The 60,948-nt window shown below is 41.3% G+C and overlaps 2 protein-coding genes and 1 non-coding gene across 3 annotated transcripts; 1 reads left to right on the plus strand and 2 right to left on the minus strand.

Moving 5' to 3' along the window:
• Positions 1–8,203: 8,203 nt before the first annotated feature.
• Positions 8,204–18,333, plus strand: Dnaja1 (DnaJ heat shock protein family (Hsp40) member A1). The gene is made up of 9 exons (XM_042695846.1): positions 8,204–8,325; positions 9,441–9,580; positions 9,695–9,872; positions 11,721–11,825; positions 12,743–12,970; positions 16,528–16,642; positions 17,095–17,210; positions 17,471–17,571; positions 17,953–18,333. The coding sequence occupies exons 2-9, from the start codon at positions 9,449–9,451 to the stop codon at positions 18,169–18,171; spliced, it is 1,194 nt and encodes a 397-aa protein (XP_042551780.1). The 5' UTR covers positions 8,204–8,325; positions 9,441–9,448; the 3' UTR covers positions 18,172–18,333.
• Positions 18,334–22,513: 4,180 nt separating this feature from the next.
• Positions 22,514–60,643, minus strand: Smu1 (SMU1 DNA replication regulator and spliceosomal factor). Its single transcript, XM_042696833.1, has 12 exons — positions 60,540–60,643; positions 55,941–56,151; positions 53,790–53,942; positions 52,959–53,069; positions 51,107–51,235; positions 49,176–49,295; positions 43,561–43,677; positions 41,122–41,249; positions 40,162–40,288; positions 37,145–37,312; positions 24,526–24,678; positions 22,514–23,410 (listed from the first exon to the last, which is right to left on the minus strand). The coding sequence occupies exons 1-12, from the start codon at positions 60,563–60,565 to the stop codon at positions 23,312–23,314; spliced, it is 1,542 nt and encodes a 513-aa protein (XP_042552767.1). The 5' UTR covers positions 60,566–60,643; the 3' UTR covers positions 22,514–23,311.
• On the minus strand, positions 24,356–24,486 carry LOC122124371. Its single transcript, XR_006150529.1, has one exon. It is a non-coding gene; the product is annotated as a small nucleolar RNA SNORA42/SNORA80 family (small nucleolar RNA).
• Positions 60,644–60,948: the final 305 nt, after the last annotated feature.

A 60,948-nucleotide genomic window follows, 5' to 3' on the forward strand; every position in this document is an offset into this window, starting at 1 on the left:
GCCCAAGGATAAATGTTGTAAGGAAAAAAATTAAGATAAAGAGTGGAAAGGATATTTTTGTGAATTGTGGAGAGCTTCTCTTGAAGAAGGAAGAGATGTAGATGTCTGAGTAAAATGAAAAAACAAAGAATTTTAGAAGACTTTTTTTTTTTTGAGACAGGATCTCATTTTAATTCAGACTGGCCTCAAACTCTTGGGGTCTATCCCAGGAATGAAAAGATCAAGGATTTTTTCAGTGCTAGGGATCTAATCCAGGGCCATGCTAGGCAAGTACTTTACCCCACTCCTTCCTGGGTATTTTAGCATATGTGATTGAGAAGAAAAAGTAATCATTTTTTTGAGAAAATATTTGTGTAACCTTTCTCCCTATGGCAGTCTATTAGTGTAGTAGATCCATTGATTCTCACATCTCAGAATTCTCACCCTTGTGTAGTTCTCTCCTTTATTGACTCTGGATTTGGCTTTGGCTAATGGGACATTACTAATGACAGGAATACATTCTAAGAAAAGCATCCTTAGGACATTTTATCATTGTGTAAGTAGATAAACTAAGTTAGCTACAACATTACTAGAGGATATAATCTTATGAGACCACCATCATTAACAAAACCATCATTATTTAGAATATGATGATGTTAACCAATTTAGTACTCACAATAACGCAATGAGCTACATTCTTAGTCCCTCTTTGAGATGAGGAAATCTAGGCACAGAAAGGAGAAGTAATTTGTTTATGGCAGGACCAGAATTTTAAACACGGGGAATATTTTCCAGGATCTATTTTTTTTTTCCTTCCTTTTCTTGGTGTTAGCAATTGACCTTTTTTTTTTGGATCCAGTTGTGGGAGCTGAACTCTGGGCCTGGGCACTGTCCCTCAGCCCTTCAGCTCCAGGCTAGCACTCTACCACTTGAGCCACAACGCCACTTCTGGCTTTTTGCCTATGTGGTGCTGAGGAATCGAACCCAGGGCCTCAGGCATGCAAGGCAAGCGCTCTACCACTGAGCCACCTTCCCAGCCCAGCAATTGACCTTTTATATGCTGAGCATATATTCTACCACTGAACTATACCTCCAGCCCCCAGAATCTCTTTTTTATTTCTTTTTGGTTAGTCATGGGGCTTGTACTCAAGGCCTGGATGCTGTCCCTAAGCTTTTTCACTCAAAGCTACCATTCTACCACTTTGAGCCAGTTTTCTGGTGGTTAGTTAGAGATGATCTCTCAGACTTTCCTACCCTGGCTGGCTTTGAACCATGATCCTCAGCCTCCTGAGTAATTAGGATTACAGGTGTGAGCCACCAGCACCCAGCCAGACTTTTTTTTTTTTTTTGCGGGGGAGTGGTCGTGGGGCTTGAACTCTGGGCTTGGGCACTATCCCTCAGCTCTTCAGCATAAGGTGAGTACTCTACCACTTGAGCCACAGTGCCACTTCCGGTCTTCTAGTGGCTTACTGGAGATAAGAGTCTCACAGAGCCGGGCACTGGTAGTTTACCCCTGTAATCCTAGCTACTCAGGAAGCTGAGATCTGAGGATCGAGGTTCAAAGCCAGCCCAGGCAGGAAAGACTGTAAGACTCCTATCTCCAGTGAACCACTAAAAAAACAGAAGTGGCGCTGTAGCTCAAATGGTAGAGCGCTCGCAAAAGAGTCTCACAGACTTTCCTGCCCGGGCTGGCTTTGAACCGTGATCCACAGATATCAGCCTGCTGAGTAGCTAGGATTACAGATGTGAGCCATAGGTACCCTGCTCTTTTTATTTTTTTTGAAACTGTGCCTCTCTATGTAGCACACTGACTTCAAAATGTATGATTCTCCTATTTCAGTATCTTGTGTGTTAGTATTGCAGGCTTATAAAACCATGTTCAGCCTCCAAAATCCATATTGTGGGGGGAGGGAAAGGGAGAGAGATCGAAAGCACATGGAGATACAGTTGAACTCAGGGCTTCATGCCTGCTAGACAGGTGCTCAAGAAGTAGAGCCTTTCTTGAGTGAGATCGTCTCACTTTTAGGCCTGGGTCAGCCTGGACAGCAATCCTTGTACTTACACTTCCCAACATAGGTGGAAGGATGGGAAATAATCACCATGCCATTCTTTCTCTGTTGAGACATCAAAAACTTTATTGCCTGAGGGGACTACAATCTTCCAAAATACTACCTTGCACAAAGCTGGGATGACTGACACTGTGCCACTGTACCCAGCTACTGGATGAGATGGAGGTCTCATGAACTTTTTACCTGGGCTAACCTCGAATGTTAATTCTCCCAATCTCCACTTCCTGACCAGGTAGAGTTGCAGAAAGAGCCACCAAAATCCATAGTAGTGACTGCCTCAATAGCCTTTGTTGGTGAAGCATCTAAAAACAAAGATTTCAAAGCAGAAGATGAAGGGCATCTTCCCCATCACATCGATGACATCATCAGATAGAAAGCTCCCCATTTGGGTGCACATTTCTGCACCAAAAATGTGTTCATGATGCCAGTGATATCAGGAAAATGACAATCAGGAATGATAAGTGATGACAAACACTAGGAAGAAAGACTCTTGCATTTGGCTCATTTATAGACCTTTAACTCTGTCAGCTAAATTGACCAAACTAACTTGTAGACTTAGCCCAATTCCAGTCTCCCAAATCTATCAAGAAACTGAATCAAAGTTGGATGTTGGTGGGTCATGCCTACAACCCTAGCTATTCAAGAGACTGAGATCTGAGAATCACAGTTTGAAGCCAGCACAGACAAATCCAAGAGATCTCCAATTAACCAGCAAAAATTGAGAAGTAGAGATGGTGGCTCAAATGGAAGAACACCAGCAATGAGTGGAAAAGCCTAAGGAGGGCATGAGGCCCTTAGTTCAAGCCCCAATACTGGTCCACATGCAACGGCACGCGCACGCGTGCGCGCGCGCACACACACACACACGCGCACACACACCTACACAGAGCCCTGTGTTGATAGTTGCTAACTCAGTTCTGTGGTTCTGAGTCATTTATAATGCTTTGTATGACCTATGAATAGATCTTTTAGACAATCAACACAGAGTCTGATGGCAAAGCCCTGTCTTGGTAACCTTCCTGAGGGGGAGCCTGGATGCAGGAATGTAGATCTAAGCCAACAACACTGTTGAGGTCAGGTATGGACAGACAAACTTTCAGCTGGATAAATACAGAATTTTCCACCACCACTACCACCACAAGTATGTACACACACAAACACCCCTGGCCCGACTCTCAGATTTAGAGTAGATATAAGAAATTTAGCATTAAAGTGGCAGTTTAACCCAATAATAGAAGAAACATGCCATAAGTACTCTGCTTACTAGCTACAAAAAGGAGGCCTTGGCCTCTACTCAAAGGAGTAGAACTTCAGGTCTTGGTACTCAAGAGTCTTCTTCCAGAAAGTCTTTAAACTGGGTCTTCTTCATTAGACAGTCACAAAACAAACACTTACTGAGACCTATCTACCCATTTCTGTTCTAGCTGCTGGAGATAAAATGGTAAGCCATACTTCAGAAGCACTGCTGTATTCCAGTGAATGGCCTTTTTTAATGTATGCTGCCATCAGGCTATAAGAAGCAACCCTCTGAACTGGCCACCAGACAGAGATGCTATCAAGGATTCTACTCATATAACATATCATTATATTATTGTTGTTCATCATTATATTATTGTTGTTATTATTGATGGTGGTATTGGGGACTTAACTCAGGTCTTTGTACTTGGTAGGAAAATTGATGTGTTTGGGTGGGTTTTTTTTTTTTGTTTTTTTGTTTTTGTTTTTGTTTTTTTTTAGGTATTGGGGATTGAACTCACATAGTGCTTTACAGTATGAGCTCCATGTAAGCATCCTGGGAGACATTCCAATCTCATTCTGCTTCCAGGAAGTTTTTTTTTTTTTTCCAGAACTACTAGTATGATTTTTTATCTTCTGACACTATGAAATATAGGACCAATGAGGCTGCCAAATAAAGAGAGAAATTCATGGCTCAGCTGTACTAATATGCATTTTTTTGTGTCCTTGGGTGTGGCCATGAACCATTCTGGAATAAGTATTTTTGCTACCACCTGTGCTTACATTTGTTACTAGTTATCTACAGTACCTACATTCATATAAATACCGTGACAGATGTGTGTCAACCGAGTGAGGGGGAAATATGACAGCACTTAAAAATTAGGCAAAAAGCTGGGCACTGGTGCCTTGTGCCTGTAATACTAGCTACTCAGGAGGCTGAGATCTGAAAATTGCAATTCAAAGCCAGCCCAGGCAGGAAAGTCCAATTAATAACCAGAAACCAGAAGTAGATCTGTAGCTCAAAGTGGTAGAGCACTAACCTTGAGCAAAAAAGCTCAGGGATAGCACCTAGGCCCTGAGTTCAAGCCCCACGGTTGACAAAATAAAAATAAAATAAATCAGGCGAAAGCCTTGGAGAAGACTGCATTGGGAATACTGCTTGAGTTATTTTGCTCTTTGTTGCACTAAGGATGTTGGGTTTATTCATAATGTCCCAATTCAAACAAAACTCAAGTTCCTGCCAAGTACAAGAAGAAAATCAAAAATATCTTGCAGATTAGATTTTGGTGTCTCGGGTTTATGGGGCACCATAGAAACTGTTTACAACAAATTGAAGCTATTCCCATAAATTGCCTCCTCTAACAAGTTTGGGTTTTTTTTTTTTTTTTTTGGCTTGAAGTCTGGGCCTGGGTGCTGTCCCTCAGCAATTCAGCTCAAGGCTAGCCCTCTACCACTTGAGCCACAGCACCACTTCTGGTTTTCTGAGTGGTTATTGGAGATAAGTCTCATGGATTTTTCCTGCCCCTGCCCCACCTGGCTTTGAACCGCAATCCTCAGATCTCAGCCTTCTGAGTGACTAGGTTTACAGGCATGGGCCACCGGTGCCTGGCTCTTACCAGTTTTCTGTTTGTTTGTTTTCCTGACAAAAAGATTATGGGCTAAAACAATTTATATCTGCATCAGAATTTATGTTCAGAGAAGGAAATACACATGTAATATCAAACTTAAGCTAGAAGATTTTAGAGAACAAGGTTAGAGAATTAATATAATTACGTAGAAGATATGTGTACATGGGCTGGGAAGGTGGCTCAGTGGTAGAGCGCTTGCCTTGCATGCATGAGGCCCTGGGTTCGATTCCTCAGCACCACATAAAAAGAAAAAAAGCTGGAAGTGGTGCTGTGGCTCAAGTGGTAGAGCGCTAGCCTTGAGCTGAAGAGCTGAGGTACAGTGCCCAGGCCCAGAGTTCAGGCCCCACGACCGGACCCAAAAAAAAAAAAAAAGAAGATATGTGTACAGTGAGTTCTCTCTCTCACACACACAAAATGTCACCAATTGAATTATTCCCATAAATGATGTCAGTAGGCATGCACATCAGCAATCCCAGCAGTTAGGAGGCTGAAGTGGGAGGGTCATAAATTTGAGGCCAGCCTGGGTTACATAGTGAACACCTCTCTCAAAAAATAAAAAGTATAAAAAAAAAATCTCATTATGCCTTTAAAGGTTTTTAAGGTGTTTCATATCCGGTCAAGTTGAGATTTTTAAGAACTTCATTTTTAATTTGTAATAAAAGTTTACAACTTAATTTTTTCAAAAAAGTCACCACAAGCACCTGTTAATAAGGGTCTTAAAATAATTGTGTGAAAATTTAAAAAAATAAAAAGTATAAAAAAGTCAAATGGGATTTAAGAAATTAGTCTAACATTTGGCCAACTGACTTAAGTCTATAATCCTAAAACTATAATCCTAGTTAGGAGGCTGAAACCTAAGGATTGCAGTTGGAAGCCAGCCCAGGCAAGAAAGTCCATACGTCTTTGTTTTGGCCAGTCCTAGGGCTTGAACTCAGAACCTGGGCACTGTCCCTGAGCTTCTTTTTGCTCAAGACAATCACTTTACTATTTGAGCCAGAGAGCCACTTCCAACTTTTTCTATTTATGTGGTACTGAGGATTTGAACCCAAGGCTTCATGCATGCTAGGCAAGCACTCTACCACTAAGACAAATTCCTAGCCCCTACCTCACTTTTTTTTTTGGGGGGGGGGTCCGGTTGTGGGGCCTGAACTCTGGGCCTGGGCGCTGTTGCTCAGCTCTTCAGCTCAAGGCTAGCACTCTACCACTTGAGCCACTTCCGGCTTTTTTCTTTCTGCTTATGTGGTGCTGAGGAATCGAACCCAGGGCCTCATGCATGCAAGGCAAGCGCTCTACCACTGAGCCACCTTCCCAGCCCCCCCTACCTCACTTTTATATTGACCACCTCACCAAATTTATTTGCTTCCTAACACCTAAAAAAACACTTATTTTATATGTAGTGGCTAAATTATAGGCAACCAGTCTACCACTAAGCCACATTTCACAGGATTTTTTTGAAAAAATTTATTAAATACTTGTACAAATGAATTTAAATTCTGGAAGTTGGGTTTTAAGTACCATCCATCTTGTTCAGTCACCCAATTTACAAAATTTTCCCCCCCATTCCTGGTGCTTGAACTTGGGGCCTGTTGTCTGTCCCTGATCTCTTTTGTTCAAGGCTAGTTCTTTACCACTTTGAGCCACAGCTCCACTTCTGGTTTTTGAGTGGTTAATTGGAGATAGAGTCTCACAGATTTTCCTGTCCCAGCTGGCTTCAAATGTCTACCCTCAGATCTTAGCCTCCAGAGTAGCTAGGATTACAGGAATGAGGCTCTGGCACCAGATTTCTGCATTATTTATATATATTATACACTAGTATACTGCCTGACAATATAGACTTTTAGTTAAAAATGTTGATTTAAAAAAAAAAAACACTTTATAGATAGATGGGGATATTTGAGAAGGTAATGCCTAAGACTGGAAAAACTAGATTTTTTTTCAGCCAAAACAAAAGCACCCAGAAGTGAAAATGTTCATTTGGGAAATTAGAAATCTGTGACTGGAAGGCAGTTTAATGAAGAGGTGACATAGGGATCCTTTCAAGAAGTTCAAAGTCCTTGGCTTAGCAAGCTATACTGGAGGGAAGGATGTCTCCCAAGCAGCTTTGAGACCTCCCCTCCAGCCAGGTGAGCTCCTTTAAGCTTGGGTACATCCAATGACTTGTAATTTCCTAACATGTTCTTATTCCACACCTTAGGCTTCCCCTGTCAATTATTGGAATGCTCTCCTTCCTTCTTCAAAACTCAGCTCAGCTGCCACTTTCACAGGAAAACTTTTCAGGTCCCATCAAGTTAAAACAGGAGCTTCTCCTGTGCTGACCTCTTATGGTTTCTCTTGTAGTTCCCTGACTTGCTTCCCCCACCCCACTAAAACAAGGTGAACTAGGCTTTTTCAACTCTCATCTCCACCTGCATCGGTGGTAGAAACCAATGCCTGCTGTGTTACTCCATTTGTGGCCGTCCTAATTGTTACGTTTGAAAATTCAAGGACTGAATTTGCAGAACGTAGGTAGATCCGGACTCACAGACTAGCCAGACTTGCAAATAAGTTATATTAAAATAATTGGTCGCAGTTAAGTGTCTCTTGCAATGTAGAAAGCCTAGCTGGCCCTCAGCTCGCATTAAAGCCATCGAATTTTCCCCTGGATTAGTGCAGCCCCAGGCTGCTAATGCTCCAAAGGTCCTAGTGCCCGCAAGATCCGAAACAGGTAACAGGCTTAGGGGCCATTCGGTGGACTATCAGTGTCCCCTGGGCTGCGCGAGGGAAAAAAACCCCAAATCCAAGCTTGGTGACTCTGATGTCGCCGGGCCAGCCTTGCTCTGCATTTCCTGCCCAGCAGGTTCCCAACTGAACGCACACACACGCACACACACACACACACACACACACACACACAGCAGGCCTGTGTGCCGAGAAGCCCCCTCCCCTTCCGCACGCGGACCAGCTCCCCCCCCCTCCGCCGGGCCTCCCCGGCTGCCCACTGATTTGGAACGAGGTGGGGGGGCGGGGGAATGTGCCACGGAACCGCACCGCTCCAGGGCCACAGCCCCTTCCAGCGGACAACCTCGGCGCCCTCTGCCCCCCGGGAATGGAGAAAAAGGCTCCAGAAGGTTCCAGGAGCCTCAGAAACGCAGGCGTGCGCCTGCCCCCCCAACAAGGCCATTCGGCACAGCTCAGCCGGCTCCGAGCGCCCCCGCGCCGTTGCCTAGGTAACCGCGGGGCGGTGGCAGCTGCTAGAGAGGCGGGACTTCCGGCGAATGACGCGTCCGGGCTAGACTACAAAAGACGACGGCTGCGGCGGGCCGGGCGGAACTTTCCAGAACGCTCGGAGAGAGGTTGGAGGAGCGGCGGCTGCCCTAGCTGCGTACAGCTACACGCTCCTTCCCGCTCCGCCGCCGGCCCCAGCCCGCTCACCGGTGAGTTTCAGCCCTCGCGTTTTCCCCGAGGCCCCGGGTGGAGCCGCTTGGTGGTGCCAAGAAGCCGGATGGAGCCGCAGCCGAGAGGCGGTTGGATCCGCGTGGGCGAGGGGACGGAGGGTTCCCGGAGCCACCATTCCCCGTTTGTGGGGCGGGGGACCAGCGGGGCACCGCGGTGGAGCGGGCCCGAGGCCCTTCTCGGCCTCCCCCGCCCACCCCGAGCTCTTCGAGGACCGGGCCGCCCTCGGCCTCGCCGCCGTGCGCGCCGCCGCGTCCCTCCGCCCGCGCCCGCGCCGGGTGGGCAGCGCTGCGCGCACGCGCGGAGCGAGGCAGGGGTGAGGGGTTGCAGGAGGAGCCGGGCGGAGGCTGCGGCTGGCGCTGCTCTGGTCTCTCCTCCCTCTCTTTGTTGTGAGCTGGGCTTCCCACCTCCACCCCTCCGACCCTGGGCGAGCGGGAGGGAGAAAGGAAGGAAACCTTAACGGTCGGCGCCAAGTGCCGGAGGTTGTGTGTGAGGGGGGGCGGTGGGGGGGTGTACCTGAGGACGGGAGCACGGGAGAGGGTTGGCCGGTGAACGTGGGTAAGCTGGAAGCAATGTGGCTGAGGAACACCCCGGAGGGAGGGGCCTGGAGAGCTCGCTCTCCGGAGACCGGTTTCATAAACCACTGCCCCATCCCCCCACGTGCCGCGATACCATCTTTATCTGGAGCGTGTGTTGATTTTATCAGACGTGCCAAAGATAGTGATTATGTAGTAGTAACTGATGGAACCTATTGGTGCATCTTTGGATTGCTGCCTTCACCGCTTCTGGGGAAGGGGAGCCGGAAGAATCGAGATCACAGTTGTAGTTAGGCTAATGTGGTAGCTTTGCTGCGGGGGGGGGGGGGGGGGGGGGAGGAAGGGAGGAGCGGGGAGGAGTCAACTGCTAGAAGGCTTTTTAAATTCCCTGGTAGTTGTTAGCTTGTATTTCCTGTTAGAATTTAACAACTGAATTATTGCAGGGATTCTCTTTAAGGAAGGCACTGTTCTTGAGTTTGAGGAAGAACAGGTTACCTTCGCCCTGATTGTTAAAAACCATGCTTTGAAAGCTGGTTACAATTCCTTTTTCTCCTTTGCAGGCTAGAAAATGGTGAAAGAAACGACTTACTATGATGTTTTGGGAGTCAAACCCAATGCCACTCAGGAAGAATTGAAAAAGGCTTACAGGAAACTAGCCTTGAAATACCACCCTGATAAGAATCCAAATGAAGGAGAAAAGGTGAGTAGTATATTTTTAAACATAGCTGAATATTTGTCTATGAAATTGTATCTAATTTATATAGTAGCTATGCTTTGTAACACTTTTTTGTGGATTTTACTTTTTCCTCAACAGTTTAAACAGATTTCTCAAGCTTATGAGGTTCTCTCTGATGCCAAGAAAAGAGAATTATATGACAAAGGAGGAGAACAGGCAATTAAGGAGGGGGGAGCAGGTGGTGGTTTTGGCTCCCCCATGGACATCTTTGATATGTTTTTTGGAGGAGGAGGAAGGATGCAGAGAGAAAGGCGAGGTATGAAAAATTCCAGTCTACTTGCAGCAAAATACTGTTCCTGGTCAAAAAAATTCACCCAGTTTAAATTGTGGGTTTTTTTTTTCATGTTGGTATAGTATTGTACACTGAACTGAAACAGTGTGTTTGATTTCTGCTATCATTTTTAGATGAAGCTAAAAATAAGCCAGTGAAGTGGCAAAAGATGAGTACTCATTTCAAAGCCCTTTGTATTTCCCTGCCCCTTAAACCTAGTGGTAGCTACAAGGACATTTTTTTAGAGAAAGGTGAATTAAAGTTCAGAAACCTAAATTCTCAAGTTCATGAGTCAAGCTGACAACAGAACCATTACATCCAAATAGCCTGCTGTCCATTAAATCTTGTTTCAGTTTTATCCAAGTAGCCTGCTGTCCATTAAATCTCAACATATATGTATTTTACTATTTAGGAAAAAATGATCTCTAGGCTTTATAGCATTCTGGTGTAGAGAAGTTAGGGTCATTTCTTTTTCCAGTGTAGTTTAAACAAAGAATGGCTGATGAGTAGATCACTGCTAGAATGAATTATTTCACTTTGAACTAAAAGTTAACCACTGGAATATTCCTATATTGCTTATCTCAGAGTTGTGGGATTGTTTTGTTTTGTTGTGGAAAATGAGCTAAATCAAATTCCAGAATCATTTTTTCTGTTGGTTGTGGGGCTTGAACTCTGGGCCAGGACCCTGTCCCTAAGCTCAAGGCTAGCACTCTACTACTTGAGCCACAGGGCCACTTCTGTTGGTTAATTGGAGATTGGTCTCATGGCCTTTCCTGCCCAGCCTGGCTTTGAACTGAGATCCTCAGATCTCAGCCTCCTGAGTAGCTAGGATTACAGGCGTGAGCCACTGGGACCTGGCAGGAATTTTTCTTATAGTTTATGACATTAAGATCAGAAGAAAGATTTAAGCAATCCAAAGCCAACTACCTAAACTAAAGGTCAAGCTAGGAGCATAAAGAATGTTTCATAATGTATTTAGAGAGTAAATGCTCATTAAGCATGTGCAGAAAGGAATTTGGAGAACTTTTTATTAGGCATAAGATAAGGCAGTACTGTTTTGTTGGTGGATAAAGTCCTATTGGAAGGATCACTAGCTAGGAACTCATTAACCCTGATGAGGGACTCTAACCCCACTATCCTTATGTGATCTCAACCTTCCACTTATGTAAGTGATGTAAAGCATATTCCTTTGTAGCCACTAACCACATGAGGAAAAAATAGAATTCTTTAGTTGGAAGTAGCCATCAGACGATGAATCCAATAACTACGTGTGACTGTGAGGCTGTTGTATTGGACAATACAAATAAAGCTTTTCCATCGTTGCATTAACTGATACTGGACAATGCAATATTACAGAGTGGTAGAAGATAATTTTTCTTTAACCAGTATTGGTCTTATGGTAAATAATGCTTCTGAGAAGTAGGAATCTGTATCTCCGTGGTGTCTCAGTGTATAGGAATTTTCTGTGTTAAAGTAATGAAGTAACTGGCTACATAACACAATTACATGCTAGGTGAAAGCTTTGAAGAACTGCATGTTTTGTTTTTATTGTAAATGGGCCCAGTTAAATAACATTCAGTGATTTTTTTATAGACGTATTTATCATTGCCATATTTCTAAGGTTTGTGTATATCCTTAGACATATTGTTTGGCTCAGTTTTCCTTATCTGTAATTACATCACAATTTGAGAATCCTGTATGATTTGAATATTGTTCATGAGGGGTTACTCAACAGTTGTTACACCATGTGAAACTCAACTTCAGTTATTTGTCATTTTGTGTCATGCTTTGAAACAAAACATTTACATGGACTTCATGAACATTTTGTTCTAGGTAAAAATGTTGTGCATCAACTCTCAGTTACCTTAGAAGATTTATATAACGGTGCAACAAGAAAACTGGCTCTGCAGAAGAATGTGATTTGTGACAAATGTGAAGGTATAGTCTTTTAACATGTTTCACATAACTGAAAATGTTGCTGAAGACCTAACACTGACACAAATATTAAAAGCTGAGTCTCTTAGAGAAGTATTAGCAAAATAGAACGTATTTTATTTTTATTTTTCTTCCCTATTAGTTCATTTTCTTTATTTGACTTTTTGAGGTAAACTCTTACCTTTTTTTGTTGGTTGTGGGGCATGAACTCTAGGTCTGGGCGTTGTCCCTCAGCTCTTCAGTCAAGGCTAGTGCCCTACCACTTGAGCCACAGCACCACTTCCCAGTTTTGTTCTGCTTATGTGGTGCTGAGGAATCAAACCCAGGGCCTCATGCATGCCAGGCAAGCACTCTACCACTGAGCCACCACCTTCCCAGCCCACCGTTTTTTTTTTTTTTTTTTTTCCAGTCATGGGGCTTGAATTCTGGGCTGGGTGCTGTCCCTGAGCTCTTCAGCTCAAGGAGAACACTACCACTTGAGCCACAGCATCACTTCTGTTGTTAATTGGGGATAAGAGTTTCATGGATATTCCTGCTCAGGCTGGCTTTGACCTGTGATCCTCAGATCTCTGCCTCCTGAGTAGGATTATAGGCGTGAGCCACTGGCACCCAGTGTGGGCTTAGCTTTGAAGCCCACAATAACCTAGAATTCACATTGGAGCCTAAACTTGCCTTCTAGCTTCTGAGTGCCTCCGACTCTTGGATTAATGGGGTAAAACCAGTCTTATGCCATACATTGAATTTTATATGCAGTTGATTAATTGGATTCTGAACTGACTCCTTGTGAGTTTTCTATTCCTAAAACAGTATCCATAACACCTTACAAATAATAAGAAACTAGTATTTTAGAACTGTCTTGCTAAAATCCTACTCTGTCTGCCACTACTAAATTCATATATGATTTTCTTTAAACTGTATAGGCCGTGGTGGTAAAAAAGGGGCAGTGGAATGCTGTCCCAACTGCCGAGGTACTGGGATGCAAATACGAATTCATCAGATAGGACCTGGAATGGTTCAGCAAATTCAGTCTGTGTGCATGGAGTGCCAGGGCCATGGAGAAAGGATCAGCCCTAAAGATAGATGTAAAAGCTGCAATGGAAGGAAGATAGTTCGAGAGAAGAAGATTCTGGAAGTTCATATTGACAAAGGTGAGTGCCGATCCATCCATTTCCATGGCAAGTTAATTGTTTTATAATTTTAAAAAATCCTTAGGTTATATGTGATCCAGAATTTCCTCATGTAATATGGTATCTCCTTAATTAGCTTAGTATATAAATGGTTGAATAACATTTTCCTCCGTACTTTTCTTGTTGAGCCATAATTCTCCCACTTTCTTTAGAAATTGTGGTTAAATTGGGGTCTTCAGAAGTGGGGAGAAAGGACAAGGTTTGGGTGAAGAGTAGGCTTATTAAAATTTAAGGCTGGGGCTGGGAAGGTGGCTCAGTGTAGAGCGCTTGCCTTGCATGCCTGAGGCCCTGGGTTTGATTCCTCAGCACCACATAAGCAGAAAAAAAAAGCTGGAAGTGGCGCTGTGGCTCAAGTGGTAGAGCGCTAGCCTTGAGCTGAAGGGCTGAGGGACAGTGCCCAGGGCCCAGAGTTCAGGCTCCGCGACTGCACCCAAAAACAAATAAAATTAAAGGCTTTCATAGTGGATTGGTACATTGATTGATTGAGTGGTGTGTTTTGAGTTGAGGTTCTTGCTGTGTAGCCCAGACTAGTCTGCAGGGGTTTGTTTTTGTTTTTTTAATCGGTTGTGGGCCTTGAACTCTGGGCCTGGGTGCTTTCCCTGAGCTCTTCAGTTCAAGGTAAGGGTTCTACCACTTGAGACTCAGAGCCACTCTCAGCTTTCTAGGTTAATTGGAGATAGGAGTCTCATGGATGTTCCTGCTCAGGCTGGCTTTGAGATGTAATCCTCAGATCTCAGCCTGGTGGCATGAACCACCAGTATCTAGCTTTTCTTTTTTTTTTGGTCCGGTCATGGGGCCTGAACTCTGGGCCTGGGCTCTGTCTCTCAGCTCTTCAACTCAAGGCTAGCGCTCTACCACTTGAGCCACAGCGCCACTTCTGGCTTTTTTTTTCTTTTTGCTTATGTGATGCTGAGGAATCGAACCCAGGGCTCCGGTATGCAAGGCAAGCGCTCTACCACTGAGCCACCTTCCCAGCCCAGTATCTAGCTTTTCTTAATGCTACCAAAGAAGTTTTAAAATGTAGAGGGCAATGTGTTTTTATTATACAAATACATGTAAATTTAAGCAAACATTTAAATAGTTTGAACAAAGCTTTATGGGTTATAGGTCCTTTATGGGTTATAGATCTGTATTCAGGCTGGTCCTTTTTATCTGTGGGTTACAGGGGTGTGTTCACACTGTATTCAGGGTTGGAAATATTTAGGGAAGAAAAATGTGACTGCACAGAACATGTTATTCCCTGAAAAAATAGACAAATATTTTAATAGGATTTATATCGTGTTGGGTATTACAATTAATCTGGAGATGATTTAAAGTATGGAGAGGTAAAATTCACAGGTGGTTATATGCAGATATTTCTTTCCATTTTATTATGTTAGGGATTTTAGTATCCTCGGATTTTGGTATTTTGGGCAGATCTCTGGGACCAGTCCACTGCTGATGTCAGGGATGACTATAGTACCAGGTGAATCATGACACTGACTGCCCTCCTTTACCTCCAGGACCATTCAGAAAAGTAGTGGGGGAAGAGAGGAGGTTTGTCAAATTGACTTTGCAAGTCTATTTTTTTCCCCCTTAATTGGCCCATCAGTACTAGAGTTTATACTGCATTACCTTGGAGTCACTTAGAACAACTGGGAAAACCTATCAGAGTTCAAGTACTAGCATAACAAGACAGTTACTTTGCCTTATTGTAAAAAATTAAATTTTATCAATATGAAATTTGTATTTGGGTTTAAAGTCTATAATGAAATACTTGTGGATTTATGGGTATAGCTGGATTTTGCTTCAAAATAGGCAGAGCATGTATATGAAGGACATATTACATAGTAATCATGAGTTAACCACTGACTAGTTTAATGTTTTCCATGCCCAAAAAGTAAAAATTGTTTAAGTACATAATTCATAGTGATCATTAATCTGCAAACACAGGATGTGTGTGCATACGTATGTGCATACCAGTATGTATCTAATAGCCCTTTTTTTTTTGGCCATTGAACTCAGACGTTACATGCTGTCTTTTGCTCAAGGCTAGCATTACCACTTTGAGCCATAGCTCTACCTCCGGTTTTCTGGTGGTTAACTCTCCCACCTTTTTAGTAAAAGGTTTGAATATTTCTCTAAACAGAAACTTAGGTGAAAAATCCATCACTGGCACCATGGCTCATGCCTATAATCCCAGCTACTCAGGAGACTTGGTTTAAAGTCAGCTCTGGCAGGAAAGTCTTGAGACTTTATCTCCAATAAACCACTCAAAAATTGCAAGTGGTGCTATGGCTCAAAGTGGTAGAGCTCTATCCTTGAGCAAAAGCCCAGGCTCTGAGTTCAAGACTCATGATAAACAATAATAAAAAAAAAAACGATCACTGGGTGTTGTAGCTCATACCTATAATTCTAGCTACTCGGAAGCTGAGACCCACATCTTGGTTCACAGCCAACCTAGAAGAAAAAGGAGATCCATCTCCAACTTACTAGTTATAAAAAAAGCCAGACTAGGGCTGGGAAGGTAGCTCAGTGGTAGAGTGCTTGTCTTGCATGCATGAGGCCCTGGGTTCGATTCCTCAGCACCACATAAGCAGAAAAAGCTGGAAGTGGTGCTGTGGCTCCAGTGGTAGAACGCTATCCTTGAGCTGAAGAGCTGAGGGACAGCGCCTAGGCCCAGAGTTCAGACCCCACAGGCCCCCCCCCCCAAAAAAAAAAAAAAAAAAGCCAGACTAGGGATGTGACACAAGTAGTAGAGTACCAGCCTTGAGCAAAAAACCAAGGAAGAGGGCTGGGAAGGTGGCTCAGTGGTAGAGTGCTTGCCTTGCATGCATGAGGCCCTGGGTTCGATTCCTCAGCACCACATAAGCAGAAAGAAAAAAGCCGGAAGTGGCGCTATGGCTCAAGTGGTAGAGCGCTCACCTTGAGCTGAAGAACTCAGGGACAGTGCCCAGGCCAGAGTTCAAGCCTCAGGACCAAAAAAAATATATATATATATTTGCTCCGTTGGAAAATATTCCTTTTTCTGTACTTTTGATATTGACCATTTGGTTCTAATGTTAAACGTCCTTTTTTCCCTCTTGCTCTAGCTCTTGAGGGTAGAACTAGAACCTAGGGTTTTCCACATGCTGAGACAAGCACTATACCACTGAAGCATATGTCAGCCTAGATTCTATATTTTCACTTCAGGTTTACATACAGATTTTGTATTTCAATACTGTTCAAGTTGGTTTAAGCAGAGTAAAAATTGGTATAGGTGCTTAGAAGTAACAATTGAAAAGAAGCTGTTTGCCAGTCTCTGTGCCAACGTAGACTTAAAATTTAACCACTTTAATAAGTCTCTGGGAAATAAGCTGTGAGATTTGGAGCCTTCTCTGTTTGCATCTAGTTTTTGTTCTCATTTCTGTGAGGTTTGGTATCCACAGACTTGTTACTGACATTTTCATGCACCCACAAATACATATTTTTTCCTTTAGGTTTTGGGACAGGACCTTAGTATTGAGTATGCACTAAAAGTACAAAATTCATCTTAACAGGCATGAAAGATGGCCAGAAGATAACATTCCATGGTGAAGGAGACCAAGAGCCAGGATTGGAACCCGGAGATATCATCATTGTATTAGATCAGAAGGACCATGCTGTTTTTACAAGGTAAAAACTTAGAAGTTAACCACTCAGCTGACATCTTGCATATTTAGTTGTCTATTTGTGCTGGTCCTTGGGGCTTGGCCTTAATTAGGCTGGACAGCTGTCCCCGAGCTTTCTCTACCATTTGAACCATAGCTTTACTTCAGGCTTTTGTTAGGCAGTTGGAGATAAGCATCTCACTAACTTTCCTGTTTGGCTGGCTTCAAACCATGATCCTCAGATCTCAGCCTCCTGAGTTGCTCAGATTTTACGTGTGAGCCAATGGCTATTTATCCTTATTTAAATGAGGTTTTTGTTTGTCTTAGAATATAGGTTACAATGTATCATTAACTAGCCAGGTGCCAGGGAGCACCTGTAATTTCCTTGCTGTTGCTGTCAAGGAAACATGATTGTGTGATGGTACTTTTTGATCATTAGTTGAAATATATAAATGTGCCATATTTGCATTGATACAGACGAGGAGAAGACCTTTTCATGTGTATGGACATACAACTGGTTGAAGCACTGTGTGGCTTCCAAAAGCCAATCTCTACTCTTGATAACCGAACCATAGTCATCACTTCTCATCCAGGTATAGTCACTACATGGATCTTCTCTTTCTAGTCTAGTGTTGAGAACTATAGATACTTCCTGGGCTGAATGAGGTTATTTTTAAAAAAAGAAACCTAGCTATGTTTGGTAGCCCCTAGAAAGTCCACAATTAGAAGGTATGAAGATTGTTTTCCTACATAAATGTCCTACCAGTTCGACATTTCTCTGTAAATTGTTTTCCTTGCCTTACAAAAAATGTGGCCATACTTTTAAGGAAGAACTTGGCTTTATTGTTTTTAGGTCAGATTGTCAAGCATGGAGATATCAAATGTGTGCTAAATGAAGGCATGCCAATTTATCGACGACCATATGAAAAGGGGCGCCTGATCATTGAGTTTAAGGTAAGTTGTAATACTCAAATATTTAAGAATGGTTAGCTTACAAAAATCAGGGCTTAAGCTCCATTTCCCCTTGTCTGTGAGTTAGGGTTTCTTGGAAAAAATTTATAGTGTTCAGTTTTGTTACTAGGATTCATAAACATTTTCCCCAATCTTACAACATTAAATTAAAATGTTTGGGTCAAAGATGACATTTTTGAGTCATAGAAACCTGAACTTCCGTCATAATTATTGAACATTAGACACTAAGCCTTTTCTAACCTGGCATTATAAGTAATTTAAGATTATATGCGGTCATCTGTGTTTTCCTTGGGGGAAATGGATCCATGATACTTTTTAAGAAGCTAATAATGGAATGAAATTAACAGAAGTTTATTTCTTCAGGTAAACTTTCCTGAAAATGGCTTCCTCTCTCCTGATAAACTCTCTTTGCTGGAAAAACTCCTTCCTGAGAGGAAGGAAGTAGAAGAGACTGATGAAATGGATCAGGTAGAACTGGTGGACTTTGATCCAAATCAGGAAAGACGGCGCCATTATAATGGAGAAGCTTACGAGGATGATGAACATCACCCTAGAGGTGGTGTTCAGTGTCAAACCTCGTAATGGGGTCAGTGAATAGCACCCACTGCTGCATTTTAAATGCAGTAGTGAATGAGTGAAGGACTAATCATAATAAGCTCACTACTTGCTATTGTTTTTTGTTGTAATATTCAACTGTAGTAGTGTTTTAAAAGTTAAATGAAGAATAAACAAATATAAAAGCTCTGACTTTGCTCTGTATGATGACTTCAGTGTGCAAGATGAAGTTTTAATACCTGTAAAAACTACTTTTAAAATAGTTCCTTTAGCATCTGTTAAACCACATCTTGTAATTGATTCAGCTGTGTACATGGACAAAGCTTAAACTGAAATGCTAGGTATATGTGTTGACTTTGGTGTATGGCCTTTTATCATTAATCTGTGGGGCTAAAACTTTGTATTTGGCTAGTAATCTGAAAAAGAGAAATTAATTTGTAGAGAAATGTTGGTTTGTCTAGCTATTTGTATTAAGTGGACTCATTGTGATGCCTTTGCATTTTATTGCCTCAACTATTACTTGAAGAGTGGCGTAATTCATATAATTTAGCGTGTTAACAGTGATACAGAAATGATACCTTCCTAGTGAAGAGGTTTATCATATGCTGCTTCTAAGGGCTTGCACTTCTAGAATTGCATCCCCACTGTCATCTTTTTAAATATATATATGTGTGTTCATATATAAATATGCATATATATATTATGTTGGTGGAAATAGTTATGTTCTTTTTCCCTTTGAACCATGATAAAGCCCTTAAGTATCAAGAGACTTTCAGAGTTGGGTAGAAAAAAGCAATTGAAAAGACCTGTACATTGAGAAGTTGCATGTATAACCTAGGAAGGTGTTCCTTAGATATGTTACAGGCTTACTTTAAACTATTTGCTCCAAAGTAACTGTAATTCGATGTTGGTAGTATAGCAAATTACAATGAATAGCTTTAACTGTATGTTTAAAGTCATATGTTCATAAGCTTAAATCTGGATACCAGAATTTAAGCAATACTGAAATGTATGAAATGTCTCCTTAATATACTGATTACAAAGTAATTCCAGTGTGTCACTACAGGTTTTTTTTTCCCCTGTGATCACCACGACATTTGCTTTTAAAAATTGAATTATGATTCCTTAAAACAAACGTGCAGGGAGTGAAAGTGGAGGCCAGGTATTACTCAAGAACCAAAATCTAGTGTTTTAAAAGTGTTCTCAAATCTTTTAGTACAAGGTTTCTCAACCACAAATAATTGAAATACAGAAACTAAAACTGGTTAAGTCCCAAAGGTCTTTGGTAGTAAGTCAAAGCACTGAATGACTGCATTGAGGGTTAGAAAACTACCAACACAGGGAAAATACCAATACCTGCATATGTGACTTAGGAGAGTTAACCTTAAACAAGATCAGACCAGAATTTACCAAGTTGGGAAAATGATGTACTTTCTAGCATCTTACTTAAAATAGAAATGATTCTAAAGCACAGAGAATGCTAACAAGCTGCACAATTCCTTCAAAAAAAGGTTTCTTCACTTGAAATTGTTAAACTGACCATCATAACCTTAAGGAACTAAGAGCAAAAGCATCTTTTTTAAACACTTTACCTAATTTCCTGCTTTATGAGAAAATAGTATACTAGTCGAATTTGAACATGCTGGGCCATAAACCAGTTTGTGCAGATCTGTAAATTACCCATTGATGTTTTCACTATGGACTTCAGTGCTGTCCGATCATCTCTACCCATTGTTCTTAGGTAAAACTTAAGGGATTATAACTCTGTCCCAATTCCATTCCTAAAGATTGAGGTGAGGAAAATGACAGCAAAATTCAGGCAGGCAGTAGAGAAGAAATGGAGCTTTGCCACTAAATTGGTTTTCAATGTGAACTTGGCTGGAACATGCACCTTTACCTTTTTTGCTTATGGCTGGTGCTCTGCCATTTGAGCCAGAACTCTACATCCAACTTTTAGCTGGTTAGTCTTTTTTGCCTGGACTGGCTTTAATCATGAGTAGCTGAGAACAGATATAAGCTACGGGCCCAGATCTTCATTCTGTGGTTCTGAGAAAATTAAGAATACTGAACCTGAGATTTGTGCCATGAATCTTAATTTTCGATGAATAGGTATAAAGGACAAGCTTTTATGTATATGTTGAGTTTTATGTGGTAGAGAACAATATCAAGTCTGATGAGCCCAGGCTACTTCCTAATAACCAAATCACAAGCCTCATTTCAAAATAGTGCTTGTTGATTCCTGGCACCTAGCTTGCATCAGCTTTTGCTAACTAGTCTTACAAAACAGCCCAGGAATGTTATGGGGAAAACAACCCAATGACCCCACTCCTGACAGTTGCTCCCAATCCCACTAGATGAGTGGCTCACCTTCCTTGTCCTAGATCCAAGCCCAATGGGCAAACAGGAAACAGGTAACTTGTACATTCACAGGCTGCTGGTGAAGGGTCTGGGGTTTCAGCCTTCAGCCCTGGAGGGGACTGCTATCTAGTGTTTTAAGAAAATCCAGGCAAAGCAAGACACCAGTGGCTAACACTTAACAATTCAAACTACTCAGGCAGCTCACATCTGAGGATCAGTGTTTTATCCCAGACAGGCAAATCTGACTCATCTCCAAATATACCAGAAAGATGCTGGAAATGGAGATGTGGTTCAAGTAGTAGAGTGCCAGCCTTGAGCAAAAAAGCTAAGCAAGAGCCTAAGCCTGTGTTTAATTCCCAGTCACACATGTTAAAAAAAAAAGGTTCCTATTTTTAAAAGTCTTGAAAGATTTTTTTTTTGGTCGGTCGTGGGGCTTGAACTCTGGGCCTGGTCGCTGTCCCTCAGCTCTTCAGCTCAAGGCAAGCGCTCTACCACTTGAGCTACAGCACCACTTCCGATTTTCTGGTGGTTTATTGGAGATGAGTCTCACGGTCTTTCCTGCCTGGGCCGGCTTTGAACCGAGATCCTCAGATCTCAGCCTCCTGAGTACCTAGGATTACAGGCATGAGCCACCGGCGCCCGGCAAGTCTTGAAAGATTTAACAAATACTGCCTGAGGAAAGTATAAAAGTTGGGCTTTCAAGTTTTGCAGTTAGGACCAATGTATTATCTCACTAAAAACTGCGCTGATAGCTCATACCTGTAATCCTAGCTACTCAGGAGGCTGAGATCTGAGGATCTCTTCAAAGCTAGCGTGCGCAGGAAAGTCCTTGAGACTCTTTGCCAATTAACCGCCAGAAAACGAAATGGTGCAGTGGCTCAAGTGGTAGAGCACTTACCATTGAGCTGAAGAACACAGGGACAGCGCCAAAGTCCAGAGTTCAAGCCCCACGACCAACGGGGGAAAAAAAATCCAATTCAGGTCCCTCCCTAACCTTTCTTTACTAAAGATTGCTTCATGCAAAAGTCCTTTATTCCCAGCTTTTGTTTTGTTGATTGTTTTGACAAGGGTCTACCTATGCAGCCTCCCAAGTGCTACCTTACCTTCAAATAATTTTAGTATACAGCTGAGGATATAGCTCAATGTTAAACTCACAATTGAGTGGTGGGGGGGAGGGGTATCTGATGTGTGACAAACTTTCCTCATGCCAATTTAAAACTTTTACTTAGAAGCATGTCTAAAGTAGATAACCAGCTGTAAATAAAAAAATACCAAGTGAAGGCCTGAGCTAAAAGCCCATTACCACCATAAAAAAAAAAAAAACGTAAACTACGTTGTATATTAGTCCTAAACTAATGGATATATTCAATTCCCATGATTTTTAAGAGATCAAAACTGCTATAAACTAAATTAACTGAGACAAAAGGCAGTGGGGTTTGCAGCAAAAGGGAAATAAGTTACAGATGATGACTGGAAAAGGTTTCTTAGTGCTGCACATTAATAGCCAATATTGACTATTATGTGCCAGGCATAGGATGGGGCCACATTCAAGTCACAAAAAATGAGAATGCAAAAGTTAAAAAAAAACAAAACCTTTTGTCAGGCGCTGCTGGCTAGGTACTCAGAAGGCTGAAATCTGAGGATTGCAGTTCAAAGCCAGTCTGGGCAGGAAAATGTGACACTCTTAACTCCAATAAAACATTCAGAAAACCAGAAGTGGTACTGTGGCTCAAATGGTAGAGTGCTAGCCTTGAGCTGAAGAGCTGAGGGACAGCATCCTGGCACATGACTGACCAAAAAAACCCCTTTTCCCCACTAGTTTGTTCTTAAATGCTAAGCTTAAAGGAGGGCATAGAAAGCCTAGAAATAAGATCTTTAAGAGTCCTACACATTTCTCAGTTGATTCCCCCCCCCCACCCCCTTCAGGGCCTCCCACTTGCAGGCCCTCTACAACTTGAGCTATGTCCCCAAGCCCTACATCTTTGGTTTAAAGGTGAAAGAGAAATCCATATGCAAAGTATTTAAGAGTTTTATTATCTTTGAAATGTTTTTAGCTGATGACTATGATCATTACAAAAGACTTAAATCTCAGGTTCTTGTCTAATTTTTCAGAACAGCATATTGGGCTGGGGGCGTAGCTCAAGAGGTATAGTGCTTATCTAGTAACAGCAATTCATTTTCAATGCCAAACCCTCCTCCACATGACAGATGATGCCAAAACTGGTCTCAACTGATCCTGCAACTATTTCCAACCAGAAGATGGGGGACTATATTCCCTGAAGTTAGACTGAACATAGGTGAAGGCACAGCTCAAAATGAGCAAAAAAGACAGTACCATGAGATTATGATAGTTTTTATGTCAGTCAATCCAACTGCTATCAATGTGAACTCAGGACTTGATGATAATGAGTTCTCTCACCATTTTTAGTAAACATACTGACGAGATGAATATTATTTACAAAGTATCCAGAAATGTGTGCTTTATTAACATCTTAAAAAACAGCTACTGAATACTGGGGTATTTACAAGTTTTATGATGGGAAGTAAATTGCAATCAGGATTTTAGATAATCAAAGAAGTCCATCTTTTTTTCCTAGAAATATCAGTAATATGTCTGCCATAGTTATAAGCAGAAAAACTAAAATCTTAAAAATATATTTTTAAAAGTAACTTTTTAAGACTGTAATTATGCTTGGCTAAATGGGATACTTTTTCTTTTTTCTTTTTTTTAGAAAGTTGACCTGAAAAAAACAAACACATAAGTATGTCTTCTAAGTACATGCTTCAAGCTAGATTTTTAAAAGGTGAATTAGGGTTTCCAGAGCTTTAAGAGTCCATCTTCACTGTAGGTAGCAATCAAATTCTGATGAGGATGATGTGCAATACCAATCACATCCTTCTCGTGAACCTGGAATGGGTAAAGAGAGTGTATATATCTTAATAAATCACCCCAAAGAGGTTCCCAGAGCTGAGTGGACAAGATCTTGAAAGTTCACATATTCCAAATGACACAGCTAAAAGAGGATATTCAACTCACATATTGTAAAACAAAATCTTGGGGCTGAGAATGTGGCTGACTGGTAGAGTGCTGGCCTACCATGCCTGAAGCCCTGGGTTCGATTCCTTAGTACCGCATAAACAGAAAAGCCAGAAGTGGTGTTGTGACAAGTGGTAGCCTTGTGCAAAAGCAGCCCAGGGACAATGCCCAGGCCCTGAGTTTAAGCCCCATGACTGGCAAATAATAAATAAATAATAAAACTTAGTAGAGCCAGCAGGCAAGCATAAAGCCCTGAGTTCAAACCCTAGTACTGATAACAACAACAACAACAACAACAACAAAAAACTTTTATTGTAAGCCCCTGACATTTGGAAACTTTAACACTGCTAGCATTAATTCCTTGTCTGACTTCAATATGAGAGCTGAAAGGAAAAAAAAAACCCTGAAAAACAAAAAAACACCACCACAACAACAACAAAAAAATATCTAATTAGGACAATGGAGACAATGCATAAATAATATGCCCTCCAAATGATATAGAGAAAAGTATGTGTTATCTGTCAACCCCCATGAGGAAGATCTGGTTAATCTAGCTGGCTCCACAGGTTCTATTCCCTTCTCTGCTTTATGTACACACATCTTCTGTCTACCTGAAGCTAAGGGAGTCACTAAAGGATTTTTCCTGGTAAAGGAGATAATTTCATACCATTACTTATGGTCTCTTATTTTTATTTGAATGGTAAAACACCTCCATTACACTTTCTTCATACTTAGGTTCACAATGGTAATACTGTAAAAAAAGTATGTACTGCAAAGAACACAAAGTATTGAGGTATTTCCATATATATAAATTTCCAATGTGCAACCCACTTCAGTGCCAGAAACCTACAGGGAGAGGCCAGGCAATGGTTCGGGGCAGTTGGCTCTGGCATGGAACACTGTGAGAAGCTCAGGGTAACAAGCCAGCCATAAACCCAAACCTATGCATTACCATAAATTCTTTAGATGACCTTAGTAATACTTACTGTCAAAGTTCTCTCCAGCTTGCCAGTGACTGTGCTAAAGCAGTAGAGCACAAAGTCTTCCCCCACACAGTAAATCCATTCACCACGAGGAGAGAGAGCACAGCAAACAAAGTCACCACCTTCTCTTTTACCAGAGCTGAAGCTTCTGACAATCTAGATCACATCATACCCAAGGAAAAAAACAAAACACTGGTTTAAGAGCTTGGCCACAAGTACCACTTTAAGCCTTTTTCCCCCTCTTAGGTGCTAAAATACTTGTATTGAGGTCTGACATTTTGAAAACTACATTTAAAAAATGGACATTTTTACATGGTTACTTTGCACTTTGTTTACAATCTTCAATTGGATTCTTCACGTGCTAAATCTTACAAGGGAAATAGTCAACAGATGAAGTAAGTGGCAGATAAAAGTTTTCAAATTTATACATCTGAGTCACCGAATTTGCTCTTTAGTGATCATACTATCAGGAAGCAAACTCATTACTACAAACAGTAAAATCAGTGTAGATTCATTTTCTCCCCTACCATGCTTCCTTCTCTTTTTCTCCCTCCTAACCCCCATCCTATATAGGATTTCCCTATCCCTATGTAGACCAAGCTGGTCTCCAACTTCAATCCAACTGCCTTGTTCTCCCAAGTGCTGAGATTGCAGGCATGAACCACAATATCTGGCATACTATCAATTCTTTTTTTTTTTTGTCAGTCATGGGGCTTGAACTCGGCCTGGGCGCTGTCCCTCAGCTCTTCCACTGAAGGCTAGCACTCTACCACTGGAGCGTCAGCCCCACTTTCGGCTTTTTCTGTTTTTGTGGTGCTGAGGAATAAACCCAGGGCCTCATGCATGCAAGGCAAGCACTCTACCACTGAGCCACCTTCCCAGCCCCACCAATGTTTTCTGAATTTATGTTTCTCAATTTCCTTCCTAATAGATGCAATGTTCGCCTCATGAAGGATGGAATGATCTATAATACTTTATTTTATAACAGTAAAATCATCATTAGCCAAGCTAAGAGGAAACCAATTTGAAAAAGTTAAAAGGGTCATAATGATGCATAATGATGCAGTCCTAGCCCTTGGAAGACTGAGGCAGTATGACTGAATTTAAGGCAGCTTGAGCTATAGTGAGACCTTGTCTCAAAACAAATGATGGGGAGGGGCCAAGATGGCAACAGCAAAGTAGGGAAACACTACAGCTCTCTCCAACCAAATAGTGTTTGGGTCTCAATGCTCCATTTCTCCAAGAGACCACAGCTACAAAAAGGCAATTACTGTCGGGAGCCGGTGGCTCACGCCTGTAATCCTAACTACTTAGGAGGCTGAGATCTGAGGATTGCGGTTCAAAGCCAGTCCGGGCAGGAAAGTCTGTGAAACTCTTATCTCCAATAAAAACCACCAGAAAACCGGAAGTGGCGCTGTAGCTCAAGTGGTAGAGCTAGCCTTGAACTGAAGAGCTGAGGGACAGGGTCCAAGCCCAGAGTTCCAGCCCCACGACAAAGACAAAACCAAAACGGCAATTACTCAGAGCAATATGGGAAGTAAAAAAAAGGAAAAGGAAAAAACTTCAGAACCTACATAAAGTCGGGAGCCGGTGGCTCACGCCTGTAATCCTAGCTACTCAGGAGACTGAGGTCTGAGGATCATGGTTCAAAGCCAGCCTGGGCAGGAAAGTCTGTGAACCTCTTATCTCCAATAAAAGCCACCAGAAAACCAGAAGTGGCGCTGTAGTTCAAGTGGTAGAGCGCTAGCCTAGAGCTGAGGGACAGCACTCAGGCCAAAAAAAAAAAAAAAAAAAAAAGAACCTACACAAAGATGGTAAAGCAGGAAGGCCCTTCCCCCACCTCTTACTGGCGGTCGGGGGGGGGGGGGGGGGGGCCTCCCCGAGCTGCTCAAACTGCCTGGCTGGGGACCCGCTAGGGACCTGCTAGGGACCACAGAGCCACAAGGGTCCCAAGGCTTCTGGAAGACTCCCAAGTGCCAGAGCCGACCCAGAGAATACAAACAAAACTTGGAACGCAGAACCTGCACAAAGACACCCCTCCCGCCCCCGCCCCTACGACCACCACAGTGTGGCACCTCTCTGCACCGGCTGGCAGCAACAGCCCAGCCCAGCCTGGGGTGACAGCGAACAACCCCAGGCTCTCTGCACCAGCCGGCAGCAACAGCCCAGCCCAGCCTGGGGTGGTGATGGCATGGTGCCCCTCTGCACCGGCCGTGGTGATGGCATGGTGCCCCTCTGCACCGGCCTGTGGGAACAGCCCAGACAGCAACCACACAGGGGAGAACGCCAAGTGGAAGTGAAAAAGAAATGGAAGACAAATGCTACATCCAAGAGATGATAGAGCCAATGAGTCAAGAATTAAAATGAGAAATAGATCAGCAATTTAAAGAACAAAGGAAAAAGCTATCAAGAAATCCAAGCCTTCAAACAAGAAATGCACTCAAAAATAGATGCAGTACACATCTCACTAAAAGATGAGATTAATACTCTAAGGAACGACAGAAATTATAAATGGCTCAATTTCCATAGAATAACAGGTACTGAAGACAAAATGCCGGCACTGGAAAAAAAAATTTACAGATATGGAAAAACACTCAAAATATGCCAAAGGAAAGTCCAAGAACAAGCAGACTGTACCAAGAAATTTTACATTTGTATAAATGGGGTAGACAAAAGGGTGGAAATAAACAATCTTGCATGCAGCAAAAGCAAAGAAGGAGCTATTCTATAATGGGAATCACTGGAGATCTCTCCACATACACACTGAATGCAAGGAAAGCCTGGTAAAGTATCATCTGAGCCCTGAGAACCAGTAACTGCCAGCCCAGACTGATATATCCAGTAAAGCTAGCATTCACATTCGATGGAGAAACTAAAATTTTAATAGTAAGGAAAAACTAAATGAATTCATAAACAATAAGCCAGAATTGCAAAGAATATTGAGAGGGATTATAATATGGAGAAAACAATCAAGATCAGGGATCCATACCAGATAGATATCATTAGGAGACTAACTTAATAAACACAGGAGGAAAGGAAAGAAGAAAAACTTAGGAAAGTAGGAAAATGACAGGAAACACAATATACTTCTCCATAATAACCATAAATATTGATGGACTCAATTCACCAATCAAAAGAAAAAGAACTTCAGACTGATCAGAAAACAAGATCCATCAATTTGCTGTCTTCAAGAGATCCACCTCAGAGCCAAAGATAAAAGCAAACTCCGAGTGAAAGGATGGAGGAAGATCTACCGTGCCAATGCCCCCAAGCAAGAAGGCAGGAGATATCTGATAAAAATAAACTTTACATTAAAATCATTACAAAAAGACAAAGAAGGTCACTACATATTAATACAGGGAACAGTCCAAGAAGAGGATATCACCATTGTCAATCTATATGTCCCAAACATCGGTGCATCCAAATATGTTACGTGAATACTCTTAGGTTTACAGGAAAAGATGGATCCAAATACAATAATACTAGGAGACTTCAATACTCCACTCTCACCAAAGGACAGGTCTACCATCCAAAGAATTGGCAAAGAGGTCTCTGAATTAAGATGCCATATCTCAAGCAGACTTAACTGACATATACCGAGTTTTTCACCCAACAACAACCCAGTACACATTCTTCTCAGGAGCCCAGGGAACTTTTTCATGGAACTAAGATCATATCTTAGTTCAAGGAATTTAAGCAAATACAAGAGGATCAACATAATCTCCTGTATTCTATCTGACCATAGTGGAATCAAACTAGTTCTCAGTAACAAGGCGTATAGTAGAAAAAACTCAAACACATGGAAATTAAACAGCACACTGCTGAGCAACACATGGGTCACAGAAGAAATTAAAGAAGAAATTAAAAAGTTCCTACAATTCAATGAAAATGAAGATACATTACAAAGAAACCTATGGGACACAGTGAAAGCAGTTCTGAGGGACAAATTTATTGCTCTCAGTGCACATACCAAGATTCCAATCTTTTTTTTTTTTTTTTAAACTCTGGGCCTGGGCGCTGTCCCTGCGCTCTTCAGCTGAAGGTGAGCGCTCTACCGCTTGAGCCACAAACGCCACTTCCTCAGTGCACATATCAAGAAAACGGTAACAGACCAAGTAAACAATCTCATAATGCAACGAAAACTGCTAGAGAAACAAGAAAAAGTTGAACCTAAAATTGCTAGATGGAGTGAGATAACCAAAATAAGAGCTGGCATTAACAAGACAGAAACTAAGAAAACTATAAAGTTAATAAAACAAAAAACTGTTTTTTTTTTTACTCAATAAAATTGACAGACTAATGGCAAGATTGACTAAAAAAAGAAGAGACCCAAATCAATAAGATCAGGGATGCCACAGGAAAAATTACAAGAAACATCCAAGACATCCAAACAATTATAAAGAAATATTTCCAGATGCTATACTCACTAAGGAAGGAAAACCTAGCAGAAATGGATGAATTTCTAGAGAAATATAAATTGCTGAAACTGAACCAAGAAGAAATAAATCAATTATGTCAATAACCTACAATGAGATAGAGGAAGCAATCAGAAACCTTCCAACAAGGAAAAGCCTAGGACCAGATGGATTCACTACAGAATTCTATAAGACCTTTAAAGAGGAACTAATAACCATTCTCAAGTTCTTCAGAGAAACAGAAACAGAGGGAGTAATCCCAACATCATTCTATGAAGCCATATCACACTCATCCCCAAACCAGGCAAAGACACAACAACAACAAAAAAGAGTACAGACCAATCTCTTTGATGAACACAGATGCAAAGCTCCCCAATAAAATTCTAGCCAACAGAATCCAGAAACATATCAAAAAAAAAAATCATACATTATGACCAAGTAGGCTTCATCCCAGAGATGCAGAACATATGTAAATCAATTAATGTAATCCATCACATCAACAGATCCAAGGTCAAGAACCACATGATTATCTCCATTGGCGTGGAAAAGGTTTTTGATAAAATACAGCACTCAATCATGTTAAAAAGCTCTGGAAAAAATAGGAATAGAAGGAACATTCCTGAAAACAAAAGCCTTAAATGACAGACCAACAGCCAATATTATACTTAATGGGGAAAAGCTACAACTAATTCCCCTAAAAAATAGGAACACGGCAAGGATGCCCACTCTCTCCACTCCTCTTCAATATAGTTCTGGAATCCTTAGCCAGAGCAGTAAGTCAAGAAAAAGACATTAAAGGGATCTGCATAGGGGAGAAAGCAGTTAAACTATCTCAAAATCTCCATTCCCAAACTCTTAGAGCTTATAAACCACTTCAGCAAAGTAGCAGGATACAAAACTAACCCACAAAAATCAGTCACCTTTCTGTACACCAACAATGTACAAGCAGAAAAGGAAATCAAGGAAACAACCCAATTCAAAATAACCTCAAAAAAAAAAAAAAAAGTATCTAGGAATAAACCAAACCAAAGATGTACAGGGTCTATTTCATGAAAACTATAAAGCCTAAAAAAAGGAATCATAGAGGATACCAGGAAATGGAAAGACCTCCCATGTTCCTGGATAGGCAGAATTAATATAGTGAAAATGGCGATACTGCCAAAATGATATACACATTCAATGCAATTCCCATTAAAATCCCAATGACATACTTCACTGAAATAGAGAAAACAGTCCAAAAATTCATATGGAACAATAAAAGACCCAGAATAATCAAAGCAATTCTAGGCAAAAGAAAGAATGCGGGAGGGATCACGATACTGGATTTCAAGCTCTTCTACAGAGTCATAATAACAAAGACAGCTTGGTACTGGCACAAAGAGACCTGAAGATCAATGCAACAGATTAGAGGACCCAGAAATAAAGCGGCATACGTACAGTCAGTTGATATTTGACAAAGGAGCCAAAGACATAAAGTGGAAGAACCATAGCCTCCTCAACTACTGGTGCTGGGAAAACTGGGCGGCCACATGCAGAAAACTAAAAGTGGACCCCAGCCTGTCACCATGCACTAACATCAACTCAAAATGGATTAAAGACCTTAACATCAAACCTGATACTCTGAAACTACTGCAGGACAGAGTAGGAGAGACACTTGAACTTACATGTACAGGCAGGAACTTCCTGAACAGAGTCACAACAAATTGGAGAAACTTGATAAAAATGGGACTACCTTAAAATAAAAAGTTTCTAGCCGGGCACCGGTGGCTCACGCTTGTAATCCTAGCTACTCAGGAGGCTGAGATCTGAGGATCGCAGTTCAAAGCCAGCTCCGACAGGAAACTCCCTGAAACTCTTATCTCCAATAAACCACCAGAAAACCGGAAGTGGCGCTGTAGCTCAAGTGGTAGAGTGCTCGCCTTGAGCTGAAGAGCTGAGGGACAGCGCCCAGGCCCAGAGTTCAAGGCCCATGACTGACAAAAAAAAAATAAAAATAAAATAAAAATAAAAAGTTTCTGCACCGATAAAGAAATAGCAACCAAACTAGAAAGAAAGCCAACTAATTGGGAAAAAAAAATTTACCAGGAATATATCAGACAAGGGTCTAATATCCATCATATACAAGGAACTCAAGAAACTAACCCCTCATAAATCTAACAAACCAATCATGAAATAGGCAAGGGAGCTAAACAGAGACTTCTCAGAAGAAAAGATAAAAATGGCAAAGAAACACGTGAGGAAATGTTCATCATCCCTGGCTGTAAAGGAAATGCAAATAAAAACAACACTGAGATAACCTTACCCCAGTCAGAATGGCCCACATCCTAAATTCAGCCAACAACAAATGCTGGAAGGGATGCGGAGAAAGAGGAACCCTACTGCATTGCTGGTGGGAATGTATACTAATACAACCACTTTGGATCCAAAAACTGTGGTACCTATATACAATATATTATGCAGCCATTAGAAAGGACAAATAATGGCATTTGCAGGGAAATAGATGGAACTAGAGCAAATTATTTTGAGTGAGGTAAGCCAAGAACAAAGAGACAAATGGCACATGGTCTCCCTGATAGGTGGATGCTAAAGCCAAAATACAGGAAGATATGACAAAGTACATAGGACTTGGGAAACAAAGAACAACCACTCATTTCGTCGTATCATTACTAAATGACTCCATGTTCTTGACCATATATATGGTAGATATATGCACGCAACAAAGGGAAGCCAGGAGGAGGACACAAAATAAGTGGGAAATGGAATAACATATAACAAAGGGGCCCATCAGCTGCACTGGACATAGACGAAAAAAGAACTAAGCAACCTAAAGTCAGCGATGGAAAGGGAGGAATGAGAGGGAAAGAGGGAACAACTTACACTAAGCAAAAGGAAAGAAATGTAAAAATCACCTGGTGTTGAAGAAATAATTTGTATTGTCAAAGCTCACAGAACTCACAAACTTTATAGACCACAATAATGACAATGAAGGTTAAAATGTGTCTGTGACTTTAACCAAGTATCACTATTCCACAATACTGTAAAATATGTGAAATTTATGTAATCACCTAATCTCAATTTAAAGAAAAAAAAAGAAAAGTGAGAGAAGGGGGAGGGGCTAGGAGCGATGGGTGACAATGTCGTCAGAGGCCCTGAATTCACATACAAGGTTTTGTAGAATGGGAACTTCTTTGCACAACTACTTGAAGATAGTAATAATAAAAAAATGTTTAAAAAAATGACAACAAAAAAGGGCTAAAAGGTTACACATTGACTCCATCTACTTGTACGCTATTTTCAAAATGACAAGATTATAATGAAGAACATATCAGCTGTTGCCAAGGGTTAGGGATTGAGATTTATTTGAAATTAAAAACACAATGTCATTTATATTAGCACTAATATAATTTCACTAAAGTGAAATACTTAAGTATAAATCTAAAAGAAGTACACAGACTTATGGCAGGAAAACTACAAAAATCTGATAAAAGATATGACAGAACTAAATAGATATTCTATGCTCATGAATAGGAAGATTTGACGATTTGACATATTACCAGTTTGGATCTATAGATTCAGTGTGATCTCAGAAAGTTATTAGATACAAACAAACTGATTTTAAAGTCTATATTGAAAGGCAAAAGACCCAGAATAGCAAACTCATTATCAAAGGAGGAAGGAAGAGTTAAAGGACTGACACTACCTGACTTCGGGACTTAAAAAGCTATAACTGAGATACTGTGATAATGAACAAAAAAAGGGCAAATAAACCAGTATGAATCTACACACAGACCTAATACTTTTCCTCAAACTTAACTCAAGATGGATCACAACAGACAAATTCAAAACCTAAAACTAGGTGACCTTGATGATTACATCTAGTTGATCTTGGGTTTACTGATAACTTTCTAGATGCATCAAAAACATAATCCATAAAGGAGAGAACTGGCAAACAAGACTTCATTAAAATAAAAAATGCAAGCCGGGGGGTATGGCTTCAGTGGCAGTGTCTTCCATGAAATGGGAAAGCCCTGAGGTTCAAACCCTAGTACTCCAAAACTAAATAAAATAAAAAATAATTCTTTACTCTGTGAGAGTTACTTTCAAAGAGAATAAAAAGAAAATCCACAAACTGGGAAAAATATATCTGATAAAGAATTCTTACTCAAAAGATTCCTAGGTGCTTTCCCTGAGCTGTTTTGCTCAAGACTAGCACTATACCTACCACTTGAGCCACAGCTCCATTTCTGGCTTTTTGGAAATTAATTAGAGATAAGATCTCTCAGATTCTTCTGGCCTGGGTTGGCTTCAAACTATAATCCTCAGATCTAGCCTTGTGAGTAGCTTGGAATATAGGCATGAGTCACGAGCACTGGACTTACAAAGAATTCTTAAAACTCAATAGTAGGGCTGGGAAGGTGGCTCAGTGGTAGAGCGCTTTGCCTTGCATGCCTGAGGTCCTGGGTTCGATTCCTCAGCACCACATAAGCAAAAAGAAAAAAGTCGAAAGTGGCGCTGTGGCTCAAGTGGTAGAGTGCTGGCCTTGAGCTGAAGAGCTGAGGGACAGCGCCCAGGCCCAGAGTTCAGGCCCCACTACCAGACCCAAAAAACAAAAACAAACAAACAAAAAAACTCAATAGTAACAAACAACCCAACTGAAAAATATGCCAAAGATGACTTCGATACCTCATCAAGGCAATATCAGATGACAAATAAGATATGAAAAGATGTTCTGTAGGGCTGGGAGGTGGTTCAGTAGTAGAGTGCTTGCCTTGCATGCATGAGGTCCTGGGTTCAATTCCTGAGAACCACATAAACAGAAAACGCCGAAGTGGCCCTGTGGCTCAAGTGGTAGAGCGCTAGCCTTGAGCTCAAGAGCTGAGGGACAGCACCCAGGCCCAGAGTTCAAGCCCCCCAACTGACAAAAAAAGATGTTCTGGGGCTGGGAAGGTGGCTCAGTGGTAGAGCGCTTGCCTTGCATGCATAAGGCCCTGGGTTCGGTTCCTCAGCACCACATAAGCAAAAAGAAAAAAGCTGGAAGTGGCACTGTGGCTCAAGTGGTAGAGCACTAGCCTTGAGCTGAAGAGCTGAGGGACAGCGCCCAGGCCCAGAGTTCAGGCCCCATGATCGGAACCCACTCCCCCCCATCCCCCCACCCCACCCCCCCAAAAAAAGATGTTCTGCATCTTTTCATGCCATTAGGGAAATCCAATTAAAAGAAGACAGATAGCACTATATATCAATTATAATGGCCAAAATCCAAAACAATAGCATCCAGTAAGGCAAAGATGAAGGACAGTAAGAACTCATTGCTAGTGGGATACAAAAATCACATAGACACTTTCAAAAGTAGTCTTTAATTTCTTACAAAATTCGATGTAACTCATCAAACAATCCAGCCATCATACACTATTTGGTATTTAAATCAAAGTATTGAAAATTTATGTTCACACAAAAATCTGCATATGATTTCCACATTTGCATTATTATTAATTGCCAAAACTTGGAACTGTGGCACATCCAGGCAAAGGATTATTCAGCACCAAAAGAAATGAGTAAGCTGGGCACTGGTGGCTCAGGGCTATAATCCTAGCTACTCATACTCAGGAGGCTGAGATCTGAGAATCGCAGTTCAAAACCAGCCTGAGCAAGAAAGTCCATGAGACTTTTATTTCCAATTAACCACTAGAAAACCAGAAGTGGGACTGTGGCTCAAATTGGTAGATTGCTGTATCTTGAGCAAAAGAGCTCAGGGACACTGCCTATGCCCTGAGGTTCAAGGCTCATGACCAACAAAAAAGAAAAAAGAAAAAAAAAAAAAAAAAAAGAGATATGGGCTGGGAAGGTGGCTCAGTGGTAGAGCGCTTGCCTTGTATGCTCAAGGCCCTGGGTTCGATTCCTCAGCACCACATAAGCAAAAAGAAAAAAGCCGGAAGTGGCGCTGTGGCTCAAGTGGTAGAGCACTAGCCTTGAGCTGAAGAGCTGAAGGACAGTGCCCAGGCCCAGAGTTCAGGCCCCACGACCGGAACCAAAAAAAAAAAAAAAAAAAAAGAGATATTAAGCCATGAAAAAACTAGGAGACAACTTAAACATCATTATTAAGTGAAAGCAACCAATCTGTGAAAAGGCTCTATGAATATCTCTTTCTATATAACTTTCTGAAGAGAACAAAAATATGAAGATGATAAAAAATGAGTGAATGCTACAAGTCAGAGAAGAAGTTAAGGATGATTAGGCAGAGAACCAAGAATCTTTTAGGTAATAACACATTTTCCCAAACTCACAGAATATAGAATGGTTGAACCTGAATGCAAATTATGGCATTTGGATGACAGAGATATGCCAATGTAAGTTTTAACAAATGTACTACTCTGGGGCTAAGAAGGTGACTCAGTGGTAGAGCGCTTGCCTAACATGCATGAAGCCCTGGGTTCAATTACTCAACACCACATAAAAAACACTGGAAGTGGTGTTCAAGTGGTAGAAGAATGTTAGCCTTGAGCAAAAGAAGCTCAGGTATAGTGCCTAAGACCTGAGTTCAAGCCCCATGACTGGGAGAAAAAATGTACTATTCTGGTAGGGGATGTTAAGAATAAAGAAAACTGCATTTATGGGTCAGAGCCATGTATAAATTTTTGTACGAAGGGACTTGATGCTGTCCCAGAGCATTTTTTTTGCTTAAGGCTGGCATCCTACCACTTGAGCCACAGCTCCATTTCTGGCTTTTTAGTGATTAACTGGAGAGTCTCAGGAACTTTCCTGCTTGGGCTGCCTTTGAGTCTCAATCCTCAGATCCCAGGCTCCTGAGTAGCTAGGATTACAAGCATTAGCCACCAGTCCCAGACAAAATAACCTAAGTATTTTTTAATAATGAAATCATAATAATGGAAAAGAGATCAGTAGCAACTAGGAGTGACTGGAGGGAGGGTTGGACCAAGAAGATATATAGCAAGTATGAATTTCTCTGAGAGTGATAAAACAGTTCTTAATCTCATTGTAGTCGTCACTAAATGAATTTATACATATGATCAAACTTCACACAACTATTTTGGTTTCAAATAAGTAGAGGGTGCTGTGGGCATAGGACCAAGTGTCAGAGCACCTGCCTAGCAAGTGCAAGGCCCTCCCTGAGTTCAAACCCCAGTAGCCTGTAAAACGACGAAATTCAAATAAGGTCTGTAATTCATTGATGAATATCACATAAATTTTATCCCCTAGTTTTATGTAAATTAATTTACTTTATTATAATTATAGAGGTGATGTACAGAGGGATTATAATTATGAGTCAGGTAATGAGTACATCCATTTCCTAGTTTTGATCATTGTAATACTATGGTTTTGTAAAATATCATCCCAGGAAGTTGGAAGAAGTCTATATAGTATCTCTCTGTATTTTTTCATTGTCTAGTTGAATCTGGAATTACTTTTTCAACAAATTTTTGAAAAGCTGGGCAATAGGAGCATACCTTTGTAATCCTATGGAGGCCAAAGAAGGAGGTTATTGAGTTTGAGGCTGTCCTGGGATATATAGTAAGAACCTATAATACGTTTTGCTTCAAAATAACTTTTTAGAGGTCAAGCAGAATACTATAAAGTATGTTCAGTTGATGCACTAGGCAGCTGTGACTACTGTGCGCGCTGTAGACCAGCCATTTCAGCCATGAATTCTTAACTACTACTTCATCAATTATAGGAATCAAAGGATGAAAAGTGAGTAGCATACAGCAGCCATGCATGTTCTCCATTCTCAGCAGAAACCCCCAATGCCCAGGCCAACGTTTCAATAACATTACAATACACAAGCTTAGGATTTGAGACCTGAACCCTGACATTACTAATGTCCCAGTGCTTCCTCATGGGCCCCAAAGTAAAATTCCTTGAAAACCTTCACATCAGGAGGACACAGTTGCCTTTCTCCTTTTAGAGATCCACTTTAATACTTGCACCACATGCTTCTCCCTAACACAAAGATTAAAATAGTGTGTCTCTAAAGGAGGTTTTAGACAAATCAAAGCCTATTTACCCATAGGATGAAAAAAGGAAGATCACAGTACAAAAACACCCTGGAGAAAGGAGGTAACTTCTGAAATAGAGATGTTTTATAGAGCTACAATTTAATTGTCTGAAAAATAAATACAGTTCACACTATTTAAAAGTAGTGGACCCATAGCGGACCAGATCCAGTGCAAAAGCATTTTCTGAGCACTCACCTGGCCTTGCATGTTCATGATGACCACAGTGTTTGATCGGTTGCACACCACAAAGTGTTCTGGGTTTTTAGGAAGCAGGATCACACTGTTGACAGTAATGTCTGTCCCTGCAGTGCTGCCCAAGGACTTAAAGGTATTTGAGCATTCTGTTGTCTTCATATTCCAGATCTACCATACAAAAATTTAAGAATTTCTAATTTCAAGGCTTAGAAATTAGGTAACTAAAAAGAGTAAAATTTTTTTTTTTTTTTTGGGTCCAGTTGTGGGGCCTGAACTCTGGGCCTGGGTGCTGTCCCTCAGCTCTTCAGCTCAAGGCTAGCACTCTACCACTTGAGCCACAGCACCACTTCCGGCTTTTTTCTTTTTGCTTATATGGTGCTGAGGAATCGAACCCAGGGCCTCAGGCATGCAAGGCAAGCGATCTACCACTGAGTCACCTTCCCAGCCCTAAAATTATTTTTTTAAAAGCTTATTTAACTTTTAGATCAAATACCCAGTATTTTCATGTACATAGTAATCATTCACCTATTTATCAACATAAAAATGAAAATATAACACTTTAAAAATCTGTATTTTCTTATATTGTCTTCCTAACATGTTGCCCATCTTTGATATTAGTTCTTTATTGACACTGCTATTGTTACAAAAAACCATTATGTTTGTTGAACCCAGCACCTGAGAAGCTGAAGCAGGAGAACAGTTAATTCAAGGACAGCTTAGATTACAGAGTTAAGAATCTGCCTTTAAAAAAATTAAAATTGGGGCCTGGGAATGTGGCTTAGTGGTAGAGTGCTTGCCTAGCATGCATGAAGCCCTGGGCTTGACTCCTCAGGACCACATAAACAGAAAAAGCCAGAAGTGGTGCTGTGGGCTCAAGTGGTAGAGTGTTAGCCTTGAATAAAAGAAGCTCAGGGACAGTGCCCAAGCCCTGACTTCAAGCCCCAGGGCTGGCAAAAATAAAAATAAATAAATAATTGGGCCTGGCGCTGGTGGTTCACACCTGTAATCCTACCTACTCAGGAAGCTGAGATCTGAGGATCACAGTTCGAAGCCAGCTGGGGGAAGCAAAAGTCCTGAGACTCTTTTTTTTTTTTTTTTTTTGGGTCCAGTCGTGGGGCCTGAACTCTGGGCCTGGGCGCTGTCCCTCAGCTCTTCAGCTCAAGGCTAGCGCTCTGCCACTTGAGCCACAGCGCCACTTCCGGCTTTTTTCTTATATGGTGCTGAGGAATCGAACCCAGGACCTCAGGCATGCAAGGCAAGCGCTGTACCACTGAGCCACCTTCCCCGCTCCTCCTGAGACTCTTATCTCCAATTAATCACAGAAAAAGCCAGAAGTGTTGCTGTGGCTTAAGTGGTAGAACACTAGCCTTAGGCAAAAAAAAAGCCAAAACAAACAAAAAAAACCAGGGACAGTGCCCAGGCCAAGTTCAAGCCCCAGAACTGGAAAAAATAATTAAAAATAAACTGGAAAAAAAATAAAAAACAATACAGCAACTCTACCCTTGTGGTAATCAAAACCAAATGAGGGCTTTGCATAGTACTTTAACCTGAAAATTCTGACTTGATAAGGTCTGGGCTGAGACATAGGTATAGGCAATTATTTGTTAGTTCCACAATAATTCTAGTTACAATCTTTATTAAGAACAGCAGAGTCACAATGCTGGCATACAAGAGTATCTATGAAGCATAAACCACCTGGCTATATTTCTTTTCCCAGTTTTTACCTTACACTTCTTGCCTTTTATGACTGAAGGGAGTTAAACCAGACAGCCTCAAAATCTGAGATAAACTTAGAGAAGAGATGGATTAATCATTGTGTGGCACTGTCCGACACCACTCACTTAATTATAAAAGCCTCTAAGGCACAGCTTTGTCTTATTTCTTCTGTGACTAACACAGAGCTCGGCAAAACATCTATAAACCAGAGGAAATAGCTACCCACAGGTTGTTCCATATAAACACTTATGACTTGCCCCAATCTTCTCTCTGAAGACCAGTTGTCTAGGACAAAAATAAACATTTCAAGGATCAATGTTCTCAGGCTTCTAGGGTTTTCTGTTTAAAAGATCAGTGCCACGCTTTGCCCCTCACATTGCATTAGAGGAAAAACTATAAAACAAAGAGGACTAGACAAGTCAATGCATAGATTGAGTCCTACCTTCCTAACACAAAAAAGGCAAATCCTATGACTAAAGTACTAAAAGCACTTTGTGTGTTTCCCTTCACATCCCATGGGAGAGTACATGTACTCTTACTTTCAGATTTATGGCTAAATGCTGAATCAAGAACAATTTCAGATGGCGGTCTGACTTCTAAGTGCTTATTTAAAAATTTTTAGATCCTCTACCACAAATCACTTGGCTAATATCTAGCAATTTAAATAGCAGCAGCTCATAAAGAAGCATTTCAAAGATTTTTCTACCAATTTTCTGCTTCAGTTTCTCAAACCTTTTCCAGGAAATGAGGCCTTTCTTTAAATAACTACATCTTTTAAGATACTAAAGAGCCATTATTTCAGTTTAAACTTGACTTCTCCCACTCCAGTATAAATGCTAGGGCAGACCCTAAATTTGAGGATATGGGTGAAGTTGTGTGACATACTGTACATGTAGTACTAATCTTCATTATTTCAAAAAGAAATGTATTTATTTGCCCAATAAGTCTTGTGAATTTGATTGTAAGGGTTGGCTATATTTATAGACAGATTTAACTACTGTGTATATCTGAATGGGAGAACACTGAAATTTAGGATTCCATACCCTTCCTCTTTTTCTCCACGTGATAAAGCTTGTGTGGACTATAGAAGTTTGAGATTTGTGGTCCTCAGTCCAATAAGAAGTACACATAGACTATAACTGTGTCTCAGACTCACCTCAGTCATGACTAAAATTGTCTTACCAGTCATGACTGGTAAGACAATAACTCCAACACATTCATTACCATTATCATGACTGCAACCTTCTCAAAGAACAAAAGTAAAGCAGACATCCAAAAGGAACCAGTTTCAAATACTTAACCTTTACAGTGCCATCAGAGGAAGCACTGATAATATAGTGTCCATCTTGTGTAAATGTTGCTTCATTAACAAAAGAGGAATGACCACGAAATTCCTTCAGGGTTTTCCCAGATTTTAAACCATGAATTCTATCACAAATAAAAGGAAAGGAAAAAAAAATAGTTTATATATTATGGTTGGAGCTAAGTGTTGAGTGACTATCAGACAAATTACAGAATTCTGTGCAATAATATTAAGTAAAAAAGTGGATAATGCTAGCATGTATACAATATAATCTTAATTATGTCAAACAGTTAAACAAAACTAAATTGCTCAGACTAGAAGAAAGTGTTAATATTACCGCAGGTGGTTTATCCCAAAGACTGGACTCTTAAAAATCTAGTAATTAAAGATTCAGAATCAGGGGCTGGGGAGGTGGCTCAGTGCTAGAGCGCTTGCCTTGCATGCCTGAGGCCCTGGGTTCGATTCCTCAGCACCACATAAGCAAAAAGAAAAAAGCCGGAAGTGGCGCTGTGGCTCAAGTGGTAGAGTGCTAGCCTTGAGCTGATGAGCTGAGGGACAGCACCCAGGCCCAGAGTTCAGGCCCCACGACCGGACCCAAAAAAAAAAAATAAGAAAAAAAAATAAAAATAAAATAAAATAAAGATTCAGAATCATTGGGCCTCAGCTGGATCCCAGGAATCTATATGTAGCAAGCTCTCTAAGATGATTATGACACAAATGGGTCCACAGACCACCCTCAAAAACATGAAACACTGCAATATTCCCTTTTGGATTCAAGTGGACAAAAAGACAGTACTATGTCAACTATACTGTGGGGAAATGAGGCCTAATATACCCTGACTCTTCCTATCACCCCCCCCCCATCCTGATGAAGAAATAAAGAATCACTACTATTTTCTCCTTCTGGGGCCTTACTTTATCAAATCCAGGTGAGGAGAATTTTGGAATTATTACTTACCTGATTGTCTGATCGAAAGAGGCACTAAGGATCTGACTGCTATCTTTGGAAAAGCTTAGACAGGTGACACCTTTACTGTGTGCCCTTTCAAACCTCCTTAAACACTGTCCACTCTGAATCTTCCACACCTTTAAAAACAAAAAACAAAACTTGTAAATGGAGTGTTCCACTATAAGATGCTATACTCACTAATATACCAAAGCAGTATTAAAAATGTACGCTAATAGCTGAATATGATATGTCTGCATCACACAGAACATTGTCAGTTGATCCCAGTGAAACTTAAAACTCTTTCTTACAAATTACTCCAACAAATATTCAGGACTAGGGAACAAACAGTAGTAGGAATGTTTGCAGAAGGTCCTGGGTGCCTAGCTACACTTAAAATTTTTTAAGGCCAGTGGCTAGGCTACTCCTGAGTAGCCTAGTTCTTAGGAAGCTGAGATCTGAGGATTAAGGCTCAAAGCCAACTCTGGTAGGAAAGTCAGTGAGACTCTTATCTCCAATAAACCATTCAGGAAAATGAAAGTGGCGCTGTGGCTCAAGTGGTATAAAGCTAGCCTTGAGCTGAAGAGCTGAGGGACAGTGCCCAGGCTGAGTTCAAGACCCACAACTGACAAAAAATAAAATAAAGGCTGGGAATGTGGCTTAGTGATAGAGTGCCTGCCTAGCATGCATGAAGCCCTGGATTCAATTCCTCAGTACCACATAAACAGAAAAGGCCAAAAGTAGCACTGTGGCTCAAGTAGTAGAGTGCTAGCCTCGAACAAAAGAAGCTCAGGGACAGTGCCCAGGCCTTGAGTTCAAGCCCCAGGACAAGCAAAAATAAAATAAAATAAAATGATTACTTAGCAGAGACCATTACTATATCGAATCTAGCCTGTGAAATAGTATAAGCAATTAAATAAAACTATAACGTAAATAGCTATCATTTCCTTGAAAACACACACACACACACACACACACACACACACACACACACACACAATTAGAAGCCAGGCACAAGAGGCTCACACCTATAATCCCAGCTACTCAGGAGGATGAGATCTGAGGATCACAGTTCAAAGCCAGCCCAGGCAAAAAAAGTCCTTGACACTCTTATCTCCAATAAACTACTCAGAAAAAGCTGTAAATGGCACTCTGGCTCAAATGGTAGAGTATTAGCCTTGAGCACAGAGGCTCAGGGACAGTGCCCAGGACCTGAGTTCAAGCCCCAAGAACAGCAAAAAGAAAACAAAGAAAATAGAGCCAAGTACTGGTGGTTCATGTCTATAATCCTAGCTACTTAGGAGGCTGAGATCTAAGGATCTCAAAGCCAGCCCAGTCAGAAAAGACCCCAAGACTTTTTTTTTTGCTAGTCCTGGGGCTTGAATTCAGGGCCTGTGCACTGTCCCTGAGCTAGCATTCTACCACTTGAGCCACAGCGCCCCTTTAGGCTTCTGTTTATGTGGTAAGGAACTGAACCCAGGGATTCATGCATGCTAGGCAAGCACTCTACCACTAAGCTACATTCCAAGTGTACCAACCACCCCCCTCTCCACCCAAAAGACTCTCATCTCCAACTAACTACAAACAAATCTAGAAATGAAGCTGTAGCTAAAGTGGACGAGAACTAGCCTTGAGCAGAAAAACTCAGGGACAGCACCCAGGCTCTAAGTTCAAGCCCCAGGACTGGCACACCAAAAAACAAAAAAGAAGAAAAAACATCAGGAAGTGGAAGTATGACTCAAGTGGACAAGTACCAGCTTTGAGGGAAAAAACCACGTAAGTGAGAATGTGTGGCCCTGAATTCAAGTCCCAGCACTAGCAGAAAAAGGAAGAGGGGAGAAAAAACATTTATAAGGTCTAGCTAGGGACATGGATCAAGAAATAAAATACCTGACTGGCCAGAGCAAGCTCTAATACCATAAAACAACAACAACAATAAAAGAAAAATCAAAGTACAGGGCTGGGAAGGTGGCTCAGTGGTAGAGTGCTTGCCTTGCATGCCTGAGGCCCTGGGTTCAATTCCTCAGCACCACATATGCAAAAAGAAAAAAGCCGGAAGAGGGCGCTGTGGCTCAAGTGGTAGAGCACTAGCCTTGAGCTGAGGGACAGCACCCAGGCCCAGAGTTCAGGCCCCACAACTGGACGACCACCCCCCCCCACCCAAAAAAAAAGAAAAAGAAAAATCAAAGTACAATACATCATATACAGTGATCTAGAACAGAATCATACATGGGAAAATTTTGGACTGAAGTCCCCGATCTATCATTTACCAGCTATGTGACCTAACATTATTGGAGCATTCAAGGCAGTTATTAGAACTACACAAGAAACAGTAAAGTGATCAGTATAAAGTTGAAGTTCATTAAGTAATTATCTATTACTATACTGAAGACCATGTGTACATATCTCTTAAAATTTCTATATATAAGAGTTCATGTCACTAATCCATACCTTGATTTTTCCATCTTGGGCCCCAGTTGCTAACATTTCTGTATCTCTGCTAAAACACATGCAGAGGACAGCGTCATCCATCATCATGAAGTTATCCTGTGCCTGGTATTTAAGATCCTAAAAGAAACAATGCTTAGCAGTTATCAAAATAACATAAAAACCAAGGCCCCAGTGAGCACATGAATGACTAGAAATTCACTAAAAGCAGGATCATGGAATGTACTTACTAGAAATCTCCAAAGCAAGTATCAGTGTCATGTACGTATGTTCATAATGAACTGGGAATAAATAATTTTACATAACTAAAACTAGTAGTATTTAAAAAACTGTCAAGATAACCCAGACATGTTCAAGAAGAACTCTAGAACTCAAGGGTCAGTTTCAGAAAGTTAAATCCTATTTAAAAAACAAACATAATATTCTAGGCCTTTTCTAGGAAGAATTTCCCCAGTTTCTATCTTACATCTTTTAGTTTTGTTTTTTTGTAAGCTGATACCGAGACTTGAACTCAGGGTCTCATGCTCTCATTCAGCATTTTTTGTTCAAATCTGTTGTTTCACTACTTGAGGCATACCACTCCTGGCTTTTGCTGGTTTTTTGGAGATAAGTCTCTGATCCTCAGATCTCAGCCTCTTAAGTAGCTAGGATTATAGGCAAGAGACAACAGTGCCCAGCAAATACTGAATTTTAAATTAAGTGGATTTAAGTTGGAAGCCAGCATAGGCAGAAGAGTCCATGAGACTGACTCCATCTCCACACTAATTAACAAATAGTAAGGTTGGAGTCATGGCTCAAGTGGTAGAGCACCAAGGGAGCAAGCAAGCCAAGCAAATGCAAGGTCCTGAGTTTAAACACCAGTACCACCAAAATAAAAAGGTCAAGAAGGATTCTGGGGGCACAATGGCAGAATGAAAGCATTTTATTTTTATTTTTTTGCTAGTTAGTCCTGGGCACTGTCCCTGGGCTTCTTTTTGCTCAAGGTTAGTGCTCTACCAGTTGAGCCACAGCTCCAGAGACTTTCCTACCCAGGCTGGCTTTGAACCATGATCCTCAGATCTCAGCCTTCTAAGTAACTAGGATTACAGGCATGAGCCACCAGCGCCCAGCTTACAACTACCATTTACACTCCATGAATGAGAAGAATCTGGTGATATAAAAGTGACCAGATTCTGAAGAGGAAACCACAAGGTGGAGAAGACCAGGAAACTACAGAGAAGTAATTACAGGAGTAGAAAAGCAGCAGGGAGTTTGGATCTGGATTTTGGCTGTCCTGGCTGGGAGAAGAGAAACCAAAGATTGGAATACCAAATAAAATCACAGTCACACCAGGAGATCACCAAATTTTGTAGCAGGAAAAGCATAAAACCTGAAAGGCTGTGCTGTGCTGGGAGACAGTGACTAATCTGTTATGAGAGTCTGGAAAACTATTTCGTGTCCCCCATATCCCAGAAAGCAAGAGAGTCAACAGCTTGAAACATTTTCTCTAGGAGCCCAGGGACAAGGAACCATGGCAGTTTAACAACCACAAGACACTTTGCTCTAAACTTGGGTATAAATAAGTTACAGAGTATGAGGGGAGGACACAGTGATGGACCATTGAGAGAGGAACTAGCTGAGCAGTTCAAGCTGCAAGAAGTTATGTTATAGCTTTGAGACTTGATGATGGAGAAGCCCAACAGGAGGCAGTACTGGAAGATGAGAGGATAGGGAGTTCCTGCCAAGACAAATAGAAGAGACACCTGGGTGACAGCTGTAGGTCTCATCACAGAAAAGCTGCAGTACTCCAGAAACCCAGCACACACATAGACTTGCTGCCAAGCTACAGCAGATCAAAACATCTGGCACAGGGCTGGGAAGGTAGCTCAGCGGTAGAGTGCATGCCTTGCAAGCATGAGGTCCTGGGTTCGATTCCTCAGCACCACATAAAAGCCGGAAGTGGCGCTGTGGCTCCACTGGTAGAGCGCTAGCCTTGAGCTGAAGAGCTGAGGGACAGCGCCCAGACCCAGAATTCAGGCCCCATGACCGGCAAAAAAAAAAACAAAAAAAACATCTGGCACAGCCAGACTCATGGAAGCAAAGCAGTCTTGAGATTCCCTGCTATGTAAGCAATGAAGCATCAATCACCAACTTGACCTCTAAACAAAGGCCATGCCTCCATGTAAGGTTTTCTAAGGGAAGCAAAGTCCTCACACTCAGACCTAAAACAGCTTCTTGCACACTGCTGAGAAGTCCATATATAAATAAATATATATGTGTGTATATGTATGTATATATATATATATATATATATATATATATATATATATATATATATAAACATAGAAAAACTGGAAAATTCACATTTTGTTGTACGTGAATATTGGTCTTTGTGCCTATTTTGTTTTTTAGTATAAATTGAATAAAGACCTTTAACTCCCATACTCTAGCATAGGACTGTTACTCCCTACTATTTAATTTTGTATTTTGCTTGTCCTTCTCTTGCTTTTCTCCAAAGTCATCACCTAAATCCTAATACCCTTCACTATTTTCTTGCAAATCATAGTACCATTACCTTCCCATATCCCCTTCCCACTTATACGATCCTTCCATCTTCAAGCAGAATCCTTCTCTTACTTATACTCTCTTCTACTCCTGCCACCCATCCCTAATTCTACCTCATTACATTCTACACTCACAGTTAGTAACTAAATCACCCGAACATTATTAGGCTTGTTGTTGGTATTATTGTTGTTGTTTGTTCTTTATCACTGGCACCTTCTGGGTTTTTAATCTGGGTATATATACCTACATAACTCTCCTCATTTTACCTTCCCTACTCGACATAAAATTAACTAAATTTTTCTTTACTTACCTTACTCCACCTTCTCATTAACCTCTCCAATAAAGCTAAGCTCTTACTCCTACCCACCCTCTATAATCTTAATAGTTTTATTCCAATACACTCTATATCCTCTTTATATCTTTCCTAACTTAACTTCCTTGGGCCAGGAAGGTGGCTCAGTGGTAGAGCGTTTGCCTTGCATGCATGAGGCCCTGAGTTCGATTCTTCAGCACCACAGACACACAAAAAAACCCACAAGCGGTGCTGTGGCTCAAGTTATAGAGTGCTCACCTTGAGCTGAAGAGCTGAGGGACAGCGCCCAGGCCCAGAGTTCAAGCCCCATGATTGACAAAAAATAAAAAAAAAAAAGTAAGCATCTAACTTAACTTCCCTGGTTAAGGAAAGTCTTCTTAGAGCATGAAAATACACCTTGGGTTCTACATTCCTTCCTCTAAAATGATCAGAGCAGATCTGTTTTCATTAGAGATGGTCACAAAAACATAGCTAGGCACTGGTGGTCACATCTGTAGTCTCAGGAGGCTGAGATCTGAGAGTCACAGTCTGAAGCCAGACCAGGTATTAAAGTACATCAGATTCATATTTCTAATTAACAGGAAAAAGCTGGAAGTGGAGGTATGGCTCATATTGTAGAGCATCAGCCTTGAGCAGAAAAAGTCAAACAAGATCACAAGGCCCCAATACTAGCACAAAAAAATACAAGCAAACAAAAACTAAACAAGTACTAAAAGAACGTATAGAAGAAAAGTTGAATAAATTTGATACGAAAGAATTAAGCCAATAAAATAAAGCGATAGCAAAGTCAGAAGACAAAATCAAAATTGAAAAATATTTGCGATACATATTTTGATTTCCTCAAAACAGGAAGAGCTCCTCCTTAAAATCAGGGGTTTTTGTTTGTTTTTTTGGGGGGGTCCGGTCATGGGGCCTGAACTCTAGCCTAGACACTGTCCCTCAGCTCTTCAGCTCAAGGCTAGCACTCTACCACTTGAGCCACAGTGCCACTTCCAGTTTTTTCTTTTTGCTTATGTGGTGCTGAGGAATTGAACCCAGGGCCTCATGCATGCAAAGCAAGCTGAGCCACCTTCCCAGCCCTAGTTTTTAAAAAATTGAATAGGAAAATGATAAAGGATACTAACAGACTTTACAAAATAGGAAACATTGATGACTATTCACATAAACTTCATTCATAAAATAAATACAACTAGGAGTACAATTAGGTTAAGATTAGAAATCCTCTTGTCAGGTGCCAGTGACTCATGCCTATAATCCTAGCTACTCAGGAGGCTGAGATCTGAGGATCATGGTTCAAAGCCAGCCCAGGCAGGAAAGTCTGTGAGACTCTTATTTCCAATAAACCACTAGAAAACCGGAAGTGGTGCTGTGGCTCAAGTGGGAGAACACTCGCCTTGAGCTGAAGAGTACAGGGAAAGCGCCCAGGCCCAGAGTTCAAGCCCCACGACTGACCAAAAAAAAAAAAAAAAAGATTAGAAATCCTCTTAAAGTGACTGGGTACATAGGGGTTCAACCCATACCAAAAAAATGTTTTAAAGTAATTATTTCTAAAAAATATTATAAAAATAAGGAGAATAGCATGTATAATATCATATCATCCATATAAAATCTTTGGTAAGAATATAAATTAATTATTTACACACATACAGAACATTCTAGGAAGAATAAGAAAGTATTAACTTGGCAATCTAAGGAAGAAAAATGACTGCTAAAGGAAAGAAAGTGAGAGTCAAAACTCTTTACTTAAATGTTATGCCACTTTTTATTACCCATTCAAAGTATGAATTTTGTAAAATATTCTTTCAATTCTTATCAAGGTTTTCCCTGAACAATAAATTCAGAATTTAAAATAGCTTTAGTTCATTTTCAACATAGTGTCTAGTGAGTATTACTGGCTACATTAGTTCACTTTTTTTTTTTTCTTTTTTTCTTTCTTTGCCAGTTGTGGGGCTTGAACTCAGACTGGCCACTGTACCTCAGCTCTTCAGCTCAAGGCTAGCACTGTACCACTTGAGCCACAACGCCACTTCTGGTTTTCTAGAAAAGCCGGACCCAAGGCCTCATGCATGCAAGGCAAGCACTCTACCACTGAGCCACCTTCACAGCCCCTAGTTCACTCTTTGTCCCACCATTTCTGTGCTTCCCCTTTTCCTCCTCAAATCAGATTAACTTACATACAAGACAAAAGGTGCAGAAACAGCGGGCCAGTGGCTCATGCCTGTAATCCTAGCTACTCAGGAGGCTGAGATCTGAGGATCATGGTTCAAAGCCAGCGGCAGGAAAGTCCGTGAGACTCTTATCTCCAATAATCCACTAGAAAACCAGAAGTGGCACTGTGGCTCAAGTGGTAGAGTGCTCACCTCCCCTTTAGCTGAAGAGTGCAGGGACAGTGCCCAGGCCCAGAGTTCAAGCCCCACAACCGACAAAAAAAAAAGTGCAGAAACAAAAGAAACAAAAGATGAAAAAGAGGGGAGAAAAAACAAAAAGTAAAAAAAAGGAGAAGGGGGAGCCAGAAGGAAAAAAAGGAGGGAAGAGGTAAGACTGTTCAAATAGAAATGTACTCAATACCTGACTTATAGCTTCTCTGTACATCACCTTTCCAATAAATATATAATAATTTTTTAAAAATAGCTTTAGTTTTTGAATTATAAAATACATGCTCATTACTTAAAGTCTCTTCCTCTAATAATCGACCTGAGAAATAAGACATAGATAATTAAAAGTAATTTTTCTATAAGCTAAAACATATAGAATACTTTACCTTCCTGATTTTTCCAGTAGTAAAGTTCCATACTTCAATAAATCCATCAACAGACCCAGTGACCAGATATTGACCATCTGGAGAAAATCTAGCACATTCCACATGTGATTTCTGACCAAACTGTTTTAAAAGAAAGAATGAAACATGAATTTTTATCTCATGGCCTTAAAACAATTCTTGTTTTAGCCTTTTGAGAAACCTTACCCTGTACAAGTCATAGCTGGCCCAAAGAATTAGGTATTTCTATACCTTGACATCATCAGAAGCTGGTCTACTTTTTCTGACAAGTTTTATGACTACATGTTTAGATTAAGATAAATTTTTGACTATGAGATTATTTCCAAAGGAAAGGGGAATAACAGAGAGAGATTTGCTATAATCAGCTACTATTAGTGTGATTTTCACCCTCAGCATAGCCAAAACATAGTATGTGTTTTCCTACACTAATGTGTAAGCTTCCTATCACTGTTTTATGACTTTTATTTAATCATGTGATAACCAATTCTAAAAGGCCTAATTTAAACTTGATAGACTGTTTACCCAAGAAAATGCATGTTAAGCATTTGATGGTCCAGTAACATAAGAAAACTATAGGAACTTAGACAAAAGTAGAAACCAGAAAGGTCTCATGTGTATCTTTTTTTTAATAGCAAAAATGGAAAATCATTACGGCAAAAAAATTAGTCCAGCAGCATAACTATAATGGATTTCTACTTTACTTGTCTGAATGTTTCCACCAGGACAAATAAAGGTATTGCTCAAAAATAACATTATATTCAAGTTAGAACATATAACAGGAAAGACAAAGTCAAAATGTTAAACCAAGTCAATGACTGGAAGAACACAGTATACTTTTAAATCCATAAATTATAGCACAAACCCAGGGAGAAGCTCCAATAATTTTGTGAACTGTAGCAATTACTTGATTTGTACTTTGTCCCAGAAAAACCTCAGACTAAAATAAAAATACAAGGGTTGGGGCTGGGAAGGTGGCTCAGTGGTAGAGTGCTTGCCTTGCATGCCTGAGGACCTGGGTTCAATTCCTCAGCACCACATAAGCAAAAAGAAAAAAGCCGGAAGTGGCGCTGTGGCTCAACTGGTAGAGCACTAGCCTTGAGCTGAAGAGCTGAGGGACCGCGCCCAGGCCCAGAGTTCAGGCCCCACGACCGGACCCAAAAAAAAAAAATACAAGGGTTGTACAGTTCAGTTGTATAGCACTAACCTTAACCTAGTAGGTGTAAGGCCTTAAGCTTGATCCCCAAAACACATACACACACATATACACACACACCACACACACCACACACAATAAACTGTAAGATGTTATCTATCACATAAAGCTACCTGTTTAACCATCCATGGCATACAGGAGGCAAAACAACAAATGCTTCTACCAGAATCTAGAAAGTTCACAGTTAGTCCTAGGCTTAACCAGAGTTAAGGATTATTATGTGTGGGATTATTGAGAGGAAATGCAATAGCAGATGATCCAATTATCACCTTTGTTTTCATTTTTGGTCAGTTGTGGGGCTTGAACTCAGGGCCTGGGTGCTGTCCCTAAGCTCTTTTGCTCAAAGCTAGTACTCTACCACTTTGAGCCACAGCTCCACTTTCAGTTTTTGAGTGGTTAACTGGAGATAAGAGTCTCACAGGCACTTTACTGCCCCAGCTGGCTTTGAACTGTGATCCTCAAATCTCAGCCTCCTGAGAAGCTAGGATTACAAGCGTGAACCACCAGTGTCCAGCCTAAGTATCACATTTTTATCTACTTGGCTATACATTTAAGGTGTGTCACTACCGGGCCACAGCAGTATCTTCAGTGGACATTAACAGCAACCTTCAGTGTTATCAGACTTAGAGTTCTTCACCAGGCCCTGTGACAGCCTGTACACAAATGACTACTGACCAGCTTGAGTGTCTGAGGATACTACCTTAATATGCCTGCTCAGCTGTGTAGGAAACTTTTCTTCTTCCACGTCTTTGACAGCTGCTTTACCTCGAAACAAATCTATGGTCATACCAGGAGGAAGCAATCCTTGGTGCTGTTGCCACTTCAGCGCCTATAAAAACAAAAGTATAGCAACTATTAAAGTGCTTTTAAGCCCTGGTCATGATTACTCAGATAAAGCCAAGCTTGAAAGGATGAGATCCAGAGGAAACTCAGTCTTCTACACACTAATCATCTTTGGTCAACCAACACAACATAGAATGTTCAAAAACACACCCTGATCTGAGTCAGAGGAGACTCTGAGAGTCAAGAAATCTATACCACTCCTATTTTCCTTATAAGCATAGCTCTGTATTATAAACAAAATTTGGAAAATTAAATTTCCTATAGTACCAGTACTAAAAATACAGCCAGTTGCCGGGCGCTGGTGGCTCACGCCTGTAATCCTAGCTACTCAGGAGGCTGAGATCTGAGGATCACAGTTCAAAGCCAGCTGGGGCACTGTTCCTGAGCTTTCTTTTGCTCAAGGCTAGCACTATACCACTTAAGCCACAGCACTACTTCTGGCTTTTCTGTTTATGTGGTACCAAGGAATCAAACCCAGGGCAGCTTCATGCATGCTAGGCAAGCACTCTACCACTAAGCCACATCCTCAGCCAAAAAAAAGCAACTTTTTAAAAAACACAGGAAAAATAAGCTCTAAGTTTTACTGAATAATAGGGTAGCATAAACATAATGTACTGTATATTTCATAGGAGATAGAAGATTTTGAATGTTTTCACTACAAAGATATGAGAGAAGAAATGTTGAATAGATATGTACACTGTGTATATATGTATTAAAGTATCACATGGTAACTTCATATAGAGTATTTTATACAAATATAAAATTTTATATACACATATGCAGTATTTTTACGTGCCAATTAAAAAAACAAGTTTTGAGCTGGGGCCATGGCTTAGTAAATACAAGGTCTTAAATTTAAACTCCATACTACCAAAAAAGAAAAAAAAACTTACTTCCAAATTTCAGAATCACAAACCTGAGGTTGGGGTATAGTTCCATAGCAGAGCATTGGCCTAAAATATATGAAGCCATGGGTTCTATCTCACAACAAAAAATTCTATCTAGCACAACAAAAAATTAAAAAAAATCATTAGAAATCTATAACAAAGAGCTTCTGGGTTTTTTCCTAGTTGCGGGTTTAACACAAAGAATCTATTTACATTCCTGTTTATCACTATGCCTTTTGTTATTTATAAAACATCTATTACACCAGGTAGCTTTATGCCAACAACAAAGCTAAAAATACTACCAAAAAAAAAAATCATTCCCAGAAGCTATCTTTTATTGTTTATACCAGGCAATAGATAAAGTACTTTGTGAGCATTATTCATTTAATCTTTTCTTCAACACCGTGAGTAAATGGAATCAAAATTTAAGTCACTTGCCAAGACCCCACATCACTGGTAAGAGTGTCTAGATTCTATGGCAAAAAAACATTTCTGCCAGTTTCCCCATGACAGTTCCACTTGTACCTGGTATCTTGACATTGTTATCAGTAGAACTCTCCATGGTATCCCACACAGGATAATAAAATCTATGGCCAACCTAATTCTAACTTATGCTAGAGATTACATTCTTACCTACTAACCTACAGTGACTTTCCCTAGAAAGAGGAAAAGTAGCATGGCAAGCTGCTGCTACAAGCAGTTTCATAGATAGGCTCCAATTTAGAGGATGTCCGATTTCTTTAGCTCAGACATATAGCTTATACACAGGAAACAGTACCAGAAGTTCAGAGTTAACTTCAGTTTCTATAGTCATTTAATTACCTGTCCGAGCAATGCCATGAGACGAGATGGAGGTACCACACTGACTTCCCCGGCTAAGGCTTGGGCAATAGCTGCTCTTCTTTTCTCTTTGCTACTTCCATCTGGGTATGCCTGAAAGAGAGGAGGTAACATCATTCCCAAAAAGTAACAAGAAGATAGGAGTGGACTTAAACAACTAAACACTGGAGGAAAAAAAGTTGAAACTACTCAGTTAAATGGGATTAATTAAACCAATTTAGTTTTCAAAAATGGCTGCCAGAATCTACCTATTGCATTTTAAAAATATAAGCTGAAAGAGAACAAATGCCAGTCAATGCACTTTGTTCTTTCTGGGTCTAACTTTTCACTTCTCTATTAACCAACACACAACCTTCAAAAATGGGACAGGGATGGTTGGGAAAGAATCTCAAATAATCAGAAAAAATTATTTCCTTTAAAGAAATATTACATGGTTCGGGGCTGGGAAGTTGGCTCAGTGATAGTGTGCTTGCTTTGTATGCATGAAGCCCTGGGTTCAATTCCTCAGCACCACATAAGCAGAAAAAAGCTGGAAGTAGCGTTGTAGCTCAAGTGGCAGAGTGCTAGCCTTGAGCTAAAGAGCTGAGGAAAAGCACCCAGGCCCAGAGTTCGGGCCCCATGACGGACAAAACAAACAAAAAACCCCAAAATGATTAAAATAAAGACCAAAGGAGAAAAATTACATGGTTCAAGTGATAACACAACCTGCTTTACAAGCATAAAGTCCTAAGTTGAAACCTCAGTATCACTCCAAAGAAAGAGCACATTATCATACATTTTCTCAGTATAAAAGTTTTCATATCACAGTCATACCTCACGAGGATCAAAATAAGACCTGGCCAAGAGGTTCTCCAGATGAATATACCGCTCTGGCTGTGTTTGCTTTAACATAATCATGGGGTCAGTCTGTCTCAAAAGTGATCTGGCAGCACCCAATTCTCGGAGTTCTATCAATTCCAGAACAACCTGAACAATGGAAAAAAGATGAATGATTCAACACAAATATTATATCACTTTTTCTTTTCACTAGCAATTTCAGATGAACAATGAACTATAAGCAACTCCAATTATTCAATGTCTTCCTTCTTTCCTACCCTCCCTCCTTTCTTTCCTTCTCCTCCCAAATTCTCCATTTTCAAAGGTGTAACACTACTCTCAACACCTCACTTTATATACCCATCTCTCTCAGGTTTTCTGTTTAGAATAGAAATGCTAACAAAAAACTAAACTAAAGATGAGAATAGTCCCATGCCTCTGTAAACTCCAGACACCTTTCTCCAATCATCAAAATTTTTCTTGGTAAATTATTCAATTTACCTAAACTATGAAGAAACAAAGTAGGCTATGCACAATGGCTCACACCTGAAATCCTAGCTACTCAGGAGGTAGAGATTGGGAGGCCAGTCTAAAAAGTCAGCATAACTCCATGCTAGACATTGTAGTATATAATTGTAATGCTCGGTAAGCAGAAGGTCATATGTAGGAGGACCACTATCTAAGGATGGCCTAGGGCAAAAACATAAGACCCTACCAGAAAATAACTAAAAACAAAAAGGAATGGAGGCACAGCTCAATCACTACAGCTCCTGCTTAGTCAGTGTGAGGCCTGGAGTTCAAACCCTAGTTAATAAATAATTTAGAGCTGGACATCTGTGGCTCATACCTGTAATCCTAGCCAGCCCAGGCATGAAAGTCTATGAGCTCTTATCTCCAGTTAGTTACCAAAAAAAAGTTGGAAGTGGAGCTGTGGCTCGAGTGGCACAGTGCTAGCTTTGAGCAAAAAAGCTCAGGCACAAAGCTGGGCGAGGGTGGCTCTCGCCTGTAATCCTAGCTACTCAGGAGGCTGAGACCTGGGGATCAAGGTTCAAAGACAGCTGGAGCAGGAAAAGTCCATGAGACTCTTATCTCCAATAAACCACTCAGAAAACCAGAAGTGGGTCTGTGGCTCAAGTGGTAGAGCACTAGCCTTGAGCTGAAGAGCTGAGAGACAGTGCCCAGGCCTAGAGTTCAAGTCCCACGACTGACAATCAATCAATCAATCAATCAATAGGTCTTTGTCCTATGACCCCAGCTTAGAGCTCCTAAAATTCTTAGAATATTGCCAGTGAATAGAGTATCTTTGTTATTCATTAATACCTTAAATCACACCTTAATTTGAGCTAAAGAGATGGCTCAGAATAGAGACTAAATTACCAGAAAGACCCACCCATGTGATAGAAGGTTAAAACTTTCAGTCAGTCCAACCTCTGGGAGTATTGGGGAAGATGGAGATTGGAACTGGAGACTATGTAAAAACCTCAATGGCACTTCCTGCTTGGTGAACACATTGACATGGCAGATGATAGTGCAACCTAATTCTACAGACAGCACCTCATATCTATATTAGAACCATCTCAGACCTTTCCCTGAATGTTTAGTCCTGATCTGCATCCTTGACCAAAAAAAAAAAAACATAATTGCAAGAATTATTAAGTATTAAACTTAGTTCTGAGTTCTGTGAGTCACTGGAGAATTAGTAAACTTGAATAGCTTATGAAAACACACACAAATTTGTAGTTAGCCAAAAGTGTAAGAAGCCTGGAAACCCTCCAAATACAGTTGGTATCTACAGTAAAAACAATATTGTAGCAGACTGAGCATTTTACTTATATGGTCTTAGCTAATTCTGGTTAGTGCTAGATCACAGTATAACAACTGGTATCACAATATTCATTTAATGATCAGTTGAGAAATAGTTTCAAATCTCCTAGGTTTGATCTCTAAAACCACACAAAAAAATTTCAATTTGGAAAAATTTTGGATTTTTCTAGGAGATAAAAATACATTGTCAAGCCTTAACAAAGTAAGTTTTACAAGAAGTTATACCCCCCAAGAGTGCTTGAAGGAATGCTCAAATTCTCTCCAGTAAGGGGGCTGGGCCATAGCCAACCAGCCTATAGGCACCAACATCACCACCCCTCTTACCTGTTCATAGAGGTCAATAAGGGTTTTGTCTGGCAATTTCAGAGACTGTATAGCTTGTAAAACAGTATCCCAATGGCCACTATTAATGTCTGCCACAAAACTCTCAATGCTGTCCACTGTATTCAGAGAGACGGTAGTCTCCTCTTGTAAGGTAGCCAAGGCCCGATGTAAACTGTTCTCCTTCAAGTACTGCATGATAAGACGGATCACACTGAAAATAAGAAAGAGTCATTTACTGAAAATACGAAAGAGTCATTTAGCCTTCTCCAGAAAGGTTTACTTCTCTTTATCTTTGGCCTTACTCACCAGAGGGCAAAGTAAGCCCACCCCAGCTTAATTTCCCTATTCATCTTCCTTTTTTTTTGGGGGGGGGGGGGGGGGTGTGTCCGGTCGTGGGGCCTGAACTCTGGGCCTGGGCGCTATCCCTTAGCTCTTCAGCTCAAGGCTAGCGCTCTACCACTTGAGCCACAGTGCCATTTCCAGCTTTTTTCTTTTTGCTTATGTGGTGCTAAGGAATCAAACCCAGGGCCTCAGGCATGCAAGGCAAGCGCTCTACCACTGAGCCACCTTCCCAGCCCCTCATCTTCCTTTTACTACATACTTTCTATTTATTTATTGTGAGTAAAACTCCCCCGAGAGTCATAAATTCTAAGTTTCATCCTGAAGAGAAGAATTGGGGTTCAGAGAGGGAGACAGGAGAATTGGGATTCAAAGAGGGGAAATCAGCTGCCCAGTGTCTCACAGTCAGAAAGCAAGTTGCTACCAACTTGCTAGGCCAGAAATCATTTTTCCTTCCTTCCTTTTTTTTTTTTTTTGGGGGGGGGGGTGTCTGGGGCTTGAACTCAGGGCCTGGGTGCACTGTCCCTCAACTTTTTTTGCTCAAGCTTAGAGGTCTATCACTCGAGACACAGCGCCACTTCTAGCTTTTTGGAGTCAGTCTCAGGACTTTCCTGCCTGAGCCAGCTTCACAACAATCCTCAGATCTCAGCCTTCTTGGGTAGCTAGGATTATAGGCATGAGCCCTCTGGCATCAGCCCAATTTCTTATTATTGAAAGACTGTCATTGTTAGGAAAACATCTAAGTCTCTGTTGGATGACTTGGTCTGTTTTTAAGTTGACAACCAAAAAATAAAAATTGAGGATTTTCTTAATGAGGATTTGAAAACAAACAGGTAGAGCCATACTGTGCGTGAATGCAAACTTAGGCCTCCTCATCTGCAAAAATAATATCTGCTATTTTTTTTTTTTGCCAATTTTTATACCTCCAAATTTTACACCTCCCCATTTGGCAAAATAATATCCCTCACTTTTATACCAAATATCCAGGACAAGGGAAATAAAAACATTGTAGATCAACTCCAAAAGAGAAGTTAGAAAGCTTCCACATATAGGGAGAATAAGCAACCACTGTCAACATGCAATAACAACTTACTTATAGCCATATTATATTTATAATTAAATATATAACTACTTGTAGTTAAAAACTTCTTGATCCTGGGCTTAACACTGAGGAGTCTAGTAAAGACCCCATTTAGAGTATAGACTATAAATTCACTTGCTAGTGTTCCTTTCACTCAAGTGCTCTGCTGTGTGACTGCTCTGTCTCAAGCATTTTATTATTCTGTAAATGTGTATGAAATGTTCAGTCTTGCATATCCTGGAAGTGAAGATGTGGCTCAAGTGTACAATGCCAGTCCTGAGTGAAACAGCCATGCAAAAGAGCACAAGGCCCTGAGTTCAAGCCCCAGTACCAGCACCAAAAAAAAAAGAAAGAAAGAAAGAAAGGAAAAAAAATAAGTGGACACTGGTGCTCTTGCCTGAGACTGAAAGGAAAGGATCACAGATCCAGGATAGTCTAGGCAGAAAAGTCTTCAAGACTCTATTTCAGCAACTACAAGAAGCTAAAATATGGGGAACAAGGCAGGAAGCAAGATCGTATCTTAAAAATAACTGGACATAAAAAAAAGGGGAGGGGACTAGAGGCATGGCTTAGCAGCAGAGTACCTACTTAGCAAGCAGAGGCCCTGAGTTTAAACTCTAGTACCACCAAATAAATTAAAACTTATTATTTGCCCCTACCCATCTTCATCGCTAGTCACTTTCATATCATCCATAGTACAGATCACAATATTGTATAACCTTATTTAAGGCAAATTATACAGTTTGGTTGGTCATGGGGCCTGAACTCTGGGCCTGGGTGTTGTCCCTCAGCTCTTCAGCTCAAGGCTAGTGCTCTACCACTTGAGCCACAGTGCCACTTCCAGCTTTTTCTGTTTATGTGGTGCTGAGGAATAGAACCCAGGGCCTCATGCATGCAAGGCAAGCACTCTACCACTGAGCCACTTTACCAGCCCACAATGTTTTATAATATGTATTTTCTTCTTTTCTCACATATAAAACTAACATGTGTTTTGTGGGTTACCAGTTATCCTCTAGACTAGCTGCTATAGGATGTAAATCCAAATTTACTACCCATGCAAGTGACTTGTTTGATCTTTCTTTTTCCCCTTTTAGTGCTAAGAAATGAATCCATAGTATCAAAGGCTACATAGTACCCTTTCCCACTCAGTTAATTCTTCCAGTTTTGTTTTTATATCTTGATAAGACCTTACTATATTCAATAAGGACATTTAAAACATGTAATTGAGTTTCCTCAACATAAGAAGGCACAAAAAAAACTACAAAGTAAATACAACTTATGCACTTCATGTGATCTGTTTCAAATCTCATTTGAAGTGGAAGTGTAGCTCAAGTGGTAGAGTGCCAGAGATTGAGGCTCTGAATTCAAGCTCCAGTACTGGCATATAAATTTTCTTAAAAGAACAAAAACAACAATAAAATATACCATGTTCATTTGACACACTTTGTCAAGTAATGAGCAATCTAGTTCCTCAGGGACACAAATTTGTACATTTATTCATTTAATAAAAATTAAAGCAATTGACTAGACTGCTTATAGAATGTTTAGTATAAAAAGTAGTTAATAAGGGCTGGGAAGGTGGCTCAGTGGTAGAGTGCTTGCCTTGCATGCATGAGGCCCTGGGTTCGATTCCTTAGCAACACATAAGCAGAAAAAGTCAGACGTGGCGCTGTGGCTCAAGTGTTAGAGCACTAGCCTTGAGCTGAAGAGCTCAAGGACAGTGCCCAGGACCACAACTGCCAAAAAAAAAGAAAAGAAGCTGGGCGTCGGTGGCTCATGCCTGTAATCCTAGCTACTCAGGCGGTTGAGATCTGAGGATCCTAGTTCAAAGCCAGCTCGGGCAGAAAAGTCCGTGAGACTCTTTTTTTTTTTTTGGGTCCGGTCGTGGGGCCTGAACTCTGGGCCTGAGCACTATCCCTCAGCTCTTCAGCTCAAGGCTAGTGCTCTACCACTTGAGCCACAGCGCCACTACCGGCTTTTTTTTTCTTTTTGCTTATGCGGTGCTGAGGAATCGAACCCAGGGCCTCAGGCATGCAAGGCAAGCGCTTTACCACTGAGCCACCTTCCCAGCCCTTCGTAAGACTCTTATCTCCAATAAACCACTCAGGTAACCGGAAGTGGGGCAAAGGCTCAGGTGGTAGTACGCTAGCCTTGAGCTGAAGAGCTGCATTCAGGCTCAGAGTTCTAGCCCATGGCCGACAAAAAAAAGAAAGAAAGAAAGAAATTAGTTAATGAATAGTAGCTATTATTGCTTATAAGAACATGCCTCAGTCACTGCTGCCACAGTACGGTGCTCAAGTTTGGTTAAATCAACATAGGGACTCCAAAACACACAGCCTTTTCCAGCTCCTGCCTTAACTTAGTTATCTTAACCTGTGTGGCCGTCCTGACCATCTTTCTTTTATGTTTCTCTACAATATCTATCAGAATCTGTTACAGCTTTTATTTTGCTTGATTTTCTTGTGTATTAGTTGCTTTCCCCATCAAAACAAACATCCTCTAAGGCGAGGGGCTTTTGTCTGCTATGTTGCCTATTCTATTTCCAGCGTCGTAAACAGTAACCTAATGGGCTTCCGTGTAAGAGAGTAAAACCCCCTTCCCGCTGGTAGCGGATCTTCAGGACAAACCCTCGGCCTCCCTTAGACTCAGAAACGCGAAGTTCTGTCTGGAAACCTAACTGTTCGGCGGTAAGGCTCAGTGGAGGGTGGGGTCCTGGAGAGCACCACTGAGCATTTTCTACAGCCCGACGCCCAATTGTCATGCTTGGGGCCCGACCTCCGGATTCGGTGGGTCTCTCGTGTATGGCTGCAGAAGCCTGCAGGCTCCATGTTCCAAGCAAACGACAAGTGCCACGCGGGGGCTCCTGACGCAGAGCCAGCGGTGTGTGCGGAAGGAACCGGGACCCTGAGGAGCCCGGGCCGTACGAGGGGAGGGCGCCCTTCCCGGCCCGCACCGAGCGCGGCCGCGCGCCGCCCGGCGCCCCGGGCCTCGGGTGCGGGCGGCTTCCCCGCGGCCCGCCTCCAGGGTGCCCGGGTAGTGCACGACCGCCTGAGGACAAGGAAGCGGCCGTCCACCCCGCGCCACGGGCACGGACGCAATCCCCCAAGGACCCTCCACCCCACGGCACTGACTTCCGGGCGCCCCGCCACGCAGCGAACACCCGCCAGCGCAGAACTCACTCGGAAGACTCGATTTCGATCGACATCGCGGTATCGCTCCCGAGCAGGCCCCGCTTTCCTCCCAGACGCCGCCGCCGCGCAAGTCACCAACGACACCTCCGGCGGTCGTCTGTACGTCACTTCCGCCCGGCGCCTGCCTCTGGCCCAGGAGGCCAGAGACGTCCGGATCTTAGGGGCGGGGCAAACAGGGGCGGGGCCTCAAGGGGCTGGGTTGGAAATCAGGCCTTCTCTTGACACGTGATGCAGTTAGCTGATCAGCTGTAGAGCTGGGCAATGGGGGAGGGCCTACTGGCCAGGGGACTGAATTTACAATACTGTGTTGGGAGATGAATACACTTGAAATAGAATGCTAGCCAGTCTCTAAGAAGAGTTGTTTTATGTGTGTGTTTGTTTTTCACAAACTAAAATT

The sequence above is a fragment of the Dipodomys spectabilis genome, unplaced genomic scaffold, assembly GCF_019054845.1.
Source record: "Dipodomys spectabilis isolate Male_0828 unplaced genomic scaffold, ASM1905484v1 ptg000006l, whole genome shotgun sequence".
NCBI lineage: Eukaryota > Metazoa > Chordata > Mammalia > Rodentia > Heteromyidae > Dipodomys > Dipodomys spectabilis.

Bases quoted from the DNA above. Each gene is read 5' to 3' on its own strand.
- Dnaja1 (XM_042695846.1), top strand. From the start codon at position 9,449: ATGGTGAAAGAAACGACTTACTATGATGTTTTGGGAGTCAAACCCAAT. The intron at 12,971-16,527 runs GTGAGTGCCGAT...TCATCTTAACAG, and splicing joins GGAAGTTCATATTGACAAAG to GCATGAAAGATGGCCAGAAG. The intron at 17,211-17,470 runs GTATAGTCACTA...TATTGTTTTTAG, and splicing joins AGTCATCACTTCTCATCCAG to GTCAGATTGTCAAGCATGGA.
- Smu1 (XM_042696833.1), bottom strand. From the start codon at position 60,565: ATGTCGATCGAAATCGAGTCTTCCGA. The intron at 53,943-55,940 runs GTAAGAGGGGTG...TCCATTGTTCAG, and splicing joins TTATTGACCTCTATGAACAG to GTTGTTCTGGAATTGATAGA. The intron at 51,236-52,958 runs GTAATTAAATGA...TTGTTTTTATAG, and splicing joins TCATGGCATTGCTCGGACAG to GCGCTGAAGTGGCAACAGCA.